The 72089-nt window shown below is 34.6% G+C and overlaps 1 protein-coding gene across 18 annotated transcripts; it reads left to right on the forward strand.

Annotated features, from left to right (window-relative positions):
• The first annotated feature begins 22639 nt into the window (after nt 1-22639).
• LOC107876660 (SPX and EXS domain-containing protein 1) lies at nt 22640-49380 on the forward strand. Of its 18 annotated transcripts, XR_007052408.1 has the most exons (16): nt 23224-23380; nt 24502-24625; nt 24735-24865; nt 25377-25415; nt 25520-25612; nt 25698-25814; nt 34835-34930; nt 35435-35548; nt 35942-35995; nt 36096-36143; nt 36235-36318; nt 47344-47494; nt 48144-48309; nt 48432-48482; nt 48627-48696; nt 48904-48987. XR_007052408.1 is itself a non-coding variant. In XM_016723537.2 (15 exons), exons 2-15 carry the CDS (start codon nt 24559-24561, stop codon nt 49159-49161), a joined length of 1488 nt encoding a protein of 495 aa, XP_016579023.1. In that variant the 5' UTR covers nt 22640-22815; nt 24502-24558; the 3' UTR covers nt 49162-49380. The 18 variants fall into 18 exon arrangements, 17 of the variants coding, with proteins under 17 accessions (XP_016579023.1, XP_047263014.1, XP_016579042.1 ...); XM_016723537.2 differs by lacking the exons at nt 23224-23380; nt 48432-48482 and adding an exon at nt 22640-22815 and having other exon boundaries at nt 48904-49380; XM_016723556.2 differs by lacking the exons at nt 23224-23380; nt 48432-48482 and adding an exon at nt 22653-22901 and having other exon boundaries at nt 24509-24625; nt 48904-49380.
• The last annotated feature ends 22709 nt before the right edge of the window (nt 49381-72089 follow it).

Consider the following 72089-nt stretch of genomic DNA (forward strand, 5'->3'; position numbering starts at 1 on the left):
CCACCATTCTAATCATTTTTAATTATTTTTGATTAAGTATAGGTGTTTGAAGCACTAAAGAGGTGATAGGTTCTAAAGTTAGGTTAAAAGTGAGCCATATTAAAAGTGGTAAGTTTAGAAGGAATGGGAACATTGCAGGTAAGTTGGTGTGGTCAAAATGTTAAGGCTCAATTCGTGTGAGAGTTGTGACTCAAATTATGCCTTATATGGAGAATGAAATGCATGGCATCCAAGTTTAAGTGTACTATAGGGTGTGTGACACCCAAGTTTACATAGGTCATGGCAAAGGCGTCGCCTAATACTTAGCCTAAGCCCACTGCCTCACATGGGCGTTGCCTTATGTGGTGCCTAACTTAACTTCAGCGGCAAGATGTGCATCGTACACCTTTATTTAGGCAATTGTTTGTACGTCGCTTACCCAACCATACACCTTCACTGGTTTAAGTTGGTGATTGCTTATGTGGCGCCTAAGTTAATGTAAGCTATAGGTTGTGTGCCGCTTACTTAAACTTATGTGATAATATGTGCGATTCCAACCATACCGCACATGATCACTGTTTGGTTAGGCGATACAGTCTGTGTCGCACACTTACCCTTCTGCGATACCATGTGCGCCGCACACCACTTAAATTTCAGCATAGTATGCGATTTTAACTTGGGTCAACCCGACCCGAATTTTATTCTTTAAATAGACTCCACACCCTAAATGCCCAAATTCATCCTTATTTCACCCCTAAACTGTACAAGCTTTCTTCTCACCATTCTATTTATCCTTCAAGATTACTCTTAGATTAACAATATCAAGAATTTTTCCCTTTTTTTCCACATCTTCCATCTTCAAAGGTAAGTTTTACTTTCTTAATCCTTAGTTATTGTGACTTTATGTATAGTTAATTGATTTCTAGAGGATTATAGACTAAATTCTTGCCATAGCTTTGTAAGAGTAGTTTTGAAACTCTTGGGGAAGATGAACACCATTATTGTGGAAACCATCACTGTTATGGATCTTAATTTTACCTCCGAATATATTGTTGGTTGTTTTGTGTAAGTCATGATGTCTTGTGGGTATTGAGATATAGAAGATTTAAGGCATTATTTTTTAGTATTTTGTGCTTGTACATGTGAATGAATTGTTCACAACGAACATAGTAGTTGTGTAACCACTATTGCATGTCTTATTTTGTTGAACATAATATTGATAAACAATGTGGGAGGGTGATGATTTTTGGGTATTGTGATATGTTGAAGTTGTAAAGCATAATTTTGTTCAATAATTACTTTATTAAAGTAAAATTGGTGGAATTGGTGGTGTTAATAGGAATTGATTTTTTGCACCAATTGTATGTTAGTTTGTAGTCATAGTTAGGTATTTTTATCGATGATGGATGGATGACGACCGCCTTAAGACAAAATCAGTCATGTATAGGACCTAACAAGTGAGTGTAATTTATTCTAATGGGCCACACGACAATACAAGCATGCATGTGATAAACCTTTACTGTTGAGACACCTAAGTTCTAGTTTATGACTCGTGTGGTGATTGTTGGCTTAAAGTGAATTCATATAACTGTTTGGTTAAGAGTCTATAATGATCCTATTGGAGTTAAGCATATGCTATGTATGTGTGAGGGTATTTGCATATTCCTTGTTGCAATTGATGCTAGAACTTACCTGGTGTGTGTGCAAAACGAAATAGAGAATGCGAGTTTAAGAGATGATTTAGGTACTTCTTTGATAGCCATATTTTTTTTCATACCCTCTTTTGAACCACCTTTGTGCATTATCTTAGCTATCCCCATTGAGCTTTTAGCTTGTTCTTTGGTAACGTCATGTGTAGCTAATCCTTCCTTGATTAACCTCAATTTAATCCAAATCTCCTAAGCGCTTTGGTAAAAAAATTTTAGTAAGGAGTTGTAAATAGAAGGAGAAAAAAGTAAAAATGTAGCCCCAAAGTAATAGTTTTTGGCATCTGAATCTGATATGATTGGTTGGGAGTGAGATCTATCTTAAAACAAAAAGAAATAGTGGCATAAAAATTTGTTCAAAATGATATGATGTAAACATGGAAAATACTCCCTCCATAAGTTATGTGAGTAAGCTTTATGAAATGGGGTAAAAGAGAATGATGTGTAAAGTTTATAGAGGTGAAAATTGGTTGTTAGAGATTGGTATTCATTATCTAATGTAGTGTATTAAAGCGCTTAGGGAAGTTAGTCACTATTACTGGCCAGAATAGTTCCTACCCACCCCTTAGCCTATATTACAGTCCGTAAAGACCTATATGATCCTAATCTTAACATTCTGATATTAGCGGAGCACTACACTAAGGGCAAACATGTGGTTATCATTTGTAATTTGAGAATTCTTTGTGAGAGTGAGCACAACTTGATTCTTATACCCATTGTGCTAGAAATTGAATTTTTTTGAGCGATTATGGGTAACTCTTTTGTTGTTAGGGCACATGTTTGATGAAAAGTTAGGTAATTTATATGATTTCTTTGCTTAAATAGTATGCATGAATTTACCAACTTGATGAGTTTATTTTTTAGGGTAGGTTGTTTTCAGTAATGGTTCACGAATCTACTTCTTGTTTCATATTCGTTGTGTGAGCTTATTTGAGCATCTTGTGTTTCCTTTGTGGGTTTTAAATCTTGTGTATGCATAAATGGATAAGATGTTCCAAGAAAAACAAAGATTTAAGTGTAGGGTGGTGATCTTGGGTATATTTATACTCCTAAGCACCATAACTTACCTATATTTTAGCTAAGTTTTGAGAACAAAGTGCCTATTTTCTTATATTTTTACTCTACTTTGATGTAATTGAGCTAACCTATGTGATTAGCATGATTTCAGGTGTTAATGAGGTAGATAAAGACATGATGGAACTACGGATTACGGATGACAAATCACACAAGCGAAAAGTAGCTTGATGGACCAAATGTGGCACCTAGAAACTATGTCCATGACTAATTTGTCATTTATAATTAGTTCAGGGACTTAGAAGGCAATTATGAGAGAAAAGATTATTAAAAAGACTTGATGCTGAATTTTTATCATTATTCGATATTCTATATTATTTTTGAACGGAGAATGGCATCTTAGAGTAGAGAAAAAAGTATTATTTTTGAACGGAGAATGGCATCTTAGAGTAGAGAAAAATGTTTTTCTCTTGGTTCATTGTTTACACACCGAGATCGTCTTCTAGTTTTTGGTATGATGAATATACTTATGGTGATTTTCGTTTTGTCCATGAGTAGTCAAGCTTATTAGTTAGGGTCATGGAAACCTTGTAGCATACTATCTATTTCTGTGGATTTTGAATTCATTATGCACTGATTTACTTATATCATACCCTCTTCGTTATGCTTGAATTCTCGTGGTTGCAAAAATAGGGAATGTTCCATTGAAACACAACTTATTCGATAGAAAGGTTAATGTTTGAAAAAGAGAGAATTGACAAGAAAATAGGGTTTCCAACCTCTATTTCACACGTTAATGACTTAACAGGATTAACAACTTAGAGATTTCGTATAATCGAGTAAACACTTTTGAGTTGAGAGAACTAAAGTGAATTAATCCTTGATGGTTGAGAAACTCTTGGATTGAGAATTTGAATACGTTTCTCTATAAGTGCATGTATGTATGAATTCTTAACACCCATAGTTAGAAGATATTAAAAACTACAAGTTGGATATAATCCTAGCTTGTTATTCTCTGCATTCAAATATTATTACACGTATTGCTTCACTATTACATCGAAACTATTACTTCGTACTTAAATCAAAAACTCCTGTTTCTTTACAGGAACAAATGATTAAGAGTCAACTAATCTGCATACAACTTAATTAGCACCCTATTCCTTATGGGATTCGACCCCAACCTAGTTGGGTTATATATTTGATAACGAATGCTTACTCTTTCGTAAGAAAGTTATAATTTGGGCGTATCAGTAGCCAGCGTAGGTTGAGACATCAACCTACCAGTTGAGGGTTGATGAGGTGTTTTAACCTGCCAGTTGAGGGTACCACCGTTCTCATTAGAGTACCTGCCAGATGTGGGTAACTCTTCATCTTGTCTTTACCCGTGGCACGATACTGAAACCCTTCCAACTGGGGTTACAAGTTTGACCCCATTTATCTTATTTGGGGCATATCGGTTAGATGATTACTTCCCACAGTCTCAGTTCCAATCTCAGTATAGAAGTCAGTTTAATTCTACAGAATCAGGACTGTCATACACAATCACTCAGTTATCAGTAATTCAATCATCAACAATCTCAGATATTAGTTACTTAGTATCAGAAATCAGTTCTCATCTTCAGTATAAGCTTAGATACAGTATATACATACATAAAAGCATAGTATTGCATTCTCAATACTTACAGCAGTGTCAGTTATCCATGTGTTCTTACTTAGTTATTCCATATCATTTAGTCAGTTATTGTTAACTTGCATTCAGCCTTACCTCATCTAGCATACCAGTACATTCCACATATTGATACATACTTTCTATTTGCGCTATGATGTCTCATATAATAGGTTTAGACGCTCATGTTCCTGACTGCACTTAGACAGATTTAGTCAGCAGTCGCAGATTCAGTAGTGAGTCCTTATCTATCGAGGATATGCGTTTATTTTAACATTACAGTAGTTTCAATATTTCAGTAGTCAGAATTAGTTGAGGGCTTATCCCATTAACTCCACTTTCAGGCAGTTCAGTTAGAGGCTTTTCAAACTAGACTAGTTCAGACAGAGTTCATCTTTTTAGATATTATTACAGTTTTTATTCTTTATCAGTATTCAGATTATGAACCTTATGGAATGTTAGTTTATGTTTCGCATTATTTCAGTATTATTATTTACTGCTAACAAAAGGTACCAGTCATGGGTTATCTTGTGGTCCTTCGGGGTTATAAGCATCATATGGCATTTGGGGTACAGACTCGGGGCGTTATAAACTTGGTATCAAAGCCTAAGGTTCAACAGAGTCCTAGGGAGTCTGAAAAGCAGCGTCAATTAGAGTCTTATGCATGGGTGTGTAGTGCGCCATACTTTAAGGCAAGAGGTTATGAGACGTTTTAAGAAAAAGTTTCCCTTCTTTCAGTATTCATGTCGTGCGAGTGAGCATAAGGTCAAGTTAAACTCTCAGTCTAATCCTTTTCTTCCTTCCATTTACAGAACATGCTTCTCAAAAAGAATAATGGACGAAGAATAGAAAACCAGTCAACACCCTAGCCCATTCAGGCAGATCCCCTGGACGAGCATGTCTCTCAGGCAGAATTCAAAGTTGCATTCACCGCTCTAACTAATTCCATAGCAACTCAGAATAAATGGCCAGCTTTTGTTCAAGCCAACCCAGTGGCTAATACTACTACATTCTAGATTCGGGACTTCACTCGAATGAATCCTCCCCTATTATTAGGATCTAAGCCCGAAGAGGATCCATAAGAGTTCCTCGACCAGGTTCAAAAAGTCACAGATATTATGGGAGTGACTTCCAGTGAGAGTGCTGAGTTTGCTACCTATCAGCTACAGAATGTAGCTCATACATAGTTTAAGAAATGAAAAGTAGACATGGAAATTGATGCAGAGCCCATAGAATGGGAAGAGTTTGTTGCTGCTTTCTAGATAGATTCTTTATCTTAGAGCTGAGAGAAGCCAAGGTGTTAGAGTTTCATCAATCTCAGGCAAGAAAACATGAGTGTGAAAGAGTATTCCCCCAAGTTTACTTAGTTAGCCAAATATTCTCCCTATATAGTAGCAAACAATAGGTCCAAAATGAGTAAGTTCGTATCTGGGGTATCAGAGAGTGTGATTAAGGAGTGAAAAACTGCGATGTTAATTAAGGAGATGGACATATCCAGGCTCATGGTCCATGCTCAGTAGATCGAAGAGGCTAATAATAAGGAGAGAGAAAAGGAGAATAAGAGAGCTAGAACAGGTAGCTTTAATTTCACTCAGCCTAAGTCAGAAGGCGATAAATATTTCCAGTTCCATCCAAAGTTTTCAGTTCCAACTCCATCCTCATCCAGTTCTCCAGTCCCCAAGTTCAGAAATGATAACAAAGATAGCGGGCCAGGCTCAAAATATCAGAGTAGTGTCAGTAATGTTTGAATAAATCCTCTTTGCCAGAAATGTAACAGAAACCATCAGGGTATCTGCAGAGCTGGCTGTGATATTTGTTTTGGGTGTTGTAAGACAGTCCATAGAATTAAAGATTATTCTTAGTCAGGTTCTTAAGGTCAATATAATCGTTCCTCAACTCAGTCCGATCACCTGAACCAGAAGGGATGCCACTTCCAGTGCCACCAGTAGGCAACACCCAAACAGGATTTATGCACTTTAGTTTAGACAAAATCAGGAAACACTTCAGTCCAGACAAGATTAGAAAAGTTCTCCTGATGTGGTCACTAGTACATTACAAATCTTTCATTTACATGTTTATGCCTTATTAGACCCAGGAGCTTCTCTGTCTTTTGTAACTCCTTATATAACCATTGACTTTAAGGTCAAACTAGAAACCTTAACAAAATTTCTCAGTCTCTACTCCAGTAGGTCAGTCTATCATAGCTCGACGGGTATACAAGAACTGTCTGGTTATGATATCTCAGAAAGTCACTTCAGCAGACTCAGCATGGATTAGCTTCATTAATGCTATGCCTTAGTTGATTGTAGAAATAGAATAGTTCATTTTCAGTTTCCAAATAAACCAGTCCTTGAATGGATGGGTAGTACCATACGCTTAAGGGTCAGTTGATTTCATACCTCAGAGCAAGAAGAATGATATCCAAGGGATGTGTCTATTATCTCGTGTAAGTCAAAGACTCTAGTTTAGAGACTCCTAGTCTTGATTTAGTTCAAGTAGTAAATAAATTCTCAGATGTGTTTCTCGAAGATCTTCTTAGAGTTTCTTTCGAAAGGGAAATTGACTTCGGAATTGACCTTCTTCCAGATACTCAACCTGTTTATATTTCGCCATACAGAATGGCTCCAGTCGAACTCAAAGAGTTGAAAGAGCAGTTAAAAAACCTCATAGATAAGGTGTTCATCAGACCTAACATTTCTCTGTGGGGTGCACCAATCTTATTCATGCATAAGAAAGACAGTTCTCTCAGAATGTGTATAGACTACCGTCAGTTGAACAAAGTCACAGTCAAGAACAAATACCAACTTCCTATAATTGATGACTTGTTTGACCAACTTCAGGGCGTCAATTACTTTTCTAAGATAGACCTCAAATCAAGCTATCATCATCTTAGAGTCAGAGAATATGATATTTCAAAAATAGCTTTCCGAACCCGATATGGTCACTTCAAGTTTCTAGTCATGTTCTTTGGTCTTACTAATTCCCCAGAAGCCTTCATGGACTTAATGAATCACATGTTCAAGAAGTACTTGGACATGTTCGTTATAGTCTTCATCGATGGCATTCTTGTCTATTCTCATAGCGAGAATGATCAAGCAGATCACCTCAGAATTGTACTTCAGACTCTCAAAGCCTATCAGTTATTCGCCAAATTCAGTAAGTGCTAATTTTGGCTAGGGTCAATAGCATTCCTTGGTCATATTATTTCAGTGATGACATTAGAGTTGATACTCAAAAGACCGAGAAGGTGAGAAACAGGCCTAGACCCATTTATCCATCAGATATTAGGATCTTCTTGGGTTTAGCTGGCTATTACCATTGGTTTGTTAAAGGGTTCTCATTTATTACATCCCCCATGTCCAGATTGACTCAAAAGAAAATCAAGTTTCAGTAGTCAGATTCTTGTGAGAAGAGTTTTCAGGAGTTGAAGACCCGACTCACCTCAGCCTCAGTTTTGACTCTACCAGATAGTTCAAATAGGTTTGTTGTGTACTGTGATACATCCAGAGTAGGTTTGGGTCGTGTCCTCATGCAGAGAGGTAAGGTCGTAGTCTATGCCTCTAGACAGCTTAAGCCTCATGAGAATAATTACCCTACCCATGATCTTGAGCTAGAAGTTATAGTGTTTGCCTTAAATATCCGGAGGCACTATTTCTATGGGGTACATGTTGATGTGTTCACATATCACAAAGTCTTACAATATGTTTTATCTCAGTAAGATTTGAATTTGCGTCAAAGAATGTAGTTAGATTTGTTGAAAGATTATGACATGAGTGTTCTGTACCATCCGGGCAAGGCCAATGTAGTGGAAGATGCTCTCAGTAGGTACTCTATGGGTAGTGTGGCTCATGTTGAGAATGATAAGAAGAAGGTAGTTCAGGAAGTTCATCAGCTTGCCCGACTAGGTACAGAATGGGTACAGAATAGTTCAGAATCATTTCTAGTTTCTAAAGTGAAGGAAAAGTAGGACAGAGATCCTAGTCTAGTTAAGATGAAGGAGTCAGTCATAGATCAGAAAGTAGAGGTTTTCTCCCAAGGGGGACATGGTGTGTTGCCTTTCCATGGTGTGTTGCCTTTCCAGGGCCGTTATATGTTCCAGGTGTAGATGATTTGAGGCAATGAATTCTTGCAGAAGCGAATGATGCTCATTACTCTATTCATCCAGGGGACACTAAGATGTACCGCCATTTGTGGGAAATCTATTGGTGGAATGGGATGAAGGGGAATATTACAGAGTTTGTAGATAAGTGCCCTACGTATCAGTAGGTTAAGATTGAGCACCAGAAGCCTAGTGGGCCCATGCAAGAGTTCAGTATTCCCACATGTAAATAAGAAAAAGTGAACATGGACTTAGTGACAGGTTTGCCTCGTACTCATCATCAACATGATTTGATTTGTGTTATTGTCGATAGGATGACCAAATCCGCTCATTTCTTACCAGTTCATATTTCCTATTTAATTGAGGACTATGCCAAAATCTATATCAGAGAGTTGGTCAGGTTGTACAGAGTCCCAGTATCTATTAGCTTAGATAGAGGTACCTAGTTTACCTCTCATTTCTGGAAAGCATTCCAAAAGGGTCTTGGTACCCAAGTTCACCTCAGTAAAGTATTTCATCCTCAGACAGATGGTCAAGTAGAAAGGACAATTCAGACTCTAGAAAATATGTTAAGAGCATGTGTTTTTTATTTTAAGGGTAGTTGGGATGACCACTTGCCTTTGATCGAATTTGCATATAATAACAATTATCGTTCTAGTATTCAGAATGGCTCCGTTTGAGGCTCTTTATAGTAGGAAATATAGATCTATAATTTGTTTGTTTGAGGTAGGTGAGGCTGCAATAGTAGGGCTCGATCCCATGTTTGATGCCCTAGAGAAGGTTCAATTGATCAGAGAAAGTCTTAGGGCTGCCCAAAGCAGACAGAAAACATATGCAGATGTGAAGAGAAAAGATCTCGAGTTTGAGGTCAACAATTTTATGTACTTGAAATTTTTTCCTATGAAGGGGGTAAAGATGTTTGGCAAGAAGGGAAAGCTTAGTCCCCGATATGTCAGTCCTTACAGAATTCTCAGCCATTTCAGAAAGGTAGCTTACGAGCTTGAGTTGTCTTCAGATCTAGCTTCAGTACACCCAGTGTTCCACGTCTCCTTGCTAAAGATATGCATTAGTGACCCAGCAGTCATAGTTCCCTTAGAGGGCGTAGATATTTAGAATGATCTCTCTTTTAAAGAAGTCCCAGTCCAAATCCTCGATCATCAGATTCGTAGACTGAGGAACAAAGAAGTACCCTTGGTCAAAGTACTTTGGCAGAATTAGTCCGTTGAGGGAGTTACTTGGGAAACAGAAGTAGATATGCAAACCAAGTATCCTCACATCTTCTCTGTAAACTCAGATTCAGCTTGAGCTAACAGTCTTCCTTGGCTTTTCTCAGTTCCCTATTCAGTTACAGTTATAAACTTGATGTCCATTACCGTTACATATTCAGTCATGCATTCATGAATCAATTCAGTCATGTACTCATACATCAAATATGCATATTTAGTATAAAAAATCAGCTTATCAGTGATTTCAGTCATGCAATAATGTTTTAGTTGTGCATGCTCAGTGTGTAAGCTCAGTCTATTAGTGTTCTCAACTTAATCAGTCTCATTTGAGGATGAATATTCCCAAGGGGGAGATATTGTAATACCTTGTATTTCCCTAGCTTAATTTAAATCTAAGTACATGAGTATTAATCAGTCAACTTTCCAGCGATATAAAATTTGCCTAAATCCAATACTCAGGTGAAGAGTTATAAACATTTTGTAAAGCAGTGTGCTAACCGACACATCACCGCATCGCGATGAGGGTCCAAATGACAATTATCATTTTCCGATGTTCCATCGTGATAATAGGTGGTTGCGACAAGGCCGATTTTCATAATTGTCCTTTTCCAGTGAAGCTCCACAATTTTATCACATCGCCCCAAGGACCAAATTCGCGTCTAGTGAGGCACCGCGTGGCGCCACATTATGCCATCAGTCTAGTTCCCAGTTGTCCATTTTCCAATGGCCTATCAAGATTGTACCGCATCTCGCCAAGTGCCAAAATCGGGATTTTTTAGTTAATTTTGGGTTTTCAATTCCAAGGGCTTTCAAGTCATTTTTCCCTTACCCCAGTCAATCTAAACACGTAATTAACCCCTAATTAACCTAGATATACCATTATCCACCCAATTTCCCCCCAAATTAAATCATTCTCTCTCAAAAGGGCAAAACTCTAGTTTGAAGAATCAAGAACAGAGCTCAAGAATTCCTCCAAGAACCTTCAATAATTAGTCTTCTCAGGTATGTTAGGTGTTTATCTATGGGTTCCTTTCACCCATAGAGTCCAAGAATCAATTTTTAAAAACTACAAGATTATTGATTCATGATTTACATACTTAAAATTGGATTGTATTCATGTTCATGACATTAATTGAGTTTCAATCCATGATTAATTGTAGATACCATGAAATTGAAATAATATGTATATTGGATTGTGTAATTCCCATATTATAATCCTTGAATTAGCAAGTTTGGGTGTTGTAGTTACAAGGTTTACATGTTGTCCATGATTATATGCATTAAGTTGTGCTGTGTATGATGGAATGTCTATGTAAATTAAATGGTGAAATCATGACATGCTAGCATATGTACAAGCTTATGCCCTACAAGTGTTTGATAAAATATTTCTATGGATGAATTATGAACAAGTGGACCTTGTTATGATTTTCAAGATCATGCTATGCTTTACTTTTCATGCTATCAAGTCCTGAAGGTATCTAATACCTGATAATCTAGTTGTTTATCTAGAGCTACAGTAGTTACAGAATAGTCTCAGTTATGTCACAGAACAGTAGTACTCAGTCAGTTATAGAACTCAGTGAACTCAGTCAAGTTCAGTCAGTCAACATGATCAGTAATAGTTCAGTTAAATCCAGTATAGTCTAGCAATCAGTCCATGGTCTATTCAGTTGGGAGTAGGATTCAGCACCGAGTAAACCCAAAGATGGGGGCTCACCTGCCAATAGAGGGTGTTCTCTATAGAAGCAATCTTAGTGTTCCATAACTATGTATCCAGCATAGGTTGAGACATCAACCTGCCAGTTTAAGATTGATGAGGTGTTTTAACCTGCCAGTTGAGGGTACCACCATTCTCATTAGAGTGTCTGCAGATAAGGGTAACTCTTCAGCTTGTCTTTACCCGTGGCACGGTACTGACACCTTTCCAACTAGAGTTATAGGTTTGGCCCCTTTTATCTTATTTGGGGCATGTCGGTTAGATGATTACTTTTCACAGTCTCAGTATAGAACTCAGTTCAGTTCTACAGAATCAAGACTGTCGGACCTAGTCACTCAGTTATTAGTAATTTAGTTATTAGCAATCTCAGATATCAGTTACTCAGTATCAGAAATCAGTTCTCAACTTTAGTAAGAGCTCAGATACAATATATACATATACCAGTACATTCCACGTACTGACACGTACTTTCTTTTTATGCTATGATGGCTCATATCATAGGTTCGAATGCTCAGGTTCCTTACCGTGCTTAAATAGATTCAGTCAGCAGTCGCAGATTTAGTAGTGAGTTCTTATCGCTTTTACTTTAGCATTAAAGTAGCTTCAGTATTTCAGTCATCAAAGTTAGTTGGGGGCTTCTCCCATAAACTCCACTTTTAGACAGTTCAGTTATAGGTTTTTCAGACTAAACTAGTTCAGACAATATTAAGTTTGTCAGATGTTATTACAGTTGTTATTCTTTATCAGTATTTAGATTATAAACCTTATGGAATGTCAATCTATGTTCCACCTTATTTCAGTATTATTATTCAGTGCTTATAGCAGGTACCAGTCATGGCTTAGCTTATGGTCCTTCGGAGTCGTCAGTACCGTGTGGTATCTGGGGTACAAACTCGGGGCGTTACAAACTAGACCCAACGATGATTTAATAAAGAGGGAATTGGCTGGAGCAACAGTCATGAGAAGAGCAGTTAGGCAAGGTTAGCCTAATGTTGAGGCTCTTCATGACCAACCTACTACAACAGATCTGAGTGCTTCTTCTGGGGTGTTGCTGGGGAGTTGTTGATGCTGGTGGTAGTTATGTTGATGCTGATATTGCTTCCAGTCATGATGATAAGCATATTGATGCTCAAGGAAAAATAAATATTTTTGAAAACACCCATTTCACAGGTCTCTCTCAGTCTTACACTGGTCTCTCCTACCTTTAGAGTGGTCCTTCTCACCCTTCTTCACCCTCGTATTCTCCTTGCAAATCCAAAGAGTGCAAGGACAGACGTGATAAACTCTTTAAAAAAGTAGAGGCTATTACAAAAGTTGTCAAGGAATTGAAATCCAAGAGGGGCATCATACCCTTCAAGAAGGTAAGAGAGCCATACATTCCCACAGTGGCGATTAGGAGGAAGAAAAAAGCAATTAGCCAAGTACTCTCCAATTAAAAATAAAAAAAATTGCTACTCCCCCTCTTTAAAAGTTGTTGAAAGGTAGGGGCCATTAAAGAAGGTAGACATATACGCGGAACTTGGCACCAAAGGGAAGATGGATCTGCGACGGGCCAAGAATGCCAAGAAAGATTAACCTATGCATACCATTTCAGCCCAAGACTTCAATAGTATGACAGATATGCGTACGCCGTACGTGGACAAGGTAAGTTTACTTTTCCTAACCTAGCCTTCTAATCTACTTCATGAAGAAGAAGTTACGCAATAGATGTGTCATCTGTTGCAACGTTTATGTATTCTGGTGCAACTGGTGGTGGTTCTATTGAAACATATTACCCATCTATTATATAAGTTACGTTAGACGGGTAATTTGTGAATAGATTCAGAGAACCCGGTGCAACAGATGGACCATCCGTTGTATCTTTCCACTATGTTTTCCTTCTTTACAATTGCTATTGACTTTTTATATCACAGTATGTTAAAGAAATTCTCTGCCTCATGGGGGGTAGACAATTAGCATAGCCGAAAGCTTTTAATGTTGCCGATAGGATAATGGGCCTCAACTTCTATAAGAATTTCAAGGATAGGTACGATGAGCTCACTAAGCAAGCGTCAACTCCCTATGGCTCAAGATTTGATTTGTTAGTTTCTGGGTTCCAATGGGAAGAAGAAATGATTAAATATGTTAGATGGGAGATGCCATATCTACACGGCAAGAGCTGGACCAAGGGAAAGAGAATTCTTGCAGTCAAAAAAGTGGACGTCGTACATTTTTTGGTTGTTGAGATACTACTCGAGGAGGGAAAGATCAAGGTTTATGACTGCAATTTACCTGCCATCGAGAAGGCCAATTTTTTTACCCACATTTAACCACTGTTGGATTTGTTCCCCAACTACTTGAGGCAGAGTAAACTGATTGATGATTTACCAATGGAAGTGTTGAAGAAGCAAACATGGGATTTTGAAGGTCTAAACAAGGAGATGGACCTTCCAAAAAATAAAAACAATGCCGCGTATAGGTCATATGCGCTTGCATACATTGAATGTTTGCTGACCGATATAGAAATGGCCGAACCAACAACCTTTCTGTGTGATAATATTGTGGAAAACATGCAAGAGGTCTGGGGTTATGGGGTACTAACTGGACGCTTGGACCCTGTGTATAAATAAGATGTAGAACACAAACACCATAATAATTTTTTATTTCAAGTCAATTCACTTTACATGTAGTGGCAATTTTTTTATGTAATGAAAGTTGAATTTTTAACAATGCAACAGATTGTATGTCTGTTGTAACAGATATCCTACCTGTTATGATAGAGATTTTATCTATTGCAACAAGTTAGTCTTTTGTTGCATTATACTGATATTTCTATCTAAGTCTATTTGTTGCAACAGTGGGAAGACCTGTTTGATAATTTCCAACAAATGACCTACATGTGGCAATATATGTCTAAATTTGTATAATATTTTTCAACAATTACGCTTGAATATTCATGTGCTCAACAACACCAAACCAGTAGCAAATACACCACCATGAAAATTTCAACAATTAGGCTTGAATGTACCCAACAACACCAAACTAGTAGCTCTAACGCCAACAATGTAGTATTTTCTTACTAGATTTTGTTTCTCTTCAAAAACCTTGACTTTCTTCAACAAACCATAGATTACACGATTTGCTTATGATGGGTATCGTTGTTATACCAATCAAAGTAATCACATCCACCCAATTTCTATAAAAACAAGATCAAAATTACAAAATAATTACAAGTTAATAATTAATCAACTAATTAAATAAAAAAAATATTACCTTTGAAATCTTACAAGTAAAAAACCTATGACCTGAATTTTGTTAAGTACAAGAAGTCTTCAATAGAGGTTCATGACCACACTTACAATAACAAAAATCTTTATCACAAAAAATAGTGGAAGATGAGCTCGACATTGTCAAGCTCAGTTGAAAAAAATGAATAAATAAATAAATAAAAATAATTTGAAGAATTTGGACAGAGAAAAAAAGATGATGAAGAAGAAGATTTGGAAATTTAGGGTTAAATTTTAGGAAGAAGATGAATATATAAGACAAATAACCGTTGAGGGCCAAATCAGATGCCAAGTCAGCAAAAATGGGGGTTCAACACGTCTTGGCTCCGTGAATTACACGCGAGCTGCCAATAGGACAAAAAGTGTCAAACTGACATATTTTATGCCTATTTTAGGTGTTTAAAATGAACACTATCTTTTTAAGGTGCCAAAGTAAAAAATCGCTGCAACTTTTGGTGTCTGTCGATGGGTTTCGCCTTTTTTATTTCAAGTCAAGTCACTTCACTTTACATGTAGTGACAATTTTTTATGTCTAATGAAAGTTAAATTTTTTATAATACAACATATTGTCTATCTGTTGTAACAGATATTCTACCTGTTCTGATATATAGTATATCTACTGCAATAGGTTGGACATCTGTTGCATTATCTCAATGTTTCTATCTAAGTCTATTTATTGCAACAATGGAAAGACCTGTTTGATAATTTCAAACAGATGACCTACATGCTGCAACATATGTCTAAATTTGTTTGATATTTTTCAACAGATATATCATCTATTGCAACAGATACCTTATCTGTTTCAATATTTGAATCTAGTATTCCATTCCAATTAATAAGTTCAAATTAAGGATAAAATAAAATTTATAGACAACATAAAATAAGTCGAAGCCTTCAGAAATTACATAAAATAAATCAACAAATAAATGAAATGTCAAAAAATTATTATGGATACAGATTTCAACAATTTAAATTTTGATGCTAACAATTCCTAAGGAGGGGTGAGGTTATTACTTTGACAGACTCAAGCTATAAAGATCTACTCAATATGGACAAGTTGTTCATTATCCGGTGCTATGAAATTTGGCTTTGATCGTCGTAGATTTTTAATGTCGCTTGCGTACGATTTTTGCGCTTTCGTTTCTTTATATTTCCATAAAAAGAGTAGCATATTATCAATGTTGTTCAACAATAGCTTCTACTATGAAATCCACCTGGAAAGCCAGGATTGTCAATGCTAATCACAAAGATATAAAAAGAAAATGGAAAAGGATAACTCATCAGTTTTAGCAAACAAATTATCTTTCTGTTGTAATATATGGATCATCTGTTGGAACAAATTAAAATATGAGGAAGACATGTATTATAATTTTCAACGAATAAACCATCTATTGCAACATATGATTCATCTGTTTGGAAAAACTGAAATAGTAGAAAGTCTTGATTTAATTTGTCCTAACAGATAACCCATCTGTTAGAGCATATAGGTCATCTGTTGATAAAAATAAAAATGGTACGTAGAGCTATTTGATTTTCTAAAATAGACGTGACATATGTTGCAATAGATCATCTGATGCAATAGGTTAGTTAATTGTTGCAACAGATGTATATATATGTCTGATAATTTTCAACAGATGTGTCATTTGTTGAAACAGATATGTGTCTATTTGTTAGTTAGAACAAATGTTATATATTCATCTTCTTTAGCTCATGCTACTCTCCTGTGGGCCTTGTACATTGCTCAATAGTGCAACACAAAGATAACGAAGTTGTAATTTTGATTTTTCGGATGTTTGTTAATGCCTTGGAAATTACTTTCCTTCTCCTCTTATCCTTAATCTCTAATGGAATAGATGGATATGAAATCCTCTTTGATGGAATGACACTCTTCTTAGATGTCAATTCCTTTACAGAAGCAGTTAATGCATTAATAACATTAATCACTACATCATGTTTTGCCTTGCAGTATTGATATTTGTATGTAGAACATTCGCTAGGAAGGGCAAAATCTACATAACTAATATGATCATACTCACAATGGTTTATTTTAAAAACTATAAAAGGAGCATCATTATCCCCAACAGCAGCAGCACCACCACTACCAATAGATCCACTACCACTACCATCATCAACAACAACAAGCCCACCCTCTAAAATGACCTTAGGGTCTGATAAAGTTTGCACAGAACGTAAAGTAAGAAAAAATGGTATTTTTAACTTTCGATTGGTCGGAATAAGCGATGGATGCACAGTCTAACATAAATCAGTATATATATTAGAATGATGATTAGATCATTCAAAAAAAATTATTAATTAAAACAAAAACTTAATTAGAATTAGACTTACTGCATTCTCCGATGGGTTGAAGAGATCAAGAAATTTTGCATTTTTATCGACGACCATCTCAGGATTCTTAGACAGAAAACTTCTTTCTAGTAGTTCACTTGTTGTCCCAAATAACAAATGGCTTAAAACGCCCAAGCCTATAAAATAACGCCAACAAATCAAAAGCATTATTGAATAAAAAATGAATCATATCATAATAAAAAATATTTACCATGAAAGCCCATTGAAAGCCATATAAGTTGACTGTCTTTGGCGTTAATGGAGTCAATAAATATTTAACAGTCATTTTGAAGCTTTCATAACCCCAAGGATAACTGTTAAATGACTTAAGATCCTCAGAGAGCTTTATTAAACCAAGTAGTATGTTGTTGTTAACGTCTCTCTCCCAAATAATATTATGTACAAATAAACCAAGCATAATAATTGCTTGTGCTTCTTTGAAAGTCTTTTCCCTTTCAATGCTTCTATCAAATTCTTGTTTTTGAAGCTTGGACCAACAAGGGACACCAAGAATTCACGATCACTCGACTTGCATTTGCCTTTTTTGGGTGTGCGGGGTGTTTTTTTGGGTTAGAATGGGTATAACTTGAGAAGGAGAAGGAGGATAATATTTCAATCCAGTAACTATGGCAAACTCCTTCTAACCAAAACAAACAGGCATGTCATAGTAATTTATCCACACCTAATCCATCTTATCTTTGTTTTCATACATAAACTTACACTTGAGAAGATCATATACCATTTTCATTTGGAAACGAGCATCGTTGTACTTCGATAAATCAAGACATTGCCCAAAGCAGCTATCCCTGAAATAAGCATCCAATTTTTATTCTCAAAGTATTTTTTTGAAGGCGTCGAAAGATTTTTCCATGGCTGACTTAACCACGAAATCTCCCGTTAAATCTATGGAACCATCGCACTGCATTCTCACAGGATAACTATCAATACTGAAGGTTTTGATCAACTCTTCGGTGGAAGGGATAAGCATTTGGATCATCTCTTTTGAAATATTCCTCCTCCCCATGTTAATCATCTTTTGCTCCTGATTGAGATAACACTTGTAAAGCAAGCTCATAGAGTGGTGGATGTAGCCTAGCTGCTTCACTTGTTCCTTTACTTGAACTTGATTCAGTTTCTTTTCTTTTGGGAGCCATATTATCTAAAATTAATAGGAACATAAAATAGATTATAATTGATTAATGCATCATTAAAAAGAATAATAGTAAACTAACATGCACAACAGTAAAATAACAGTTTCAGCAGATCACATATCTGTTGCACTAGGTAGGTTATTTGTTATAATATATAACTAACCTGTTGCAACAGATGAGTAATTCGTTAAAATAAATGAATGGTTTATGCAACAGATTGGTCATTTGTTGCAACATATGAGTGATTTATTATAGTATGTAACTAACCAGTTATAACAGATGAGTAATCTGTTGCAACAATACAAATAAATCACTCATCTGTTAAAATAGATGACTAGTCTATGCAACAGATCACACATTTGTTGTAACATATGAGTGATCTATTGGAATAGTTATCAATAATCAATATTGTTTAGATTTCTTCCAACAGAAGGGTCGTCTATCATGATAGATGAATGATCAGTTCAAAAATTCAAGTCTTAAACATGTCCTGTTGGAATAGTTGATAGGATTTTATCCAATAGAAGGTTCATCTGTTGCATCAGATGCTTAATCTGTTGCATTAGATTTTTAATCTGATGGTTCCTTCGTTGCATCAGATGGTAAGTCTGTTGCATCAGATGGTTAATTTATTGTATTAGATAGTTAATTTGATACATCAGATGGTAAATCTGTTGTATCAAATGGTTAATTCGATGTTAAATCTGTTGTATCAGATGATAAATTTGTTGCATCAGATTTTTAATTTGATGGTTAATCTGCTGCATTAGATTTTTTTATTCGATGGTAAATTTGTTGCATCATATGGTAATTCTGTTGCATCATATGGTTAATTTGTTGCATCAGATGGCTAATATGTTGTATTTGATGGTTAATATATTGCATTAGATGGTTAATCTGTTGCACAAAAAAAAGTAGTATGATTTTGTTCAATAGAACAACAACAATATTACTATTTTTACCAAGAACAACAACAAATTAACCCAACAATGGGCGCAACATCAAAAATACCAACATCATTGTTTTGTTTGTATAAAAACAAACAACAAAAATCAAACTTCAAAAAATGCAGCAAACAACAAAAAATTATATTACACTACGAAAAGATAACTGAAGAAATACCAGAAATTATGATTTTATTCAAACCACTTTTCAAATTAAAGCAACAAATATTAAAATTGTTCACCAATACTAGAAGAGAAGTTGGCTCAAGTTTCTCATTTTTTTCAAAACTAAAAAGGTCATATTTTTTTATCTGTGAAAAAAAAGGGACAATGAAGAACACGAAGCTATTGTGGCTGGAGAGAAAGGCTGTCACGTCGATTGATGGCTGAAAGTCAAAAATAAACTCAAGTCTAACTATTTATCGCCGGAGGTTGAAGTCGCCGGGAATTGAAAGGAGAAATTTACAGAACTATTGGTTGGGAGAAACTGTCGAGAGAGATGAGAGATGGTTGACTTGGAGAGGAGAGGAGTGTGAGTTGATTTGTATTTTTGAAAAGATTAGAAAGTTTTGAAAATATTAGTCAAGTCCACAATTAACTTAATAAAGTTTTCTAATTTTGTTTGACCCTGTAAGTTGGTCAATGTCCCCAATCCTTCATTTAAGTCTTAAATGACACATTTTCTTCAATTTTCTCATGTTACTATATGATGTTTCTTTTTTGTTTAATACAGGTAGTAGATAGAATATTTGATTGGACTTTGACGAAATTTTTATGTAAAGGAAAAATTTAATCGTTTGAATCTTAAAATTCAAAAAGTACCCCATAAGTTAGACGGAGAGAGTATATTTTTTCGTTCTTTTTGATTCATATACTATATGTAGAATCATATTTTTATGCCAAGCATTCGCTCAAATTAGTCTATTCCCATTACGTCTATCGATTTCTTTTTTTACAAGAGTTCAACGTATTTTATGCGTATTAGAATTTTAAAAATTAGCACAGTAGTATAATTTTAATTTAAAAATATTACATGTTATTGGATAACTATACAATAATAATGACAAAAAAAATTGATTATATGTTAGCGCATATTCTTAATGAATTCAACAAATTAATGTGATGGTTTGATAGATAACTTGTGGATCATAGAGGAGGAATATCGGGGGTAGTCTCCTACATTTGTTTCTATTGTAGATTTGGCTAACAATATACCTTTATATATCGTAGATGAATTCAACAATTTGACATTTGTTATCTGAATTGAGTTATAGTGTTATATGAACTTGACCAAGTTTTAGTTTCACACCTTTCTTTTTTAGTTGTGCAATTTTTTGTGCATTCAAAAGTAATTCCATCCACGTTTGTTTAAGAATATTTTTGGGTTGTAATTTTTTTCTTTCATTATTCTGAAACTATAGTTATATATACACAACAATCAAAATAGCTAATTTATCCTCTTTATACATACATACATACATACATACATACATACATATATACATATATATATATATATATATATATATATATATATATATATATATATAAACTGACTAACATGATATACACGTGCAGAGCATGTACACTCAACTAGTATTTTGAAAAAGATTAACAATTTTTGAAAATATTAATTTGATGCCAATTATCTTAATTAATATTTAAAAGGAATTCTGACCCTTATCTTTGGTTAGTGTCACCACACTTAAAATACACCTTTTCTTCAATTTTCAGACTAAGGAGAGAGGTGGCAAGAAAAGCAAGGCGAGAGGCGGCAAGAGAAATGGGGAGAGAGGGAGAGAATAACAATGAAGAAGAGAGAGAAGGATATCGGGAGAGGAGAGTGGTGAGCTAGAGAGAGAGGATATCGCTGTTTCAACCGTGATTTTACTATGTCACTCCTAATTAATTATTATGACCATTTAAGCATTATGTCAATTAATAATATTTGATAAAAAAAGATAAAATAGTTATAAAATGATCAGTTAATCAAAAAAATTTCACAAGTATGTTTTATTGTAATTTTGTTATGTCACTTCTATTTAGTTGTTGTGAGTCATTAAGACATGTAACTTTACTGTATCACTCATAATTAATTATTATGTTAATCTAATAGAAGCAGGCAGGTCTCCGTCAACATGCCTGCTTCTCCTGCCCGCTTCTCTTGTCTGCTTCATCAGCTGCTTCCTCCGTAATTTTATCATGTCATCTCTAATTAATTATTAAAAAATTATTATAAAGTCATTTAAGTATTAAAAATTTATAATAATTAATGTTAAATTTACTTGACGTTTTATATGAGACCCATTTAATTTTATTCACAAGTATTTTTGTATAGTAATTTTGTTATATCACTTCTAATTAGATATGTCTGCTTTGTTGTTTCAATCGTGGTTTTACTATGTCACTCATAATTAATTATTATATCCATTTAAGCATTGTGTCAATTAATAATATTTGATAAAAAAAGGTAAAATAGATATAAAATGATAAGTTAATCAAAAAAATTTCACAAGGATGTTTTATTGTAATTTTTTTATATCACTTCTAATTAGTTGTTGTGAGTCATTAAGACACGTAATTTTACTATATCATTCATAATTAATTATTATGTTCATCTAATAGAAGCAGGCAGGTCTCTGTCAACATGACTGTTTCTCCTGCCTGCTTAATCAGCTGCTTCCTCCGTAATTTTATTATGTCATCTCTAATTAATTATTAAAAAATTATTATAAAGTTATTTAATTATTAAAATATTATAATAATTAATGTTAAATTTACTTGATGTTTTATATGAGATCCATTTAATTTTTTTCGCAAGTATTTTTGTATAGTAATTTTGTTATATCACTTCTAATTAGACATGTTTGCTTCGCTGTTTCAACCGTGATTTTACTATTTCACTTCTAATTAATTATTATAAGCATTTAAGCATTGTGTCAATTAATAATATTTGATAAAGAAAAGGTAAAATAGATATAAAATAATAAGTTAATCAAAAAAGTTTACAAGTATGTTTTGTGGTAATTTTGTTATATCACTTCTAATTAGTTGTTGTGAGTCATTAAGACAAATAACTTTACTACATCACTCATAATTAATTATTATTTTCATATAAGCATTATGACACTTAAATTGGAATAGAAGAAAAAAATATTATACATCACAATAATTTAACAACTTAAATTATTTTAAAAATATAATTGACTATCAGTACCACAAAAGTTTGAACAACGAAATGATATATATTATTTAAAAATTACATAAAAAGTATTATAAATTACAATAACTAATAGCTTAAAATATCTAAAAATAAATTATTATATATTTTTAAAAGATAATATAAATCAAATAATTATAACAATTTTTTTAAAAATATTAGTTGGGCCTGTTCCTTGCACGGGCTATTAGTAACTAGTTTTTATAATTGTATCTACATTTGTCATTGCCACATAGTTTTTAATTTAATGAATAATCAAAACAATCGAAATAAAGGTCTTAAAATGAGCCAAAAGAGGCCGAAAACAGAAAGCCAGAAATGTAAATTTAATTAAGTGGCATTGAATGGGTCCTAAAGTGACACATTTGCACGTTCAAATTAAGAAATATGCGCACATTCCTACAAAGTGTAGCTGTCTCTTCATTTGCACGTCTTCATTCTTCTCTTGTTCTTTGATGTCAGTGTTGATCTTTGCCTCCAGGTGAGTCCTAGTAATTGAGCATAAGAAGAAGAAAGGGAATTCTATGAAACTATTGCCACGTACTCTTCTTGCAGCTTTTCATGAACGTATTACTGCTCTTCAGGTCACTTTTTTTTTTGTCTGTTTTTTTTTAATCTCTTTTGGAACACAAATTGGAACTTTTGGTCTCTCTATTGTTGTGTGTAGTTTGATTGCAGTTTTGTTTTGCTATTATAAATCTGTTATTTTTATTACTAAATTCATCTCAATTTATGTGGCACCCATTTTAAGAAAAAATGAAGTTGAAACTTGTGGTCAAAAATAATTTCCAAATATTTGTGTGGTTATACATTATTTAATTATCAGTAAAAAGAGAATTTTAACTTAAATTGCTTTTATGTGACACATAAAATAAGACAGAGAATAGTATATATTGTTGCTTCTATTCGTTGTTTTTATTATTGTATGTTGTTTTCTTTTACTTCCATTACATATTTATTGGACTGTTTTTGTATAGAGGTGGGTTCTATTGGAAATAATGCTACAATCTATCTTTCTTGGATCTCACTTTGTGGCAGTTCATTGGGTATACTGTTGTTACTCCTTTTTGTTTCTCATTTTGGAACCCAAATTGGAATTTTGCTAGTCTTTTTTGTGTTTTTACTCTCTTTTTGGTTCTTAGTTTTGGAGCCCAAATTAGAATTTTGCCGGTAATGGATAATCTTGGTGCGATTCTTACTGCATATTGTGCAACTGATTTGAAGCATATATTTGTTTTTTTTTGCTCATTTTGTTTCTTCATTTTAAAACCCAAGATGGAATTTTTGGAAGGGAACCTTGGCGTAACTAGTAAAGTTGCTGTTAGGTGACTAGGAGGTTGGGGTTTGAGTCATGGAAAAAGCCTCTTATATGGAGGGTAAGGCTCTGTATCATAGATATTTTAAAAACTTTTACCTCATCTTTACGCAAAACACATTTCTTGGTCTTCATTAGTAGTGCTGCCGACTCTCTATCATAAAAAACCTCATCATTGGAGGTCAAGGTGACTCCTTAGTAGCTTCCCATGTGCCTGCGAGCTCCTTAGGATGCTATCAAAACTTATTATCATCATTGTTCATGGCCTCAATTATGGACTAAAAGTGTGTTAGTGAACTAGAACGCAATGCAATAATCGAGTATTAGTATGCTAAGAATGAAGGAAAGCTAGTGATGTAATGGAACCCACTCTCTTGAATTTGAAGTATGGTTTCTCAAATAGGAGGGTAGTTTTTTCTCAAACACAATTTGATGCATTCTTTCTCGTCTATGTCTATTTATTCTCTTTTTTATCCTGTTAGGATACACATTTAAGTTTTGTTCGTCATCTAACAGGTCAAGTTGTAGATATTCACATCTTTTAATTAGTTACGTCGGATTTTGTTCTCTATGTTGAGGGTTAGTGTGTATGTTGGTAGAGCTCTACTTATACTCCTGCATTTGGTGAAAACACAATAAGTCGGTTTTACACTAGATTTTCAGTGTGTCCCTAGCAGTATATCGGCACAAAATGGCCATTGCATGTATTGGCATCGACTTCTTAGTGGTTGGTCATTCTGAGAATGTTCTTGAGATTGCATATTCCTTGCGCAAGTCCTTAATGGACATTTATTTCAGAAGTCCATTCTATAACAACCCATTGAATTGCATAATTATTTCTTCTACTTGTAGGTTTCAGGTTGAACGTACTCAATCTGTGCACTACTTCAACCTATTATTGGAAGTCTTATGGATGCTTCCGCCAGCAGTCCACATCTGCGGAAATCTGGAAGCTGGGCGGTTGTTTCTGATTTTGGTAAGACAGGATTGTCCCATTGATGTGTATTTGATCCTTGCCTTCTGTTTTCATTTTCCTCACTGGTTATGAAGCTATTAGACTTACCATAGTTGTAACCTATTATTAGGTGCATTTGAACCTGGTAGTGGTTTTGAAGAAGAAGCCCTTTTGCATGGTCTAGAGGCCAATGAGATGAAGGGTGTGAGCATACCATCGAGCACTACGGCCCCATCTCCTGTTTTGCTATGGAGACTTAAGGTTTGGATTTCTGTCATAGTATTAAAACATGAAATGTTCATTCTTAAGGATCAAATATTTTCATTGTTTGTTCGACTTCTTTTGTTTCTTACTTAATCTTGTTTTAGGAGAATAGATTAGGAATGCTGATAGAATTCCTAGTGTGAGCTATGACACCAATGTCCAACTTCTAAACTTTAGTGGATGACTTTGGTAATTACATGAAACATAAAATGTGGGGCTGAGTCTTTCAGTTACCTTCAAATCATACAAGAGGGCTGTATTCAGCATAAAGTAGAATTGTGATAATCCCCAATAGGTAACTTGATGAATGATGGCAGAGTTGTTCTATCCTGTTCAAAACGTCAATTTCGATTTGCCTTTATCATTTCTTCAGGTTTAACTTTTAAGCATGACATGATGACTCTGTGTCCTTATTTCCTTTTTTTTTTTTCTCTTCTTCAAATATTTTTATCATTCTTCAAAGAAAATTCAAAATTTCTTTTGAGCCTAAGTACGTTTTACTGTTCAGGTGTTTCTTTTTCTCATCTGGGGTGTTAGTTGTTGCAAGGTCAGTAAAAAGGCTTTTTATTTGTCTTTTAAGTACTTACGGATTTGCTTTCCTGTGAATGTATTTATTAGCATCTGCTATTAATATTTGCCGTTATTTTGCAGATCAGCTGGGATTCAGTCATGAGAATGAGCCTAAATCTCCGTGATCTGTTCCTGTATGAGGCTTTTCTTTATTACAATCCCTTGCTACTTGTGGTTAGTTGTCTTCACACTAGCTCATCTAACAGCGTTTGTGCATCACTTCCTCTTAGCAGTATTTTCTTGGTTTTTGGTGCTGCAGACCTTAGTGGTTTGGTTTTGGGGCATGAACCTATGGGTTTTTTCACAGGCTAATGTTGACTTTGCTAGAATTTTTGATGTCGATCGAAATCATCTCACTCACAGAGAGATTTGGAAGGTACAGTATATATGTCTTTTATTTATCCTTAGGATCGAATACATCTGTGAGGCAACTCATTTGGTGCTAAAAATGCTTTGTCATTTAGGCTAAACTTTTTCTTAATTGTGTTATGGTGCTCTTTGAGAACACTTCCATGATACCATTATCTGTTTCATGTTAAAATGAATCGGTGACGATCTAAACCGTCGTTACGTGTGAAAACACCCCGAAAATAATTTACATTAAATAATAGGCTCAAAATGGACCCAAAAAAAATTAAATCGGAAAGAAAAATCGGGGCCTAAGGGAATTGGGCCAAGAGGCCCAATAATGGACTGGCCGGACTGTCGGTAACCACTGCAGTGGTCGGATAAATGCTGCAGTGGTAAAAAGAAGTAGCCCAGCCGAGGGATTTTTAATTACCCTCTTTCTTTTTATTTCCCCAGGTCACCCCCTCCCTCCAAAACCAATCTGAAAAATCCCATCTCCCCAACTATGAGATTTCAAAGGCCAAGGTTCATGAGAGCGGTTTCGAGACACAACCGGAGGGAACCCGACATGGGAACATGTCTAGCACACGCGGAAAAACTCTCTCCTCTCCGTAGCAATATGTTTCGCCTAAGAGGTAAGCTATGGTTTACTTTGTAGCAACTAGACTTGGGATAGATGCATTTAATGTTAGTAGTAATGTCGATAATCTCATGCATTAGGCCTTCGGGCACGGAGTTGGACGGGTGAACACTTTGATATCCAGTTAGGCCTAAATATGATTGTATAATTGTACACTATGTTGATATCTTAATTGTGATGAAAGACGGATAGAAATATGGAGTGAGTGTGCTAGATAATATATTTTAGGGCTTGAATATAGTGGAAAATTGAGTCAGACAATTTGGAATAGTAAAAAGTGAAAATAAGGGGACTCAATGAATTCTGAATTTCTTAATTGTTCTAATTACTCTAAGGGAAGTGGTTGAAAGGTGAGGTATGGCCAGTTGAGGGTTAGTAATTAGCACAAGCAAATTCGATGATTGACGAATGAGCATAAAAGGGTAATTTTGTGAAGTAAAGAATAGAATCCCTATTAAAATAGTTAGGGAGGATTATAGATTAATGTGAAACATGTGAGGTTGGGGATATGGATGGAGAGTAAGTGTGATAGTATGAACTTATCTACGACAACCCGTAAAGAGGTATGAAACGTGATGACCGGGGATATATATGTATAAACTAAGGTTACTGATCAATGTAAGTTGGACGATTGCTGTAGTACTTAGACTTTCTTGACTTTGTGCTTGGTTTGTGGAAGTGTCATTTGTCATTGCACCCTAGCATAATTTGTGACATAATGACTGCATGACATTTCATTTGCATTGTAGTGATATGTTGAGATGATGGGTCGGGTACCACGGCGGTACAAATATGATATGTTGTGATGATGGGTCGGATGCCACATCGGTGCAGATATGATATGTTGTGATGATGGATTTGGTATCAATGCCGGTACAAATATTATATATTGTGATGATGGTCGGGTACCACGTTGGTACGGATATGATATGTTGCGATAATGGGTCGGGAATCACGCCGATATGGATATGAGGTTGATGATGAGGTTGAGAAGGGTAAGATATAATGTACACATCTTGCATACATGCATTCATTCGTTTGTTTTGAATATAATTCTATTTCTTATATGTTCTCATACGTGTTCTTGTTGTGGTAAATGGTGAAAGAGGGTTTACGAATGTACGTTAAGTCCCTTGTGCGGACCGAGTTAGAGATGAGATTCTACAACCCCTTGAGAGGGCCGGTTATGGTTAAATATGATTGGTAGTTTCTAATTTAGCATACATGCATTCATTCGTATGTTTTGAATATAATTCTATTTCTTATATGTTCTCGTACGTGTTCTTGTTGTGGTAAATGGTGAAAGAGGGTTTACGAATGTACTTTAAGTCCCTTGTGCGGACCGGATTAGAGATGAGATTCTACAACCCCGTGAGAGGGGCGGTTATGGTTAAATATGATTGGTAGTTTCTAATTTTTCATGGGATATGGTACTGTGATATCTTGTGATAAGGAATATCGAGAGGACTTGGGTGGATGTTGATTAAAATTGTAGGTACCATAAGAACGAGTCAGTATGGGAGGAAAACTGTATACGTTGGAATTGGTAGTCAAAGAAGAAAGATAAACGAAAATGTTAAGTCAAAGGACAAAGATATACGAAAAATGTTAAATGACAGGTAGGTCACAGAGATAGGTCACAAAGATGCTAAAATGATATGTTGAGGATTCTATAGTTGGATTAAACCCGGAAGTTTACTTGATGTTATGATTTCTTCATATTTATTATTGATGTTATTTGTTTCTAATCTTGGTCGGCCGATGATGTTTACCAGTATGTGTGGTTGTACTGATGCTACACTTACTATACTTACACTCGGGGGTATAGCCATGGTGCAAGGTAGCTGGAGTTTCTATAGCAGCGATGCCGATCGCTCAACAACATCCCTATTATTTCTATTCTACATGGATGTTGTGCCATGGACGTACCTATTCCTTGTCTAGTGCTGTTGTATCGGCTTAGACTAGGTTCTGGGGTCACTTGTAGTTGTTTTTGCATCTATTTGTCATATCTGATATAATTAAAACAAGTTATGGAACGAATTAATTCAATAATCATTTTTGAACTGTTGAATTGTTATTAAGATGATAGACAACATTGATTAAGTGGACATTGTAGCAACTTCCGCATTGGTTTAATGGTGGAATATTTAGGGTTCTCCTATCTGGAGTAAGCGTAGGTAGGTGCCCGGCACGATCCGGTGGGTTGGGTTGTGACAAAGATGGTATCAGAGCTCAGGTTACTGGCTCTTAGTACAAGAGCAAATGTTGAGTAGACCTCCACATCAAATTTGTAGGAAGCTATAAGATATCTTTGAATCTCTCTCACTTTCTTTCTCCCTATCGTGCCATCTCAATGTCGTATCCTCGGGTTGAGTCCAATTGGTATCTAGCCGATTCCAATTGGTATCTCAATCGTCACAGTTGGGGCTTGTTGGTCCCAATTGGTATCTCTTAACATGGAAGGGTCGAAACCGAATGCCCAACGAATAGAGGCCAGTAAGGACATAGGAAGTGGATTGCTTTATTTGATAAGGTGTTAAGTACTTGTGTTGAGGCAATTATGTGTTAAAAATGTGCTAAATGATTGTTGTTAATGGTGATGTATGGTAATTTGCATTTGTGATGCTTAAACTCTCGTGTGTGTATGGTTGTGTGATGTGTAGCCAAGCAGACCGGTGGACGTAAGGACCGGGTGTGATCCCTAGAGCGTCTTCATTTCCACGACTTGAGCTACGGCTCATCTCTCCATGATTTGGAGTACTACTTGACTTCTATCCGATCCCGTAGAACCCCCCAGGTGCTTAGCTGTTGGTGGAACACTTTTGAGGATAGTGTATTGAGTAAGTAAGAAAATTGATGAAAGTAAAGCACTATTTATTTTGATAGACGGAAAATTGTGTTGGCTGTGGCGCAGAAGCAATAGAATTGCAAATTCAATTTATATTATGTATAAATAAGAGGCTATTATGCTAATAGAGCATGTGTAGAAAGAGTATTGTGTAGAAAAAGGGGCCACAACGGGTCAAACTAATACATTTAACTACTCCTCCAGTCAAATCATGTTTGTTTTAGTAGCATCATAGATGCTTAGATACCGTGTGAAAGCAGAAAAGAGAAGAAAGAAGAGAATTTCATAGTCACTTGATTAACAACATACAAAAGAGCTTTTATGTAGAAATTGTCTGATGGAGTATTCAACATAATTTTCTGTGGGATGCTCTATATTGTTCCGCTATATTTAACTTAACAAAGCTAGATATTTTGTGAATCTATACACATTTTAATATACTAGTTTAACCGCACGTGTGACTTTTGGTTAATTACATATTTTTTACGTACTTAAAAACTTTTCAAATTTGATATTTCTTAAATTTTTCTTATTCGAACGTTTTTATATTTATATCTAAAATTTTAAAATCTCCTTAAGATCAAATTTAGTTGATTTAGAATTTATAAACTAACGAAAAAAGTATTAGTTCTCATGAATTCTGATTACTTCTAATAAAAAAAGAATTACTATGAATATTTTATTAATTTAAACTAATAAAAAAAGTATTGGTTGTCATGAATAGTGATGACTTCTAATAAGGAAATGTTTTACTATAAATATTTAATTAATTCACTTCTTAAATATGAAAAATAGTAAAAAGATGATTTGTCTAAAACAGAGACTTTTAATGAAGGACAAAAAATTTCAAACAACACTTCTAAGGTTCTCCACACTTTTAGTAGTATAGATAAATATATATATATATATATTGCGCGTGTACCTTGCTTCAATGAGTTTAATTTTATAAAATCACCTCGATATTATAAAAGAAAGTATGTTTTGATTAATAAATAAATTGATGATTTTATTAAATACAAAAAACACTTACATGAAAATTTATATATTCCTACAAATTCATATAAAAGCATTAAAAACAACTTTAAACTAAATTAAGAAAAACTACAAAGACTATAGAGCAAAAAAAAAAGAAGCTTAAATAACTTTCCAAGATAACATTATGTCGTTAGAAAGTGTCAGAAGACAACAAATTAATATCTTTATTATTATAAGGTAAAAATAATATGCTATGAAAAGAATTACCTAAAGTATTCCTATTAGATACTTTCAATTTTTGAAAATTATTTTTCTACTTATTCTCGCAAATCTCTTAAGTAATAAATAAAAATAAAAAATAATATACTTGCATAGGAGGATGGCCAAATCTGAAGTCAAGCGTGATGCCGCCGCTATAGCTTCCATAGCTACTCTTCTCCTTGAATTTCTTCGCTCTCTTGATAGCAAGATTGCTTGGCCAATTGATACACCAAACATCCCATACCCCTCCCCTATTCCCCCCCACAAGGAACCTTCTTTAGAAGGTCGGCACTTTCAACATGTTACCTTCTATCATATATTTTAGAACTCTTAATATAAGAAAAAATTCTACCATATATTTTAAAGTCGTGATCCCATATAATTTAGGAGTTAATGTTAAATATATAATAATTGAAGAAAAATATGAAAAGACGAGTTTATCTAAAATTAGATCTTTTAATGAAAGGAATAAAATTCGATTCACTTTTCTAAATGTTTTCACACTTTTAATAGATTAGAGATAGAAATTAGAGATTAAAGATTAGGGATAGAGATTATACATTAAAGTACTATAATTGTCACTAAAGTAACATCATATTTGCAAAATTATCTAGCCTCAAACAAAGCGTTGTTACTTTTTATTTTGTATGTTTTGATTGATTTTTATTTTATAGCACATAGAAAGCCCAATAATATATATATATTATCTAAAATTTATCATTTACAATATAAATTTTATATGAAGCATTTTGAAAACGTGCAATGCGCATTTCGGGGAATTATATATTTATTCTAAAAGTGAGAAACACCACAGTGAAAAATTAAATTAACATTTTACCTTTATATTAAATTAAATTAAAATATTATAAAATATATGATTAAATAAATTATAAATCTTCTATAATGCTTTCCTTTCTTTTTTGGGTAAAATCTATTATGCTTTCTATTATATTTGGTTTTGAGTTTTTTTTAATATTAAATGAATACACATGAATCATTAGTTTGATTTTGTCATGATGATCAAATTATAGAGAATCTAAAAAGTTGCAAAAATTATTCTATGGAGACCAATTTCACCTAAATATATCTTAATGGTTATTCTAAATAAATTGATATACTCAATAATACATTAATGCTCCGTGTTAATAAATAAAATTATATATAGAAAAATAAATTTTGTAAAAACTATGATTTGCTTTTAGAAATTTTACGGAAGCTGCGATGAAGTATATATATATACCTTCTAATTGTCAATATGTCCATAAGTCTAATGAGGTTGACCACGTTCAATATTTAAATCCTTGTATAGATGTGATTTCTTTAAACCTAAGTAGAATTTTATTTAAATTCAAATAAAGAAAAGTTACTTGTAGCATTCTTGAAATCAATATTATGTTTCTTCTCAAATTATTATTGCTATTTTTTTCAAAGAAGAAAAGCTCTATTTAAGGCTGTGTTGTTATGTACACAATCCAAAAGTTTCAATATGTTTTAGGACTCTTTTCATTTGTTTTAGGTGTACTTCAGGCATACAACCTTTTCCATGTACTTATAAGAAAACCTTCACGTACACAATCTTTCCATATATTGTCTCTACTTACTTTGATGACAGAAAAATAAAGCAGTAGGAACACATGAATGAGAGTAATAATCATCATGTTCATAACACAAGGAAAATTAATTGTAATTGTAATAAATAATAGTGAAATCTGTTTGTTTCATAGGTCAGCGTCTTTCAAGACTTTCTCAATTATTAAGAATGACTTCTTGTGCATGCATAGTATAGTATTGCTTATTGAAGTTTGTCGGTTCAATTGTTGAAACCAAATACAATAAGCCACAATGATGTCATAGTTTGTCTATTTTCCTTCTAGACTTGTCTTTCTTTTTTATGTACGTAATTTGCGCATATATAATGTGTCAACTATAATAATTATTTATAAAAGAACAAATGTTATGTGTGTACCTCATACTATTAAGTACAAGCAAAGTGCTTGAGATCAAGCAAAGTTTTCTATGCAAAGAAGACAATCTAGGCTACATTATATTGAAGATAAGCAACTTGTGTTGGCGTAAGAATTACTATTGTCTTCTTCAAATCCACACCATGAAATAAAAAAACTAAAAAACAACGAAAAATAACCAAGACTTTCATATGCGTGGGACACTTATTATATTACAACGATAAAGACATGATAATTAAAAATAGCGGATAGTAACATGACAGAAATTAACTACAATAAAACGAAACGATAATAGAGATATTAGAATAATATGAATAAATGTAACCTTGACAAAAAGGTTTCATGAAGCCCGACCGAATATTCATTTGTCAGTTCAAAACTACACAAAGTCGATGGAAGAAGAATTTGAAAATAACTCCTTTTATAGAAATTTTAAAATAGACGAAAGAAGAATTGATAAATCAAAAATAATTTGATCTTTTTAAATGTTTATACATATTGAAAAAAATACGTCATGGACCTAGCTAAAGATTTGTTGAACAATAATTTCAATTACTACAACGACAACAATAGCAGCCTATCCAATTCAACGTTTTCCCACTAAGTGAGATCTAGAAAAGGTAGAGTATAGAAGTACAATAGAAAAGAAAATAAAGGTATACACCTTTGCCAAAAAAATATCTAATTCATCCAAATTTTTCTTCAATAATATCACCTCCTACACCAAAAAGACAACAAATCACTGTTATACCAAAACAAAGGACGTTGTTTGTATATGGGTCAACATTATCTAATCTATAAAAACTTAAGAAAATAACCACATCATTAATCACATTAACATAATCTCAAAAGAAAAGATTGTGAAACATGATTTTAGCGAGATTTCTATAACTCTTTTCACCTATTGATAAAATTTTTTATAGACGTGTAGATGCACTATTAAAATTTATAAATAATTTGAAAAAATTGTCACATAAATGAAATAAGACACAAAAAAAAATAATAAAAAAAATCATGCGAAAAACTTTTTTTATATAGTTCCTACATAATCACGATGATTAATATAATACATCAATAAATCAAGATGAATAGCATAGTTAATACACTAATATATCGGAATTTTATGGAGAATACTTACTTTAAATATAAGTGACAACCGTCAAGGAAAATAAAATTCCTGCATAATCACTATGAATAACATAATACATTAAATAAATCCAATCATATGTTGATTTTTAACAGTTTACAACGAATTCAAAAAATTAAACCATCATCAATATAAACTCAACATATACAAACAAATCTTGTTTTCAAGAAAAAAGAAAAGTGCGAGAAAAATAAATTAAGAAGCCGACCTCATCAATGATTTTTGGGGATGCTAATATTTTTTAGTCCGTATATATATATATATATATAAATAGAGTGTCCTAAATAAAAATAATTACTACACAATATTAGGATTCCTATGTTAATTTTAAAATTCCTATCGGGATTTGTTTACCAAAAATATTACATGTACTTTAAAATTTTTCGATTTATTGTACTATGTATTTTTTTTTGTTACCATATACTTTATGACGTCTTTATTTTAATAAATATAATATAATAATTAAAGAAAATTAGTGAAAAGACAATTTTAGCCATTCAAACCTGCGTTTATGAAACCTAAAATCTTGTTTCTGCTACGCACCTTAAATGAACGCAATGTTGCCTGAAGATCTTTGTTCTAATGTTTACCTTCAACATTACTTGTATTTTAAGGGACGAATCTTCTATCTTACCATTTCATTTATATTTTACATCTCTTCCAAACTATTCCTTGTAATATTGAATTTAAAACATTAATGTGATTTATAAAGGAAATATGTACAGTGATGGTTTATGAAAGAAGAAATACCCTTTACCTTGGCCGTTGATGTTCTTTCTGCCGAAACTTTTAATTCTTTACACTTTTATCATTTATTTTAATTAGGAGTCTCATATATTTCAGGAAGTCTGATAGAAAAATAAAAAAATTAATAATTCTCCTACCATATATTTTAGGAGTTCATATATTTTAGAAAGTCTAGTTAATATAATAAAAATTAATTAAATAATACATTTAAAAATATAGTGAAAAGACAGTTTTGTCTAAAGATGAGTTTTAATGAAGCGCAAAAAGTTCAAATCACTTTTTTAAGGGTCTTCCCACTTTTAATATATTGTATTTGTAGATATAGATAGATATAGATAACTGCATCAAACTGCTTAACTTCAATAGGAACTGGCTTTGGCTGTTAGACTTTTTTATTCATATTCTGCATTATCTATTTGAAGATGCACAGCAGAAATTTATCCAAATTCGGTTTATATTGCAGTGTGCTACCTGGATGACCGTCATCGTGCCAACTAGCATGACTGCCTATCTCTATCTCTACTCACACGGAGAAGTTTCGTTTGCTGCATCTCAACCAGTGTAATAGATGCTTCTTCACCATTTGAATGATGTGCTTTGCTTTTGCTAATCTAACTTGTATGTATTTGAGCTAATTGTACTAACTTTTAAACAAAAGAAGCTTTGATATATTTATAACAAGGGACGAGAAACCATTACTTCTGATATTCAGCTAGAAAGTGTTTGGCTTCTTAAGTTCCTTAGTTTAGTCATAAAAATGCTAAAGTTTTAATCACTTGCATTATATGTTCAAGTTTTTTTAATCTTATTGAGAACGCAAAGTTCTAATTGACCCCTTACATACATGGAGTTGGCGTCAAGAATTGTTTATTCCACATCATATTCTTGAAAGTTCTTGAAAATATACTGATTTTACTAGTAACTACACTTTTATTAGTTGGTAGAAAGACACATATTTTTTTAGTTATTTACTTTACTTTTGTTGAAGTACAAGTTAAGACTCACTGATGTTCCATAAATGTGATTGTTTTATGGTATGTTAATGAATTTCATGCAATTGCAGGTGATCCTATATGCTGCTTTCGCCATGGCTCTGATATTTCCCTTTGATATTTTCTATTTATCATCTCGCTACTTCTTGTTAAGAACACTTTGGAGGATTGTTTTCCCCCTTCAGGCAAGTTTGCACTACTTGAATGTTTATAACAAGAAGCGTGCTGGTCATGTAAATCAAAAAACATTTTCAACTCTCCGAGTTGTAAAATAAATGAATGTGATGGAATTCTATTTCTTTGTTTGCCTAAAAGTGAGGCAATCTACTTATTTCTTTGCTTTGTTAAATTGTTTATTTAGCATGGTTTTCGAACAGTTAGGTAATTTTAGGCGTCTAATACTTACAAAGAATTCCTGATCCAAGTATATTCTTTTCTGTGTGTAGCTTAATCTCAGTTCTCAATTTCAGGAAATAGTTCTACAAGACTAATAAAATATCATTCATCATGTGGATCAGATATAAAGCTTCCTGAAGTCACTAAAATTTTAATTTGGTTCTTTTTGGGTGTGAATGCAGGCAATAGCTTTTCCTGACTTCTTCCTGGCTGATATATTAACTTCTATGTCAAAGGTAGACAAGCTCTTCTTTCCCCTAACAGAAAAAAGCAAAGGAAATTACAGGAGAGAAAACTCGTTTCCCTGGCATTGCTAATGCTATTCCTAATGCACAGGTATTTTCAGATTTGGAGCGTTCAGTTTGTAGAATGGTTCATCGTCAGGTTAGTTACTTTCTTTGTGTTCTCTTTCGGAGTGAATAAAGATGACTGAGAGAGTGTTGTAATTTATTATTTGAATGCTACTTGCATGCAGAATTGTGGATATATCACTCTCTTTCCAAATATACAACAACAACAATATACCCAGTATATTCCCACCAAGTGGAGTCGGTGGAGGGTAAGTGTATGCAGTCCATACCACTACCTCAGATGTGAGATGTGAGAAGGAGAGGCTGTTTTCGATAGACCCCCGACTCAAAATAAAATAATTTAGACAAGGAATAATAAAAGGACAAGATACAATCGAAATCAACACATCCAATAATACCATATACAAGATGCACCAAGTAATCTCTTTCCAAATATCTATGTCTAAAACCAAAACATTCACTATGCCTCTGGGTGGTGTGCCTGGTACTCAGATATGAGTCCAAATCAGAGACCTTTGGTAGTTTGACATTTTGTGCTTAGAAACATGCTTTATGTGGACAACAAGCTCTACACTAGATTCATATTAATTAAGTCCTAGGGAGACTTGGTATTATTAATTTCTGATTAATAATCGGTGCATAAACATTTTGATTAAAAGTTAAAAGTGCATAAAGCCTTGGAAATGAATGGAATGCCCTTCTATATCATTGCTTAAATATGGTTACTGAAAGTGTAGATACTGCAAAACTATAGTTTTATTCATAGAGTTTTACAATATTTATAGGTGAACAAGAAGATCAAAATGATCTAATCAATCCCTAATTCCTAGGAGATACATGAATCAAGGGATTTCCTCCAGTGTTCTGGATGGCGAAAGGCAACAAGGCCCTCCATGGCGAGGCAATCGCCTTTTGAAAGTGCCGCGACAATTGGGGACGACCCGGTTCATACCTACTCCGTAGGTGTCGGGGAGGGGGGGGACCACTCCGGGTCTGACCTACGCGCCCTCACCCCAGCTTCGCTGGAGGGGCGTTTCGAACCCCCGACCCTGGCACACCACGGTAAGCAAGCTTACCGCTGCCGCGACAATTAATAGAAAAAATTAAAATAATATATAAATGATCAAAATTTCAATAACACTAATATATTAGGAAATATTTCAAGTCAAGAATTAAAAATAGATAGTGGATAGATACTAAAAGTCTAGAACTTGAATGACTCAACAATCCAATATCCATAAAACAAGCAATAAACTCTTAAGTTTATTCTTTTTCAAGATTTGCATAATCTTCAATTCCAACATGCATTTCATTATATTTTCCCTCATTTTCTTCCTCCTCAGATTCTTCATCAACTAGGGTCCGAGTCTGACTTGAACTTGTAGCTTTTCCCTTGTCAAGTGACCTTGACCTTGAAGGTGAGCTTGAAGACTTTCTCCTAAGACCATAGACATTATCATCATCAGCTCCAGCTACCATAGCAACAATATCCCAATTAAGATCACCTTCTTTATACACTAGTTCATCTTCTTAATCTTTGGGGCCGCCAAGTAATCATTCATTAGCATCTTCAACTAGATAATGAAGGGCCCGTTTATGGGCCCAATATTATAATTTTAAATATATTTTTAAATATATTTATATCTATTTAATTAGCTTTTAAAAAAAAATGATCAGTACTATTTTTGAATAAACACAATAGGAAATGTAAGTAGAAATCACACTATATAATAAAATATAGATTCTTATTTTTATAAAATTAGGTAATAGCTTACAACTTATTTAAATTTTCATAATTAACATTAAAATACCATATACTCTAATGCTTATTTTAACACCAGGTTAAAAACATTCTCTTACATTAAACAACTAATTATAATGTTTTTCTGTTTTTACTTTATTTAAAAATTATACTAGAGAATAGATTAAAATTATAAATATTTATTTATTAACATTTTCTATTGAATCATAGAAAGCAATAAAGGATCCTAATCCATACATAAATTGATTTTAAATACATTTAAATTCGTTTGATGGGTGTTTAACAAACGAAAGTGTTTAACAAATGAAAATGAGGACCCACTAGATGAATTTTTTAATGAATCATAATGTCAAAGGATTGGTTTTATGTCTTTTCTTATATACGTCAAAAATAGGAGACCAATTTAATATAGTAAGCGAGGAATTCTTTAAAGTGATTTGTCTTCCTGATGAGGAAATTTACTACCTCATATAAAGAGAATTAAAGAATTAACAAAAGTTAACATGCCATATATTGTAGTAATTTAACATGAGCTAGTTAATATTACCTTTCAAATAAGTTGTTTAAAATAATTTTAACAGGTGATTAGTAAATAATGATGTTTTCATAAATTATGTGTAAATTTTGTGATGATACATATCATATGAAGTTTTGGAATTTTGGAGGAATCACTTATTGTGTTTGATAGATAAACACATATCCAATATTTATGAATATTTTTTATTATTTTACTATAATATAGTAATAGTTACTTTATGTAATTAAATGTGTGACCAAAACTAATTTCACGTTTTTATCTTTTATGGAATATATATTTGTATTTACACATCCTCCTATAAACTACGTCTCTCTTTATTTTAATTTATATCATTTTGATTAGATATCGAATGTAAGATACATGAAAAAACTTCACAATGTTTTAGAAATTTTAAATAGAAGAGTATACCTTTGTGAACTTTTTGACAAATAAATGAAATTCAACAACAACAATATACCCAGTGTATTCCCGCATAGTGGGGTTTAGAGAGATTAGAGTGTAAGCAGACCATACCACTACCTCTGAAGAAGTAGAGAGGTTGTTTCCGATAGACCCCCGGCTTAGGACCGATAACAGTATAGCAAATCACAAGACATAAATGCGTATAGACTAGTACAGTATGTAAAAGAAACTAACACCAGTATCCACAGAGTAATACAACAACCACCAGATACTACTAAAAAAATTATCTAACAAAAAACATAGACATCACTTAACACCCACGAACCAGAAACTTCAAACACAAATAAAGAAACGCCAACTTTGCCAACTCATTGGTGGAGCAGATTATGACTAAATCTGCCAACTCATTCGACACTTCCCCTCAAGTTGGCATATAAATATCGAACATGCCTAACTTGCTCACAAAGGACTCAAAAGTATTTCTAAAAAGTCCTTTTGTGAAAATGTCTGAAGCTTGTTCAGTTGTTGGAACAAAAAGGATGCACACACTTTCATTTTCAATCTTCTCTTGAATGAAGTGTTTGTCCACTTTAACATGTTTTGTTTTGTCATGTTGAACTAGATTATGGGCAATGCTTATGACATCCTTATTGTCACAATGCAACCTCATTGGAAAACTCATAGGTTTTCTTAGTTCTTCCAAAAATCTCTTGAGCCACAACATTTCACAAATTCCATATGCCATGGATCGATACTCAACCTCGACACTACTTCGAGTCACCATGTTTTGCTTCTTATTCCTCTGTGTCACTAAATTTCCCAAAACAAATATACAATATCCACATGTAGATCAAATATTGATTGATGAACCAACCCAGTCTACATCTGTATAAGCCTTAACACTTCTTTGCTCATTCTTTTTGAAGAACAACCCTCTCCAGGAGAACTCTTTAGATCCTTAGGATTCGATACACAACTTCTTGGTGTTCTTCTAGTGGAGAATGGAGAATGCATGAATTTACTAACTAGGCTCACAACAAAGGAAATATCAGGTCTAGTATGTGATAAGTAAATAAACTTGCCTACCAATCTCTGATATTGGCCCCTATCAATCAATTTTCCTTCCTTTACAAACTTTAGATTTGGGTCAATAGGAGTTTCAGCTGGTCTACATCCACTCATTCGTGTTTCTTTTAACAAATCAAGAACATCCTTTGTGGCACTATAATTCCTTTCTTCAATCGTGCGACCTCCATGCCGAGAAAATACTTCAGTGGGCCTAAGTCCTTATCTCAAATTCTGAGGATAGACAGTCCTTTAGTTTTTCTATTTCAACCACATCATCTCCGTTGAGGATGATATCATCGACATACACTATAAGAAGTGCTATTTTTCCTTCTAGTGATTATCGAGTAAACATTGTGTGATCTGCTTGTTCTTATTTATGTCCTTGCTTCTTCACCAATTGAGTAAATCTTTCGAACCAAACTCCTGGAGACTGTTTTGGACTGTAAAGAGATCTTTTAAGTCTGCATATTTTTGACTTGTATTTCTCTTCAAAACCTGGTGGGGAATCCATGTAGACTTCTTCATTTAGTTGCCCATTCAAGAAAGCATTCTTCACGTCCAATCGTTGAAGCGACCATTCAAGGTTTACCGCGATTGTCAACAGAGTGCTTATTGAGTTTAGCTTAGCTACTAGAGCAAAAGTCTCAAGATAGTCAATGCCATATGTCTGTGTGAATCCCTTAGTTATTAGGCGGTCGTATACCTCTCCAACGATCATTCTGATTGAATTTGGTGGTGCACACCCATTTGCAGTCCACTAGTTTCTTTCCCTGGGTAGATCCAGCAACTCCCATATCTCATTTTTTTCAAGAGCTCGCAATTCCTCCAATATAGCCTCCTTCCACTCGGGAACTCGTAGAGCATCCTGCACAGTTTTTGGAATCTCTATACCAGAAAGTTGTGTAGTAAAAGGCTGAATAACTAGGAGACAACTTTTTATAGGACACAAACATAGAAATAGGATATTTATGGGCATTTCTAACACCTTTGCATTTTGCAATAGGTAGGTCTAGATCAGGGAAGGAATTAGAAATAGACTCAGTTGGAAGACTTCCTCGAATTCTAGTAAGGTCTTGCAGAACTAACTTTTGGTCGTGTTGAGAATCTTCATTCTTTTTGTCTTGAGTTCAGTTCCTTCTCGAGTACACCTGTATTTCTTTTGTTTGTTCTCTGTTTTCATTTTTATTTTTGTCATTTGAAGGCTCTACAAATTCAACATTAGTGTTTTTATCATTTAAGTCATTTAGGTCCTATCATCTCTCGTATTACCGTCCTTTCCATCATTTGAATCACACTTCTTTATATCTTCTCCTAGATCCCTAACATCAGTATTTATTATAATTCCTAGCTCCTCATCATTTGTTTGATGTCTAGTTTCCTCAATATTGCAAAAAGGGAAATCATCACCTACGTGATACTCCCGTTGAAGATGAGTAGTAAAATAGAGTTGGAAATCAAAGAATGTTAGATCCATTGTGACAATTATCCTCCTAGCACGTGGATCATAACACTTGTATCCCTTTTGACTTGGAAACATATCCCACAAAAACACATTTCTTAGCCCGCAGTTCAAGTTTATTGCAATTGTGAACATGATCAAATGTTGTGCACCCAAAAACTTTCAAAGGTAGATCTGCGGTTAACCTAGAATTAGGAAAACTCTCTTTGAAAACGTCAAACGGTGTTTTGAATATGAGAGGACGAGATGACATCCTATTAATAAGATAAGTAGCAGTTAAGATAGCCTTTTCACAAAGTTACCATGGAAATTTACTAGTAAACATTAAAGCCTTCGTTATCTCTAAAAGGTGCCTATTCTTTCTTTCTGTGATGCCATTTTGTTGAGGTGTATCTGGACAAGAGCTTTGGTGTACTACCCCAGTTTTTCTAGAAAAACTTCCGAATTGTTCATTAAAGTATTCACGACCATTGTCACATCGAAAAATCTTGATTTTCTCATTAAACTGTGTTTCCACCATGACATAGAAAGTCCTACATATATTTTTAACCTCAGATTTGTCCTTCAATAAGAAGACCCAACTTAGTCTAGTATGGTCGTCAATAAAAGTTACAAACCACTATTTTCAGACATTGTTGAAATTTTAGATGGTCCCCAAACATCACTATGAATCATCATAAAAGGCTTTGAAACTTGATATTAATTGAGAGGGGAAAAAGGATCGGTGATGCTTAGCCGTTTCACAGAATTCACATTGGAACAAGGGAAAATTTTATTTCTAAATAACTGAGGTAACAAATGTCTTAAATAAAATAAACTTGGATGTCCAAGCTAATAGTGCCAAAGCATGACTTTATTCAAAACAAAAATAGAATTCAAACAAATAGGATTCAGTTGTAGAGAGTTGTTTCTGTTGTCAAGAAAATAAAGGCCTCCAGATTTCTAACATTGCCAATATCTTTCTTGAGACCTTTTATTGAAATTCACACAAATCAGAGTAAAAAATTGCACGACAATTTAGAGAAGATGTTAATTTGCTGACAGAAACCAAATTACAAGGGAGTTTTGAAACATGAAGAATATCATGAAGTGTGTGGGAAGGTGATAGTTTAACAGTTCCCTTTCCAGTAATTGTAGAGAAGGAACCATCAACTATCTCGACTTTATTATTTCCTGCACAAGGAGTATAAGTAGAGAAAAAATGGGAACTTCCAATCATGTGACCAATAGCTCTTGAATTTATGATCCAAAAATGTTTTTGGTTGGATTTGGCACTAAGAAAAATGGATGGTACACTTGTTTTAGCAAAAGAACAAGACGAGTAGAAAAATTTGGTGCATTTGGACGAAATTATGGGATTGTAGGAGCTTGTGAAGAATTTCCAGTTAAATGGAGATGTTTTTGGAGAAGGTTGCTGTCCCCGATCAAAATGAGTTGTTTGGATGGCTGATCATATTGATGTTGAAAGCCACAATAATCAACTCCCTTCTTCTTTCAGTTTGGTGGTTTCCCATGAATCTTCCAACATATTTCACGAATGCGCCAGTGTTTCTTGCAATGATCGCACCATGACCTTTTCTTTTTGTTATCTTCATTTTTCATTGTTATAAGGGCTGAAGAGTCTATATAGGTTTTAGATCAACGTTTAAATCAGGTTTTAACATGACCTTCCTCCTAGTTTCCTCTCGTTTAACTTTAGAAAAGATTTCATGAAATGAGAGTTAGAGAATCTTTTCCTATGATTCGTGACTTGACCTTATTAAACTCTTGGTTTAATCCTGCTAAAAAAGGTAAACTCTCTCATTTTCTTTATTTTTATTTGCTCACAGAACACGTCCATTCATCATTGTAACACTGGTTTAACTCCTGCCACAAAGACACTATTTCATTATAATAAGCAGTGACTTCTTTCTCACCCTGCTTAACTTGCCATAGTTTTATTTTTAACTTAAAATTTGGGAGACATTTTCTACATCAGAATATGCCTCCCTAACGACTTCCCACACATCTTTAGCAGTGGGTAAAAAATATAAGGCTTATGTATGACTGGTTCCATGGAATTTATTAACCAGATAATCACGAGTGAATTCTCTGAACTCCAGGTGCTAAAAAAATATAAGGCTTATGTATGACTGGCTCCATGGAATTTATTAACCAGACAATCACGAGTGAATTCTCTGATCTCCAGGTGGTCATCTTTGGATCTCCTACTTCTAGCTTTTTCATCTCCCCGATCAGATGTCCCAACTTTCCACTACCGTCCATTGCAAGCTTTACTGATTGTACCCAATCTAGATAGTTCTTCTCGTTTAATCATTGAGAAGTTAACTGGAAGGGCATGTGAGAAACATTGCCTTCTTGAGTCATCAGATTTTGTGTCGTCACTTCCAGAGAAGACATTTTGTCTTCTTTTGATGTTCCAGAAAGATGTTCTCCATGAAAAGTTGTTTTGACCATGGGATATTGAGGGGAAAAAGTTCTGCTCTGATACCATGAAAGTTTAGATACTCCAAAAGTATAGTTTTATTCATAGAGTCTTACAATATTTATAGGTGAACAAGAAGATCAAAATGATCTAATCAATCCCTAATTCCTAGGAGATACTTGAATCAAGGGATTTTCTCTAATCTATTTCGTAGAATAACAATATATTAATCTCATATTTACAGCAGTAGATTGCAATCATATCCAACTCATTTGTGGAGCAAATTATAATCAAATCTGCCAGCTCGTTGATGGAGCAGATTATTCGACAGTTACTTTTTAATTTGGTTAGGTTTTTAGAAAGTTAGAGCCTAATTTGTTATCATATTATGTTCAATATATTTTTCTGGTATTTGTTTTCCTAACGCTTTGTCGAAATGTGGGCATGTAATTGAAACTCTGTTTCCTTCTTGCATAAATTAACATGTATGGGTCATATGTTTGAATAATGTCATCACTCTTTCATAGTTATGTTTATTTCAAAAGCTAGATTAGTTTATGACAAAATTTTGCCACGAGTCAAAGTTGTAAAGAAAAAATAGTCCTGGGAGGCAAAACTAATTTTTCACTTTGTTGTCCCAATCCGTACACAAGAATCCATGTATTGTTTTTCATTGCCCTACTATTATGTATTGATTATTAATTGCACAACGATCCCTTTATTATCTATCTTACACCTTATAATAATCCCGTATTATATTTCATGCATAAGTAATCCATTATTAACCAAATTTAATAAATAGATAGACTGGATTCGTGGTAAAAGAAATACCTATTGGAAGCGCGATAGCCAGGACCCAGATTGACTTTTTGTTGCTTAGGAAAGGAGATAGAGCGTTGTGTAAGGACTGTAAAGTCATCCCGAGTGAGAATCTTTCGACCCAGCATAGGCTCTTGGTTATGGATTTGGGTATAAAGAAGAATAGAAAGAGGAGGAGTAAGGAGTGTAGACCTAGAATTAAGTGGGGCGGCCTGACGCCAGTGAATGCGTGGGAGATAGGGGAGAGGTTGGCGGGAATGGGGGTGTGGGAGTGTAGGGGGGACGTGGATAGTATGTGGGACAGGGCGGCAAGGTGCATCAGGGAGAATGCAAGTGAGGTGTTGGGTGTTTCTAGGGGCCGGGCCGGGCACCATCGGGGGGATTGGTGGTGGAATGAAGAGGTGGAAAAGAAAGTGGGGACCAAGAAAGGGGAGTATGCTAAGTTGGTGGAGAGTAAGGACGAAGAGGAGAAGCGGGTAAACAGGAAAGAGTACAAGCTAGCGAGGAAGGAGGCTAAGTCAGCAGTCACGGCAGCTAAGACGGCCGCTTTTGAGAGCTTGTATGCAGGGTTACAGGGGAGAGGAGGGGAGAAAAAGTTGTTTAGACTCGCTAAGGCTAGGGAGAGGAAGGGTCGTGACCTCGATCAGGTGAGGTGCATTAAGGGGAAGGACGGTAGAGTGTTGGTGGAGGACGGCCACATTAAGAATAGATGGCAGTCGTACTTTCATAGGCTCTTGAATGACGAAGGGGATAGAGCTATTGTGTTAGGGGAACTGGAGCACTCAGAGGAGTGTCGGGATTTTAGCTATTGTAGACGTTTTAAGGTAGAAGAGGTTAGACAGGCTGTTCGCAGGATGCGAAGGGGTAGGGCGACGGGGCCGGATAAGATACCGGTGGAGTTTTGGAAGTTCGTTGGAGAGGCTGGTGTAAGGTGGTTGACTGGATTGTTTAATGAAATCTTCAGGACGGCAAAGATGCCCGAGGCTTGGAGGTGGAGTACCATGATCCCTCTCTATAAGAATAAGGGAGACATTCAGAGTTGCAATAACTATAGGGGGATTAAGTTATTGAGTCACTCTATGAAGATCTGGGAGAGAGTGGTCGAGGTGAGGCTGAGACGGATAGTGTCTATTTCGAAAAATCAGTTAGGATTTATGTCCGGCCGCTCGACGACGGAGGCAATCCACCTGGTACGGAGGTTGGTGGAACAGTATAGGGAAAGGAAGAAGGATCTGCACATGGTGTTTATCGACCTGGAGAAGGCTTACGACAAAGTCCCCAGGGAGGTGCTGTGGAGATGCTTGGAGGTGAGTGGAGTACCGCTGGCATATATCAGAGCAATTAAGGATATGTATGATGGAGCGAAAACCCAGGTGAGGACGGCGGGAGGAGACTCAGAGCATTTCACTGTCCTGACAGGATTGCACCAGGGATCTACTCTTAGTCCCTTTTTGTTTGCGTTGGTGATGGATGTGTTGACGCGGCGTATTCAAGGGGAGGTGCCGTGGTGTATGCTTTTTGCAGACGATGTAGTTCTGATAGATGAGACTCGAGGGGGTGTGAATGACATATTAGAGGTGTGGAGGCAAACTCTTGAGTCTAAAGGGTTCAGGGTGAGCAGAAGCAAGACAGAGTATGTGGAATGTAAGTTTAATGAAGTGAGGCGGGAGAATGAGGTAGTAGTGAAGCTGGAAGCACAGGGTATGTAAGAGGGAAAATTTCAAGTATCTTGGGTCCGTGATCCAGAGTAACGGTGAGATTGACGAGGATGTCTCGCACCGTATTGGGGCGGGATGGATGAAGTGGAAGCTCGCGTCGGGGGTGCTGTGTGATAAGAAGGTGCCGCCCAAGCTTAAAGGCAAATTCTACAGGGTGGTAGTCTGTCCGGCTTTGTTGTATGGAGCGGAGTGTTGGCCAGTTAAGAACTCCCACATCCAAAAAATGAAGGTGGCAGAAATGCGGATGTTACGCTGGATGTGTGGGCTGACTAGAGGGGATAGAGTTCGGAATGAGACTATCTGGGAGAAGGTTGGTGTGACTTCAGTGGAGTGCAAGATGCGGGAAGCCCGATTGAGATGGTTCGGACACGTGAAGAGGAGGGACATGGATGCCCCGGTCCGTAGGTGCGAGAGGCTAGCGTTGGATGATTTTAGGCGGGGTAGGGGTAGGCTGAAGAAGTACTGGGGTGAGGTGATTAGGCGGGACATGGAGCAGTTACAGCTCACCGAGGACATGATCCTAGATAGGAAGGTCTGGAGGACGCGAATTAGGGCAGAGGACTAGGGCCAGTTTGGGTCGCTAGTGTAGGGAATTACTCGGTGGGGGTTTTATTCCTGTTATGATTCCGTGTTCCGTGTTCCATGTTTTATTACGAATCTGTGTGCTTGCCTCTGCTTTCCTCTGTTTTATATTACTTATGGGTGCCGTATTTATGTTATGTAATCTGCTTCTGTGCTTTACTATGTGTTTGTGTGGTATCTCGTGCCTTGAGCCGGGGGTCTATCGGAAACAGCCTTTCTACTTCTTTAGAGGTAGAGGTATGGACTGCGTACATCTTACCCCCCCCAGACCCCACTAGGTGGGAATACACTGGGTTTGTTGTTGTTGTTGTTGTTGTTAGGAGGTAGCCTATTATATTTTTAGGGGTGGCAATGGTGCGGTGCAACCCGCAAATTTTAAAATCGCACCGCACCGCACCACATCATCTTTAAACCCGCATAAACCCGCTCCACACTCATACCAATGAGATTTTGTTTGAATTCTTAGCATTATCTGAAAAATCAATATCATGCATATGCAGGTTGCTACTATTGCATGGTTTGAAGCTGACTCTGTTTGTGGCAGTCACTCTGTTGCTATTCCTATAGTTCTTGTATTGCCTTATCTTTTTCGTCTGTTTCAATGTCTTCGGCAATACAAGGATATTAGAGATAGGACTACCTTGTTCAATGGTAAATTTCCAATATCTTTGCATTTTCCTTTGCTTTATTTGTTGAGATGCATACGTTATACTAATAGTAAAATGGGCAGTGGTTAAACTTTTAGTACATCTTGCTTTCAGATTCCTCACTGTAATTCTCATTCTCATTAAATAGAATATGATATTCAGACTTTTCCAGCTTGAGCAAGAATAGAAAGAACCAAATGGATCCACATATCCATATGATATATATATGGTACCTGTCTTTTACACACACATATATGATAGAGGAATGGTTCAATGTGAGAAAAAATTGACTGAATTCTTTTTTGTGGAATTGCTCCTATCCATTAGAAAACAAAGAATTCAGTTCTTACAAGTAAATACTCAAGACCTGAGTAGGCTTACAAATTAGATCATGATATGATCAAGTGCTTTCTGGGTCGTCTTAGACCTTCTAATTGGTATTTATCTCCAAATGAGGACAGTTTCCTTCTGTTGAATTGAATACATTTTATGTGATGTTAGAAGCACGATAAAAGCGCGAGGAGCTAGTCTGCTATTGTGTGCTGAAATTGTTGTGGGACGTAGAGAGAAGGTGTTCATGGGTTTTGAATAGTATGATCCATATTTTAATTCTGGGCTGTATTTAACTTAATTTCATTGATATTTAATTTCAGCTTTAAAATACTCAACAGCAGTACCAGTGATATTTCTGTCAGCCCTTAAGTATCATGTAGTCCCTGACAACTGGGTTAACCTTTATAGGCCTTTGTGGCTTCTCTCGGCTGTTGTGAACTGTCTCTATTCATTTTACTGGGATCTGACCAGAGATTGGGACTTAAGGTGAGTGAATTTTTCATAACTGATGATGTAGCTAATTTGTAAGGTTTTATCTTAATCAAACTTAACTTTTACCACGTAAATGCTTATATTTCTTCTGTGTTCGATACACAACAACCACAAAGATTGATACATGCATAAAGCTGTACGTGTGGTTTGCTATATTTGCCCAACTGGTATGTTTCTTTCAATTATTACTGTTTATGAACGGGTACTTCTGCCAATTGCGGATGCTTGCTGCCTGCTCCCCAGTCCAAGAATGTAACTCTCTTTTGCAGTTTGCTGATTAATTGTTAACTCGAAGTTTTCTTCCTTTCTAGTTGTTTCACTCGGATTTTCAAGTTTACCAGGCCACACATTTTATCACATTTGTTGTATGAACGCAAATGGGTAAGCCTATCTCTATCCTTTCATTATTTTTACTACTAGTAATTGGCAAATTATTGTGGTCTATCGGGAACAACGTCTCTACCTTGCCCTTGAGGGTAGAGGTAAGGATTGCGTAAACTCTACCCTCTCCTGACCCCGCTTTGGTGGAATACATTGGATATGTTGTTGGTGTAATAGTAATTGGCAAATTTATTTGGTCATCCGCAGGTGTACTTTTGGGTGATCGGAAGCAACCTAATATTGCGATGCACATGGACATACAAGCTGTCCGCCCATCTCAGACATAATTACCTCACAGTGTTCGCGATAACGGCTCTAGAGATCTTCCGTCGTTTCCAGTGGGCTTTCTTCCGTGTCGAAAATGCGTGGAATAATATAAGCACCAAATCGAATAGTCAAGTATTCTCCATGGCTGATGTCCCCAAAGAAGAAGAATTGCTCAACTCCAATGGTCACAATGTATAGCTTGCTGCCTAACACTACATTCTCATATCCATTTTTCCCAAATTTGCAAATAAGATCTATTTCTTGTCAATAGCGTAGGATGCCGTATAGTGGCAGATTCAAAATTTTCATGAAAGAAGTTCAAAAAATAAAAATGTAATTTGAACTCCCAGCCTCAAGGATAATTTTGAACACCCTCGATCACTAAATGAACTTCTGATCTATGTTCATGAGGTTCAATATCTATATATCTACACATTTTTTTAAAAATACTTTCTATATAGCATAATATTTTAATAAGTTGGTTTACGCAAACCCCTCGCTACCCTCTAGATCCACCTCTGATGCAGTACAAGGTTACCCTCTAGATCCACCCCTGATGCAGTACATGGTTAACGTGAGTACATAGTTACCATAAAGATAAAGTACAAAATTAGTTAAATACCTCATCACCTTTTTAAACTCGACACGTTTTACCTAGTGTACACTTTTGAGTATTTTTTGGTCTTGATTACTCCTTGAGCTAGGCACTTGATATTCCTAACTCCCTACGCGTTAATGTGGCAAAGACTGAATTCACGCTCTTTTAGGCACCCGAGTGGCAAAAAAAAAAGAAAAAATAGTCACACCCTTTTCGATTCTTTTCAATGGTTTATTGCCACGTAATCATGAACAATGATTTACTTGTTTAGTATTTGTGTTTCTTCATTAGTCAAATTTATCTGCACTTCCAGTAGAGTAAAATAACCTCATTCTCATTTGGTCACAAAAACTACAAAAATAATTTCTGACATATCTTTTTATTTGAATTTGGAATTTTCATAATCAAAATTGATTCCAAATAAAGCAAAAAGAATTATTTCAGATTTTTTTATTATAATTTTTGTGACCAAACGTAGGAAACTAAAAAATAGGGATTGTTTAGGTGTGATTTTGATCTTAACCATAAAATATACAAAGCACTTCACAAGAGAACTTAAATTCTCTTAAATATAAATTGTTGGCTTGAAACTTTCAGATGTTTGGATATTGGTCTGAAAACTTCATATTTTTCAAGTGAAGTCAATTTCATTTGAATTGTATTCTTCCATTTTGGTTAATCCTTTCTCTGTCTACATCATTGATAGGTTTTGGTTTTAGAATTCTCATTTTATTGCATTTTTTCAACATCAACACTGTAAGCAAAAATTTGCCAATTGCATTATTATTTTGGTTTCACCTTTTTCTTGCTGAGACATAACTTATTGAGATTTGTTCTTCCTCATTATTTTCAGGTATTTAAACCTCCTTGTTGATCTTATCATTTGTTATATCTCAAGATTCTTTTTAAGCAATTGCCACCATATCATGATCATTCTGATCATTAATTTACATAGTTTTTATCCTTGGAATCAATTGGCCTACCATGTTTTATACGTAGCCTAGACTTATTCGCTTTAACAATTACTAGTACATCAACTTGAGCTGAAGCATTTGCATCTAGATATAGGATTTAGTAATCCTTGAAAGATTAGTAAATGTATCTGCCAACTGATTTGCAACATTTTACAAGTAAATCATCTTTTGAACCTCTTGCTCACATTGATTTATTTGAGGATCTAACTAAGATAATGATAATACATTTCAATGTATCTCATTTTCAGCTGCTTATGTTCTCCCCTAAAATTTGGTATATTGATTCATCAAAATAACAATCAACAAATATTATCGTAAATAAATCTCCAATCATAGATTTCAAATATTTTATTATGAGAGAAGATTCATACCCAACATATATCCCCCATACCCAACACATATCCCTAACCTTCTTTGGGGTCCATCTTTATATGTTGTGGTGGAGCAATTGAAACATATATAACACACTAACAAATTCTAGAATAAAAACCATTTGGCTCCTTATTAAAAGCCATCTGTAATGCAGAGAATTCATGATAACTGATTAGCCTTATACGCACAAGTGCTGCTGCATGCAAAATAACATGCCCCCCATAGTGAAACAGAAAGTTGTGTCCTCATTAAAATGAACTAGCTATCAATTGAAGAAATTTAATCAATGATTCTACTAGACCATTTTGAGTATGAACATGAGAAATCAAATGCTCAACTTTTATTTTAGTAGATATATAATTATCATTAAAGGATCGAGATTTAAACTAACCAACATTATCAAGACGAATTCTCTTAAATTGCATAATTTGAAAATTGTGTTTTTAACCTTATTATATGAGCCAACAATCTTGCAAAAATCATATTGCGAGTTGATAATAAGCACACATGTACCATCTTGTAGATGTAGTTGCCAAGATCATATAATATTTGAAAAGTCCTCATGGAGGATGAATTGATCCACATATATTACCTTGTATACGTTTCAGAAATGTAGGAGATTCAATCTCAACGTTAAGTATTAATGATTTAATAACCAACTTTCCTTGAGAAACATGCATCACAAGAGAATTTCTTTGATTGAAGAATATTTTGATTCTGCAATGTATGCTCATGTGAATTCTCAATAATTTTACACATCATATTAAAATTGAGATGACCCACATAGTCATACCAAATGATAAAATCATTAGAATTTGTTAATTTTTTTGTTTACTACGACATGTGATTCAATCATATGAATATTTGTATGGTACAATTCAAAAGAAAGTGCGGATAATTTTTCATGTGCAGACCTTTTTTTCTGCATTTATCGTAGAAATATAACAATAATAACAAATCCAGTGTATTCCCACATAGTGGGTCTGGGGAGGATAAGATGTACGCAGTCCATATCACTACTTCCGGAGAAGTAGTAAGGCTATTTTCGATAGACCCTCGGCTCAAGACAAAGAATAGTAAACAAGTCTGTAAGAAAGCATGAAACAAGATGGCATAACAGGAACAAAGAATAGTAGTAAATCCGTAATAAAGCATGAAACAAGATGGCAAAATAGAAATAAGACGAACCAGCTGCACCCCCATACTCTCCTACTCGCAGATCCAACCTATGGGCATAGCCCTAGGACTACCAACCCGGCTACCCCAAAGCTCTCCTAATTATTGACTACGACCCACCCATATGCCCTAACTTTCTATCTTAATTCGCGTCCTCCAGACTTTCCTATTTAGAGTTATGTCCTCAGTAAGCTGTAACTGCTCCATATCACGTCTAATCACCTCTAATATTTCTTCAGCCTACCCCTACCTCTCCTGAAACTATCCAAAGCTAGCCTCTTATACCTACGAACTGGGGCATCATAGAAATACAAAAGTATTCAAAATTTTCTTCATTTGCAGTCTCAATATGATAGCTATTTTGGCGAATAACCTTGAAACATAATAAGTTTTCTTGAGACTTACTACAATACAATGGGTTATCAATGTCTATTATTATTCCGTCAGGTAGTAATAAAGTTGTTCTCCTAGAGCCCTCAATTAATTTTGTATTAGTAGATATTGTATTAACATAATCTCTTTTCATAATCATATTAGATAATATTTCTTTTCTCTTAATATAGTATGATTGTAGTATTATCAAGAAGACACAATCTCCATTACTCATCGTGAATACAATTGAAGATTGAATTTTTTTATTAATCTTCATAAAAGAAAAAATCTTAAATTATCTATAACCTCTTAAAATTGTCTGAATAATTTACTTAGACGCCTCAACAAAGCCTTGTATAGCCACTCAAAATATGTACCCATTAATTTTTTGTTAATCAACCACGAACATAAAATAAGTCTAGTATACTCACAATGACGTGAAAAAATGACCAATCATATTAATGCATGTGACAGATGAGTTTAAAAAAATTATTAAAAAAATTATGCATAACAAAAAAAAAATATTTAAATTCTAAAATCTTAACACTAACCACCAACCATCGCTCCCCTTCACGTTCATGTGTCATATTAAAAATTATCATCCCTATTTCAAGTTCATCAATGACATAAAATTTCAAAGTAAAAACACTAAAAAATTATTAAACAAATGCTAGAAAAATGTCATCTTTTAACATAAAAATTGACAAATCATTAGAATCAAAGAAGCATTTTTTCTATAATTAAGAAAATGAATTGAATTTGAAAATTTAAAGATTTTGACATTAACTAAGTGTAAATATACAATCTTTCTTTTTCTTTATGTATTTTTTCTTATTTCACTTTAAATTAGTATTTTTTCCCCAAATTTGTTCTTTTTTTAGACCTGTTATTTATTTTTTTCTATTCCAATTTTATTTTGTTGGGAAGAAGCGGGGGTGGGCATTGGGAAGGGAGAGGAAACAAGATAGAGACAGAGAGAGTATAAAATTTGGGTGATGGTCTCAATTTTTGTTTTTTTTGCAATAAAATATGGCAGAAGGTGGAGGTGGATTTGGAACAAGAATATAATGAAAGAGAAGATCAAAAAAAGAAATTTGATTAAAGAACACTTTTCACGCACCTATTTTAGGTGTTGTACACGCATAAGCCATGTCAACGAAAAATATTTAAGTGGTTCAAATTAGAAGTGATAGAGATGTTCAAGGTATAAGGTTGTGTTGAGGTGTCTAAGTGAATTATGCAGATAATTTTAAGGAGTCGTAGATGACTTAAGTACATGATAAGAAATGTAAAATCTCATAATCTTTCAATAAAATTTAAGTACTTTTTTTCTGAATAATAAACCAGTAAAAATATAAATAAAACAACAATATATTTGATTTCCCTAATAAATTGATCAAACTTTGATTTTGATCTCCAAAGAAGTTTTCAACTTTCAAATGAGTAATATCATCAAAATCATCATCTTTTAAGGTCAATTTAATTTGCCTCAAAAATTATCATCATATATTTGTGAAAGCCCGGTCTCATCATCATTTTAGAAGTCAAATGTGACTATATTCAAGCATTAGAAGAGGCTCCACCTTCATTTTACTTTCTTTTGAAAGAATTGTAACAAAGCCTAGCAAAATATCTAGGCTCCCAACATTCATGCCACAATGATGACAATTGCCTCTTGACAGATTGCTTTGAGAGCCTATTTGGTTATCCTTTTTATGATTACCATCACCAAGATGACTATTATATCGTCCTCTGCCATTGCCCCGCTTACACACGTTATTTAACCCCAAGTTTGCCTTTTTTAGGCTGGCCATATACTTTAACCTTATTTTCTTTCGATAATGGAGCAGTTCCAATGAGACGGAATTCATTATTTTTTATTAAAAGAACATTATCTTGCTTAGCTATCAGAAGGCATAAGATCAATTTAAAATATATTTTTGAAAATTTGTTTCATGGTATTATGCAATATCACATTTGAGGTATGAAAAGTAGTTAGTTTCTTTTCTATCATGCTCTCATCGTTTTTTTTCTTCATATAATTACAATTGGGAAACAATCTGAAATAGAACTTATATTTAACCAAGGTAAGTGCATCCACTCGTACCGAACTCTTGGCAATATCTTGGCCTTTAGATGGTCATACCTTCCCTTTAAATCAACCGGAATGAAGTAGATCTTTCAATACAATGTATTCAACTTTCAATTCTTCTTCTAGATGATGATGAAGGAAAAAAATGGCCACTACTTTATTCTGACTCGATCCTGCATTATTTGAGGTAATAGTAGCACCAAGACCTTTAGAAATCATGTGAATTTTAATGTCGGGTACCCATAACAGGTTATTTTTTCGGAGATATCCAGTCACAAATTCAAGCTTTGATATATTTTACCTGATTAAAGCTATTAAAAATAATTAAGTTAAATAAAAATACAATAATAAAATATCAAAACAATATAATTTTTTTTCATCAAGCAGTACAAAGAGAGAAAGCTCACACGAACAAAGGTCCGTTTCTTCCTAGTTACAAGCCTTTTAAAGTGTCTTGTCACTCAACTGATTGCAATAATTTTGATAGCCCTTCCGCATAAATAAGAAATAAGTAGGGTGATAAATGATCTCTTTATCATAATCCCCTAGATGGATTAACAGACCATTTAATGTCTTCGTTCAAATTAAAGGTAAAAATGATGTCGTTACACAAATCATGACCCAATTAACAAACTTATTATGAAAATACATTTTAAGTATAACTTGCTCAATATAAGGCCATTCAACATGATCAAAAACTTAAGACATATCCAACTTTAAAGTCATAATTTTATCTTTTCATCTCCTTTTATTATTTAATATCCCTATAAATTCATGAGATAACATGCAATTATCAATTATTTGATGCTTAATCAAAGACATCATAGGATTCATCCTACTCGCCATGATTTACTTCCTCCATCCTATTTTATGTGTCTCCTTTTGATCGGACACGGAGTTTAAAAAATGAGTGATGACTTTATAAAGTTTATAAAATTGTCCCTCTTAAAGTTTATTTTCTTATTAATTGGGACCCAGTAAGAATAAAATCGGGATGTTGCCATTAAATAATTACCGAATAAGGAAAGATGACATTCTTTTTGAGACGGACTAAAAAGAAAATGATGACATATAAAATGAGATGGAGGGAATAGTAATAAACTTATAAGGTAGATCATAAAATAATAGATCTAAAATGTTGGACTGGGGTAGAAGTCTTTATTTTCAGCACCAGATCAACGTATGGTTCCAAACTAGCAGGATGCCTGCCTTAAAAAAAATATCTAATTACTTGACATACATTATTAGAGATTAAAGGCCAATATCACTAAAAAGGTAGAGGAGTAATTCCATCAACACCTGAAGCCTTTGAAGGTGTAATGATCCAAATTGTCATTATGCTAAAATAATAGGAAAAATTTACACTTAAACTCACCTTGGCTAACTTTTAAGGAATTCAGGATTATTCTAGGATTGACTTATTTTCGAGAATATGGTAGTCGAATGAAATCTGGTATCAATATGATTGGTAGTAGCAAGGTTTGATGTGATGATTAGATAGCCAATGAGTATTGAAAGTTGTAGCAACTTCAGCCACTTGAAATGGAGTTATAGAACTCATGTTATAACATTTATCATGGAGGGATTGACTTGTGATGTTAAAATTTATGATGTGTGTTGTAAAATGAGAAAAAGAGATTTTGAGTTTTTGTCTCATCCACTGCAGCAGAAAAAGTAACCACTATAGCGGTGCCGCTGCAGTGGTCACAGGAACTGCACACTACAAAAAAAACAGTGTTTAGCGACGAAAAAATTATGTCGCTATTGTATGTTAATACATTGCTAAACAGAAATAGAGATGGAATAATGATGAATTACTATCTATTGGTATTTTACTCGTTGCTAGCCACTTAGTGATGAAAATATGGATTTTGTCGCAAAACTTGTGACCTCTTTGCGACCGATGATATTGGTTGTTGAATGTCAGTGAAAGATAAAACCGTTGTTATACTGTTGCTATTTGCACAATTTATTTTCTTCTTGGCTAAATTTACGATGGTATACTTTATCGTTGATTCATCGCAACATAGTTTAATTGTATGAGGAACCATTTCCAGCGATCAAAATTTGTATTTCACAATCCATCTGTAACACCCCACATTTTTGGGCTAACCTATTAACTGTCTTTCTTACGTGTATAAGCTATAATACTAGTGACTCCCATGTGAATACAAGTTTCATGATCTTTACCCTCATGATTGAAGTTCTCTTGAAGTTAAAAATGTTCATAGGAATCACTTAGAGCCAAGTTGAGCTAAGATCATTTGATTCGTCCAACATTTGATATTCAATTCTACAAGGATCGATTTTAAACATGTATAAATTTTTATATACATGAAAATTTTCATCTCAAGACTCACCAAATTGTAGATAATTGAATTAACTTTAAAACGATACCAATTTCGCAAAAATTCGACACCCGAGTGAAAAGTTATGGCTTTGCAAAGGGGTGTACGTCGCCTAACAAATCGCAAACGTTCACTGGAAAGGGTTTGCCATAGGGAGTGCGACGCAAACTGTAAAGTGTGCCATAGGGAGTGCGACACAAACCTTAAAGTTTTCCATAGCTTGTGCGACGCAAACCCCATGGCACAACGACCTAGACATTTTGTTTTTGAGTTATTCCGAGGGCAACTAAGTCATTTGACACCCCTAAATCGTCCCTAATCACTCCTAAATATTTTTATGATATATTAATCACATAAACTCCTGTCTCTTAACCCTAAGAATCCAGTAAACAAATAAAAACTCTTTCCTTCTTCCCAAGAACAAAATCCAAGTGTCAACTCTCAAGAATCAATAAGTTAAGTTCCAAATTCAAAGTTCTCTGCAAGGATTCTTTCAATCAAGCTTACAAGTCCAATCTTTTCACAATTCAAGAATCTCAAGAAAGCTTTCAAGATCATATCCTAGGGTTTCAAAGTCAAATTCTCTACGTCCAACCAAGTCTATTAAGGTATGTAGGGTTCGAACAAGAATAATTCTTTCGTTCTTGTGACCAAAGTTTTATTTTTTCTTAAAGAATTTTATATTTTCAAGTTGAATTATGCCTAGTTTGCTATATTTCAAGTTTATGAGATTATGAATTAATCAAGTTTTGAATTGCATGATATTTCACCTATTTTATGTTGTGAATTGAGAATTTATGTTATGAATTGTATATTCCTACCATGAGTGAGGTTTTGAGTGTCTCTAAGTTGAAGTTATGATTTACTACCTATTTTGAAAGTTGAAATTACTTGAGTATGCTTACATGTTTAAAGTCTAAGAATGAATTGTTGATACTTTCCAAAGTGTTTCTAGAAGTGTATTGAGATTTTAAGATCATATTCTTGAAAGTTTTGAATTATTATATTCATATCAAGAATGAGTTTGGTTTTGAGAATGGTATGATATTAAGTTTTTATTTTGAAAAGTGCCTCCCAAGATTGACTCAAGATTGATGTTTTGATATTGAGTTAAGATAGGAATCCACACCACCTATGATTTAAAGTAAAGATAAGCATAATTTGGTCTTCATTATAGACCCTTGAGTTATTTTAAGGTGGATTTCCTAAATTTTTTGAGCCTAAGTATTGGAGTACTATTTAGCTTCGAGTTGGGTATGATTCCAAGGTCTCATACCCCAGAACTATGTGACACCATAAGATTGAGATTATGGGCCTATGGCCGAGATAGTGATCACTAAAGTTAAGGTTCTATTCTGATGGCAAGGGTAGAACAACTCTCCCCAACGTGGGCAAGACGTTGGACTCCATGTGGCTCACATGGTTTATGTTGGTTAGAAGAAACTCCCAAAAAAAAGACCCGTACTCTTTAAAATAGTTTATAGATTTAAAGCCTTATTATATCTTTTGAAAGTTAATATTTTAAGATTTCCAAAGTTTTAAGTCCCGAAGTCTCTAAAAGTGTTACAGTGTTTGAGTCCCAAGTCAAAGTGCTATAATTCTTAAGTTTCAAAAGAAGTCCCTTATTTTCATAAGATTAAAGTATATGTCCTAAAAGTTATTATTTTAAGATTTCATCTAGTTGACAAGATTTGAGAACAAGAAGAGGATACAAAATTTAGAATAAGGTGTAACGACTCACGGGATTTATACTACATGCTTCCTTATTCATGATTCATGAGATTTAGATTTCAGTTTTTTCTTAACCTATGTGTGTCATTTATATCAGTATGCATGATTTCTATAACTATTGATAATATTGTTTAACTATTGCATACACCCCCATATACTCAGTACATCCTCAAAGTACTAATCCACATATATGTCTATGTACTAAATTGACTTATAATGTTGGTATAAGTTATAGAGCATACACCATATCCAGTCAGTTCGCAGCTTCCAGTCAGCAGGTGATGAGTCCTTTTGATTCAAGGGATCGAGTCAGTTATACAGTTTGAGAAGTATTGTATTTTCCTTATTTAGTCGTATTGAGTTGGGATAGTTGGGAGTCATGACCCGGCTACCTATAGTCAGTACTAGTAGAGGCTTCATAGAAAGTCAGTAGTGTTGATGTATTTAGTTTTAGTTTAGTTTGTACCAACAGAGTTGTAATCTTATAAATTCAGATTTGAATTGATCCAGTTCAGAAGTGTTTTTATGTTTCCACTGATTTTATTTAAATTTATGTATTTTATTCAGTTGCTTGTAAGTATGCCAGTAGAAGGGTTAGCTTGGGATCACTTGTGACCCTAACCACCGTGTGACATTTCGGGACCCATTTTCGAGGCGTTACACCATCGCTAAAGCTTTTCAGTAGTAACAACCAAAATCATCACTAATTTTTTGTTGCTATAATTTTATTAGAAAACTATTAAAATGTGTAAATTATTAAATGAATAAATAACCAACATTCATATCAAATAATTACTAACTAATAATATAATTAGAATGTTCAAAATAATATAGATAGCAAAACCCATTACATAATTTTTTTAAAACATTACAAAACCAGGTATTTGTCAAAATAAACTACTATTAAAAACAACCCAATAACCATCAAAGTATTATTATTGCAGAAATATTTTGTACTTGTAGATTTCTTCAACCTATGAAGTAAGCAGAGAACAAATTAAGAAAAACAATAAAGGAGCTAAACAGAAATTGAGATATTTTAGCTTTATAGTATAGTACATTACCTCAAATTTTCCTACATATCAATGTGATAACATGGAAATCATTAAACAAAACATTATCCATGAAAATAATACTTATTACAAATAAAAAATTGAAATTATTTTAGGATAATGAACGTATACTTTGGAGAGCTACAAATACTTTGAAGCTAGAAATCAACGTCATCATCATTAGGAATAGGTGAATCAGGTTTCACCACTTAAATTAAGAGATTTAGCTTTATACTATAGGATATTACCTCAAATTTTCCTGTATATGATAACATGGAAATCATTAAACAGAACATTAGCAATGAAAATAACACTTATTACAAATAAAAAATTGAAATTATTATAGGATAATGAACGTACCTTTATTAAATGAATAAGAAAACAAATGGGTATCCCTGGAGATTTCTGGAGTCACTTTCTAGCCGATATAACTTTGTTTTCCTCCAAGAGCAAACTAGAAAGCTAAGCTCTCAATTCTTTCTTTAGTGTGTTTCCTGTCACTGGATGAAGTTGGATAAAAAATTTAACTACATCAGTCCGTGACACATATCAGTAGGGGGAATTTTCTTCACAATTGCAGAGTGTGGATGTCAATATGCATGAGGATACTTCCATTACACAATCGATAAGAAGCACAAAACAAAGCTATGCTATGTGCTATAAGTTAGAAATCATAAAGTATGAGCTTATTATCCTAGAAACTAAGTGAGGGAACTTCAGTCTTTTGTGCTTGCGAAGAAAAGTCAGCGGCAAGAAGAATTAGATTAGATTTGAGGTTGGCAGGACTTCACTTTCTTTATTATTTCACTATTCGTTCCAGGAAAAAATGAAAAGCTGAAAAACTAGTCAAAATCAATGAAAACAAAAAAGTGTCCATGCAATTATTTCTAGCAATAATGTTGTATACTTCGTTAAAAGTTTCACCACTGAGGTCGTACATCTTAAGGGACGCAGGCTATACTTTCATTTATCGTATATTAAATATTTTTATCATATATTAAATAGTTACTCAGTCATGATTCATGATGATACTGTATCACAACCTGATCACTGCAATTTGATCAAAGTAGATTTATGAAATTTCACAGTATCATCTCTCAAGTAGTGCATTTAATATGGTTTATCTTTCTTCCAAAGTGCATTTAACATAGTTAAAGGCATCAAAGTTGAAGAAATCATATTTACACATACAAAGACATATATTTATGACTGTTGAATAAGGTTTTGCTAAAAATAGAATGCACCATTCATCAAGCACAACATAATAATACCATCATACAAGCACAACTAGACATACAAGGTGAATAAGATCCAACATCACAAGATTTTAACTAACCAAGCAGTTTTAATAGAAGATTTCCCACTGGGACATTACATAAACTTGCCAAGAAATAATTACTATTATTTAAAATAAGATAAAAATAGTGTCATTTCCCATGCTAGAACTCAAATAATGGGAATTGCTAGACAACTCAAGCAACTTTTAGCATAAAAAACTCATTCACTGTACAAATTCATATACTTTATTATTATTGACTCTATATAAAGAGTATTAGGTTCAATTGGTATAAATAAAAAATGGAGGAACACAATCCTTTGAGGAAAAGACACATTGTTTTGGAAAAAGAGTGACTGTTCGGATAGTTGTGTCTATTCATAAAATGATACAATGTTTTGAATGAACAGACATGACTCTTCTAAAGGATACACCTTTTTAGATGAACCATTGCCACCTTTCTGAAGGGGAACTTGATGGCTATATAAACCTGCATTTTTTTCTGCAGGTTTAGTATGAAAAATTTCTGCAAAAAGCTCTTCTTATTTTCTGAAAATACTTTGTGTAATCATCTAAACATTGAGTGAGTTCGAAGAGAATCCGATCATTTGAGGTACCACTACAGTCAGATTGTTAGGCCATTTTATCCTGGGAGGAAAATTCCACAACCTCGGGTACTTGAGGGGAATTATTTCCTTAAGGACACTTCGTGAATTTGAAAGACTTAGCCTTTTTTTGTTTTATCTAATTTTCTAAAAGACACACTTCTTTGAAAGGTCTTTTCGATCTTATGTTGAGGGTGTTACTAACTTCATAAGTGTTCTTATTTTATACTTGAACTTGTGTTGAAGTTGCTGTGCCGAAATATAGATTATTGCATACCCGAAGAACAACAATCTTAAGTAAATAATATTACTAATTTGTATTGTTTCATTTACTATTTTTTCAGTAAATAGTTGAACTTCATATTGATAGTTCTTCAAATTTTTGAACTTGTGTTTGAAGTTCTTGAAACTTCATTTTGATAGTTCATATGTTGGTTGAACTTGTGTTGAAGTTCTTAAGATTTGATTTTGCTATTTTTCAGAAAATAGTATGAACTTCATTTTGTTGATGTTCATAAGTTGGGTTGAACTTATTGTTAAAAGTTCAAAGTTGTAAATACTGAGTTAAAACTTTATTTGATTGTTCATAGGTTAATTTGAATATGTGTTTGAAGTTATTATTGAAAAATACAAATTTTATCAAAATTAAGAAAAACAACACTAAGGAAAGTATAAGAATATTTATTATTGTGCTTGTTTGGTGTAGGAAAAAAAATTATCGCCATTTATAAATCAAGTATTTGGTTTATCTGTATTGGGTTTAATTTTGTAGAGCCTAGAATCTTTTGATTTCTACTACTTCGATTAGAAGAATATAAAAACTTCATCGAGAAATCAGTATGAGAATTCAGTTTGAAGAATATAAAAACTTCACCGATTTTTTAAGATCTCTGTATTGATTTCTGGATTTTAAAATCTGTGGGATTTCACTTTGTTCGAACTTGATTATGATTTGAAGTCATAAAAATTTTGTTATGTTTCATAGTTCATTCGGTTGATGATATGAAGATATAAAAACTTCATCATTGACTAGAAATAATTTGGCTAAAGATTAAATTCTTTATTGTTAGTATTCTGAAATACTAAAGAGTATGTCAAAGATTGACAAGAAAATGATGAACGAAACTGAACAATAAATTGATTTGATTGTGAATGGTGTTATCCCAACGACTACCAATATTGCATCATTAAGTCATTCAGGTATTGCTCTAGCAATGAAAACGATAGAGAAACAGAAAAATATTTTGGTGTGAACTTCAAAGAATGACAACAATTAATGTCATTTTGACTGGCCAAACTTGTAATGCAAATGTTCACAAGTATAGATCCTCATATTATTAAATAATAATAATAATAATAATAATAATGATTGAAAATCAATTGTTTGATTTGAAAGATCTTATGAGTCATTCCAAGATAGACAAGGATAATGAGTTGAATGAAAAGTCATCAATGATGGTTGCAAATCCTATTAAGGATGATGCTTCAAATAATAAGAAGATGAAGAAGTCTTCTGGACAAGAAAATAGATTAGATAAACATGTTGGAAACAACTAGAAAATTTGAAAATCAATGTGATATGATCACTGAAAGCAATCTAGTTGGATATCCAAATAAATGGTGGTTTAATTTAGGAGCCACTAGACATGTTTGAATGGACAAAGAAGCTTTTGCTACTTATGATTCCGTTAGTCCCAGAGAAGTGATCTTCATGGGAAATAATATAGCAATCAAGGTTGAAGAAAGTGGGAAAATATTCCCAAAAGTCACTTTCGGGAAGGTGTTAACTCTCAACAATGTTTTCCATGTTCCTACTATTAGGAAAAACTTAGTGCCGACGACACTTCTCATTAAAAATAGATTTAAATGTGTGTTTGTTTTGGAGACAATTGTAATAAGCAAGAATGAAATATATGCAGGAACGGGCTACCTCAATGAGGGACTTTTCAAACTTTATGTAATAGTTGTTGAAATGAAGAAAGTTGAGGCTTCTTCTTACTTGCTAAGAATCAAACGATTTATGACATATTCGTTTAGGACATGTCAAGTACAAAACCTTTCAAAAACTAGTTAACTTAAAATTTTTGCCAAACTTTGAGTGTAATAGATCAAAATGTCAAACTTGTGTGGAATCAAAGTATGCTGAGCATCCATATAGGTTCGTTGAAAGCAATTCCAATTCCTTAGATTTAATCCACACTAACATTTATGATATGAAGTCAATACCATCTCGTGGTGGAAAAAAGTATTTTATAACTTTTATTAACGATTGCACTAGATACTACTATGTCTATTTGATAAACAGTAAGGATGAAACAATAGATGCGTTTAGGGAATATAAAACATAAGTCAAAAATCAGCTGGAGAAAAAGATAAAAATGATAAGAAGTGATAGGGACGGAGAATATGAATCTCCCTTTGCGTAAATATGTGTAGAGAATGGAAATATCCATCAAACTACGACACCATATTCACCTTAATCTAATGGAATTTTGGAAAGAAAAAATTGAACCTTGTAGGAAATGATGAATGCCTTACTAATAAGTTCAGGTTTACCACAAAATTTATAGGGAGAAGCTATCCTTACAACTAACTGAATACTTAATTGAGTGCCCCATAGTAAGACACAATCAATTCCATATGAAAAATAGGAAGGAAAGAAACCTAACTTGAAATATTTCAAAGTGTGGGGGTGTTTAGCAAAGGTCCAAGTTCTTATGCCTAAAATAGTAAGGATAGGACCTAAGATAGTGAACTGTATATTCATAGGATATGCTAAAAGTAGTAAAGAATGTTGGATTTTGGTTCATAAATATGAACATCCAGATATCAATGAAAATATGGTAATTGAATCAGATAATACTGACATTTAACCATATAAACCTAGACATGAACAGTTTAGTAGGGGGAGGGGTCTAAATGACCTCGAGATGAACCAAGTGAGGATGTACATAATGATGAGAATCCAATATGTAGGACACGTCAATGAACATCGACTTTATTTGGATCGGATTTTGTAATATTTCTCTTAGAAAATGAGCCTGAAACGTTTAAGGAAGCGATGTCGTCGTCAGACTCATCCCTTTGGAAAGAGGCAGTCAATAGTAAGATTGATCTAATCTTAAGAAACCATACGTGGGAGTTGGTTGATCTTCCTACAGCAAATAAACCTTTAAGTTCTAAATGGATCTTTAAAAGAAAAATGAAAACAGATGGTACTATTGACAAATACAAGGCAAGACTTGTAGTAAAAGGCTTCAAACAGAAAGAAGGTCTTGATTACTTTGATACCTACTCACCAGTAACAAGGATAACATTAATTTGGGTGTTAATTGCCTTGGAGGCAGTATATGGTCCTAAAATCTATCAAATGTATGTGAAAACAACATTCCTAAATGGAGAATTGGAGGAATAAATCTACATGGAACAACCTGAGGGTTTTGTGGTTCCAGGAAAAGAAAATAAGGTGTGTGAACTTGTTAAGTCACTTTATGGACTAAAACAAACACCTAAAAAATGGCATGCGAAGTTTGATCAAACCATGTTGGCAAGCAGATTGAAGAAAAATAAATGTGATAAATGTGTTTACATTAAAGACACTCCAAATCACCAAGTCATTGTTTGTTTATATGTTGATGACATGTTGATTATCTCTACTGACATAAATGCTACAGACGACTGCATGAGAGCAAGTTTGATATAAAAGACCTTGGAGTTGCGGATGTGATCTTAGAAATAAGAATCCATAGAACTCCATAAGGGTTGGAAATGTCACAGTCTCATTACATTGAAAATGTACTTTACAAATTCAAGTATTTGGAATTTGTTATTGCCAAAACTCCATTAGATGTGAGCTTTGCACTTCAAAAGAATGAAGGTGAAAGTGACTCACAGTTGGAGTACACAAGAGTGTGGAGATGTTAAATGTATATCATGAATTGCACACGACCAGACACAACATGTATCATTAATAAGTTGAGTCGGTACACGAGTAATCCCAATAAAACTCATTAGATGGAAATGAAAAGAGTTTTGGGGTATCTTAAATACACTTAAGACTATGCTTTGCATTATAATAAATATCCTATGGTACTTGAAGGAAATAGTGATGCAATTTAGATCACCGGATCGAATGAATTAAAATCCACAAGTGGATATGTATTTACTATCGGTAGAGGAGCAGTCTCTTGGAAATCATCCAAACAAACATGTATTGCTCGCTCTACAATGGAATCTGAATTTATCATATTGGATAAAGCCGGTGATGAAGTAGAATGGCTCTGGAATTTCTTGAAAGATATTCCTTATTGGCCCAAACCAGTGGCACCAATATGTATACACTATGATAGCCAAGAGGCAATAGGTAGAGCAGGGAGCGTGATGTACAATGATAAATCTTGTCATATAAGATGGAGACATAATATCACTAGAGAACTTCTCTTTTATGGAATTATCACTGTTGACTATGTGAAGTCAAGGGATAACGTGTCGGATACGCTTACAAAAGGCCTATCTAGAGAAGGAGTTGAGAGAACATCCAAGGAATGGGTTTAAGGCCTAGGATAAGTCAAAATGGCGGTAACTCTACCTAGCAGACTGGAGATTCCAAGATCTAGGTTCAAGGAGATCAAACAAAGTTGTGTCTGACAGGTTCAAAATTATCAACATACCCAATCCATTCTCATGATGTAAATAATATTTAGTAAATAAGGATAAGACTTATGGTGTAAAGTCTTTTAATGATTATCTAAATTTGGCAGAATGACCAAATAGTTTAATCTACAGGATTGAACTTTTAGAAATCACCAATATAAGGGAGAACTCAAAGCTGCTTCAAGGAGAATGTTAGTAAAGGCCTATTCTCTAAGATCTCATAAGAACGGGATGTGTTTATGGTTGAAACGTGAGAACCATAAATGGTAAAAGGCTGGTTTTATGACATGTGTTGCCTAGGTGTACATTAAAGATCAACGGTTCAAAGATATCAAATCTACCAATTGATCGAGTGCATTAGATGCATGTTCACTACGAAAAGTTCAAAGAAAAACCCACTTATCCATATTTAATTTGTCTTTGCTTGATGATCATATACTTGTCCGTAAAGTTTTACAAAGAATAGTCATTCCCCATTCATGTGGAATTAGGTGAAATTGATATCGTTGAAATGCTAATTAATTATCTATCTGTTGATAGGATATCTCACCCCTGGAAAAATTTGTCCTCAAATAATGACTGTTTGAGAGGGGATAAAAGATAAACAATGCATACACTGATCATTCTCAACTGGCACATGATTTAGGACTGAATTGAATACTAAACTGAATATAGCCAAACTGAACATACATATCAGTTGGATTACTGATAAGCTGAACTCATGAATATATGATAAGCTATGAACTGATACTTCATACCAATTTTATACTGGAATTTTGAACATGTAACTGAATAAGCTTAAGAAAAATGGTTACCTCGAGCTAAGCCTGAATTAATGGAGAAAAGATGAGGGTACTTGGTTCGTATGTCTGCTTCTGCTTCCCAAGTAGCTCCCTCCATGTACTGATTCCGCCAAAGAACCTTGACTAGAGGGACTTCTTTGTTCCTCAGCCTACGAGTCTGATAGTCGAGGATTTCTACTGGAATCTCTTCATAAGAGAGGCTATTCTAAATGTCAATGCTCTGAATAGGGACTACAACTGCTGGTTCACCTATGAACTTCTTGAGCAAAGAGACATGGAAGACTGGATGAACTAAGGCTAGATCTGAAGGAAATTCGAGCTCATAGGCTACCTTGCCGAAGTGACTGAGAATCCTGAAGGGACTGATATATTGGGGACTGAGCTTTCCCTTCTTGCCGAATCTCTTCACTCCCTCTATGGGATAGATCTTAAGATAGACATAGTCATCGACCTCGAATTCGAGATCCTTTCTACGAACATCCACATAAGATTTCTGTCGACTTTGAGCAGCCTGGAGTCTTTCTCTGATCAACTGAACTTTCTCTAAGGCATCGAATACTAAGTCAGGCCCTATTGCTACAGTCTCACTAACTTTGAACCAACCAATCGGAGACCTACATATCCTACCATAGAGAGCTTCGAATGGAGCCATCTGAATACTGGAGTGATAGCTGTTGTTGTATGCAAACTCAATCAAAGGTAAGTGGTCATACCAGCTTCCCTTGAAATCAATTGCACACATCCTTAGCATATCTTCTAGATTCTGAATGGTCCTTTCTGCTTGACCATCTGTTTGAGGATGAAATGCTGTACTGAGATAAACTTGGGTACAAAGACCCTTTTGGAATGCTTTCCAGAAGTGAGAGGTAAATTGGGTACCTCTATATGAGATGATAGATAGTGGAACACCGTGTAATCTGAACAACTCCCTAATATAGAGTTTGGCATAATCCTCGACTGAGTAAGAGGTATGAACTGGAAGGAAATGAGCTGACTTGGTTATTCTGTCTACAATGACCCAAGTTGAATCATGCTGATGACGTGTTCTAGGCAAACCCGTCATGAAGTCCATGTTCACTTCTTCCTACTTCCAAGTAGAAATAGTGAACTCCTGTATGGAACCACTAGGTTTCTGATGCTTTATCTTAACCTGCTGACATATAGAGCACTTAGCCACAAACACTGCAACATCCTTCTTCATCCCATTTCCACCTATAGATCTCCCGCAAGTAGCGGTATATCTTAGTGGCCCCTGGATGAATAGAGTATCATGCACCATACGCTTCTGCAAGAATTTGCTGCCTCAAGTCATCTACACCAGTAACACACAGACAACCCTGACAACGAAGAACACTTCCAAGTATAATAAGAGATATGCTCATTTGAAATTGACTATATAAATATCCTCCTCAAGAATTCAATCGATAAGGAATGTTTTGATTCGTCTGATAGCTGGGAGTTATTTGAAGCCTTAATATACATCTAACCGACTCATAAAACTATAAAATAACCATGATGTACTATGCATGAGCTTGGTACATGGCTCTAATATTGGTTTGGATTTTTTGGGGTATTACAATATCTCCCCCTTGGAAACATTCATCCTCGAATGATGTCTGATTGAGAGGGGAGGAAAGATAAATGATGCATACACTGATCATGCTCAAATGGCACATGATTTAGGACTAAATTGAATTCAAAACTGAATATAGACCAATTAAACATGCATATCTGATGCATGACTGATAAGCTGAACTCATGAATGCATGATAAGCTATGTACTGATACTTGATACCAATTTTATACTGGAATTTTGAACATGTAACTCAATAAGCTTAAGGAAAATGGTTACCTTGAGCTAAGCCTGAATTAGTTGAGAAAAGATAAAGGTACTTGGTTTGCATATCTGCTTCTGCTTCCCAAGTAGCTCCCTCCATGGACTGATTCCGCTAAAGAACCTTGACAAGAGGGACTTCTTTTTTCCTTGGCCTACGAGTTTGATAGTCGAGGATTTCAACAGGAATCTCTTTATAAGAGAGGCTATTCTGAATGTCAACACTCTAAATAGGGACTACAACTGCTGGAGCACGTATGCACTTCTTGACCAAAGAGACATAGAAGACTGGATGAATTGAGGCTAGATCTGAAGGAAATTTGAGCTCATTGGCTACCTTGCCAAAGTGACTGAGAATCCTGAAAGGACCGATATATTAGGGACTAAGCTTTCCCTTCTTGCCGAATCTCTTCACTCCCTTCATGGGAGAGATCTTGAGATAGACATAGTCATCGACCTCTAATTTGAGGTCCTTTCTACGAATATCTGCATAAGACTTCTGTCAGCTCTGAGTAGCCCGGAGTCTTTCTCTGATCAACTGAACTTTCTCTAAGGCATCAAATATTAAGTTAGGCCCTATGAATGTGGTCTCACTAACTTTGAACCAACCAATCAGAGACCTATATCTCCTACCATAGAGAGCTTCGAATGGAGCCATCTGAATACTGTAGTGATAGCTTTTGTTGTATGCAAACTCAATCAAAGGCAAGTGGTTATCCCAGCTTCCCTTGAAATCAATTGCACATGCCCTTAGCATATATTCTAGAGTCTGAATGGTCCTTTCTGCTTAACCATTTGTCTGAGGATGAAACGCTGTACTGAGACGAACTTGGGTACCAAGACCCTTTGGAATGCTTTCCAGAAGTGAGAGGTGAACTGGGTACCTCTATCTGAGATAATAGATAGTGGAATACCATGTAATTTGACCAACTCCCTAATATAGAGTTTGGAATAATCCTCGGCTGAGTAAGAGGTAAGAACTGGAAGGAAATGAGCTGACGGTCATTCTATCTACAATGACCCAAATTGAATTATGCTGATGATGTGTTCTAGGAAAACCCATTACGAAGTCCATGTTCACTTCTTCCCACTTCCACATAGGAATAGTGAAATCCTGCATGGAACCACTAGGTTTCTAATGTTCTATCTTAACCTGCTGATATGTAGGGCACTTAGCCACAAACTCTGTAATCTCTCTCTTCATTCTACTTCCACCAATAGATCTCCCGCGAGTCGCGGTACATCTTAGTGGCCCCTGGATGAATAGAGTATCACGCACCATGCGCTTTTGCAAGAATTCACTGCCTCAAGTCATCTATATCGGGAACACACAGACGACCCTGACAACGAAGAACACCATGTCCCCCCTTGGGAGAAAACCTCTACTTCCTGACTTTGAACTGACTCTTTTAGCTTGAAAAAGCTAGGATCCCTGTCTTGCTTCTCTTTTACCTCAGAAACTAGAGATGACTCTAAACTACTCTGAACACATACACCACCCTTTGAAGAGTTGACTAAGAGAATGCCTAGGCTGGCAAGCTGATGAATCTCCTGAGCTAATTTCTTCTAACCATCCTCAACATGGGCAACGCTACCTATGGATAGTCTATTGAGTGCGTCGGCCACTACATTGGCCTTGCCAGGATGATAAAGGACACTCATGTCATAATTCTTTAAGAGATCTAACCACCTCCTATGATGAAGATTGAGATATTTATAGGAAAAGACATACTGAAGGCTCTTATGATCTATGAAAACGTCTACAAGAACACCGTATAGATAATGCCTTTAAATCTTTAAGGCAAAGACAACTGCTGCTAACTCAAGGTCATAAGTAGGATAATTCTTCTCATGGGGATTTAACTGTCTGGAGGCATAGGCTATGACTCTACCATGCTTCATGAGGACACAACCTAAACCTACTCTAGATGCATCACAATATACTATGAATCCATGGAACCATTGAAAAGTGCTAAACTGGAGCTGAGGTAAGTTGAGCTTTCAACTCCTGAAAACTCTTCTCGCAAGGTTTTGACCACTGAAACTTGACTTTCTTCAGAGTTAATCTGGACATAGGAGATGTAATAGAAGAAAATACCTCAACAAACCATCGGTAGTAGCCAGACAAACCCAAGAAACTCCTGATATCTGATAGAGAGACAAGGCGACACCAGTTTCTTACCACTTTGGTTTTCTGAGGATCTACTCTAATGCCATCACCCAAAATAATGTGTCCAAGGAATGCTAATAATCTTAGCCAAAATTCACACTTACTAAACTTGGCGAACAACTGGTGATCCCTGAGAGTCTAAAGAACAATTATGAGATGGTCTGAATGATCACGCTCTGTGCGAGAATAGACCAGAATATCATCTATGGAAACTTTGGCGAATATGTCCAAGTATTACTTGAACACCCGATTCATCAAGTCCATAAAAGCTGCAGGGGCATTGGTAAGACTAAAGGACATGACTAAAAATTCAAAGTGACCATACCGAGTACAAAAAGCTATCTTGGAAATGTCACATTCTCTAACTCTGAGCTGATAATAGCCTGATCTGAGGTCTATCTTGGAGAAATAACTGGCACCCTGAAGTTGGTCAAACAAGTCATCTATCCTAGGAAGCGGATACCTATTCTTGACCATGACTTTGTTGAGATGATGGTAATCAATACACATTCTAAGAGTACCGTCCTTCTTGCGCACGAATAAGACTATCGCACCCCATGGGGATACATTGGGCCTGAGGAATCCCTTGTCTAAGAGATCCTTCAACTGATCTTTCAGTTCCTTGAGTTCTTATGGTGCCATTCTATATGGCGGAATAGAAATAGGCTGAGTATCTGGGAGAAGGTCTATGCCAAAGTTTATCTCCCTTTCGGGAGGAATGCCTGGAAGATCTTTGGGAAAGACGTCTGAATATTCATTAACCACTGGGACTGATTCGAGACTGGGAGATTTGGAACTAGAATCCTTAATATGTACGAGATGATACACATACCCCTTAGAAATTATTTTCCTTGCCTGAAGGTAGGAAACAAGCTAACCCCTAAAAGACGAAGTGCTACCCTTCCACTCTAGGACGGGCTCATTTGGGAACTGAAACTGAACTATCCTATTTCTACAGTCGACTATGGCATATCAGGAATAAAGCCAATCCATGCCGAGAATGACATCAAAATCAATCATCTCTAACTCGACTAAATCTATTAATATAGATTTCTAAAATATCATAACCG

This window comes from Capsicum annuum, chromosome 1 (assembly GCF_002878395.1).
Source record: "Capsicum annuum cultivar UCD-10X-F1 chromosome 1, UCD10Xv1.1, whole genome shotgun sequence".
In the NCBI taxonomy this organism is placed as follows: Eukaryota; Viridiplantae; Streptophyta; class Magnoliopsida; order Solanales; family Solanaceae; genus Capsicum; species Capsicum annuum.

Excerpts from the sequence above, each read along its gene's own strand:
- LOC107876660 (XM_016723537.2), top strand. The coding sequence starts at position 24,559 with ATGGATGCTTCCGCCAGCAGTCCACATCTGCGGAAATCTGGAAGCTGG. Across the intron at positions 25,613-25,697 it reads ACAATCCCTTGCTACTTGTG|ACCTTAGTGGTTTGGTTTTG; the intron begins GTTAGTTGTCTT and ends TTGGTGCTGCAG. Across the intron at positions 34,931-35,434 it reads CGTTTGCTGCATCTCAACCA|GTGATCCTATATGCTGCTTT; the intron begins GTGTAATAGATG and ends ATGCAATTGCAG.